The 72,089-nt window shown below is 44.5% G+C and overlaps 2 protein-coding genes across 2 annotated transcripts; both read right to left on the reverse strand.

The window, feature by feature from the left end:
* Positions 1-14,762: 14,762 nt before the first annotated feature.
* LOC123375332 (olfactory receptor 52E4-like) lies at positions 14,763-15,710 on the reverse strand. Its single transcript, XM_045026114.1, has one exon. It carries the CDS (start codon positions 15,708-15,710, stop codon positions 14,763-14,765), a length of 948 nt encoding a protein of 315 aa, XP_044882049.1.
* A 29,322-nt stretch (positions 15,711-45,032) lies between these two features.
* On the reverse strand, positions 45,033-45,980 carry LOC123377114 (olfactory receptor 52K2-like). Its single transcript, XM_045029573.1, has one exon. It carries the CDS (start codon positions 45,978-45,980, stop codon positions 45,033-45,035), a length of 948 nt encoding a protein of 315 aa, XP_044885508.1.
* Between the last annotated feature and the right edge of the window lie 26,109 nt (positions 45,981-72,089).

A 72,089-nucleotide genomic window follows, 5' to 3' on the forward strand; every position in this document is an offset into this window, starting at 1 on the left:
CACGTACATGGCACCTTATCTGGAATTGCAGGGCACTCGTTTCTCAAGGTGAAGCTGAGTCTAACATATGCTCTACATGACCATTTTGATCACTACACCTAGAAGCTCTTTAGCTTAAGCTGCTACCCAGCATCATCATACAATTGCAGAATCGTAGACTTATGAAAATTATTGTCATTGTGGCAGCCGGGTCCCTCCATAAGGCTTTATGGTAATATATGTGTGTGTGTGTGTATATAATACGTGTGTGTGTGACTAGAATATGTTTTATGCTACGTTTGCCATGTAACATATCTATGTAAATGTTATGATTTACTGAATCTATTAATCCTATTTGTATGCATGTATCATTTTTGTATTCGAAGTTATGAATATTGGCTGCGTACTGGCTTGATTTCTAACTAACCTTAGTAGAGCATTTGGTCAGTTCCTGAAGAAAGGAATTTGCAAAGTTAAGTGTCCAATCAAGAAGCACTTAAAGAACAATGCATCTGGGAATGTTCCAATCCACATAAGACGTCTTCCTGGAGACATTCAAGATACCATGTGGGCAATGGGTTCTGCCTGTAAAAACTGTGAGTCCTGAATGGACACGTGACTTGCCCAGGTGACTCCAGAACTCCATCTTGGGGCTGGACCTGCCATAGGAGGGAGGAGGGGGGTCTCCATCCACAAGAGAAAGTCTATTTAAGCCCAGGGGAAACCCCACCATTTTGACCTCAGCTGGCTAAAGAGGGAACCTCTCCACCCCCTAGGATACTTGAAGGAAACTGGAACAAAGGACCCAGGCTAAAAGGAGAGTAGCCTGTAAAATGGAGCATTCTGGAACTGGTGAGGATCTTATCTGTATTCAGTTTGATTAGACATAGATTTGCACATTTTATTTTATTTTGCTTGGTGACTTACTTTATTATGTCTGTTAATACTTGAAACCACTTAAATCCTACTTTTTGTATATAATAAAATGACTTTTTACTTATTAATTAACCCAGAGTATGTATTAATACCTGTAATGGTCTCAAGCTGCAGAGGAGGAGGAGGTTTAGGTTGGATATTAGGAAAAACTTTTTCACTAGTAGGGTGGTGAAGCACTGGAATGGGTTACCTAGGGAGGTGGAGGAATCTCCTTCCTTAGAGGTTTTTAAGGTCAGGCTTGACAAAGCCCTGACTGGGATGATTTAGTTGGGAATTGGTCCTGCTTTGAGCAGGGGGTTGGACTGGATACCTCCTGAGGTCCCTTCCAACCCTGAGATTCTATGATTCTATGATAATTCTCATAACTTCTTATGCATTAATGATATACATATATGGCTAGAGAAATGACTTTCAGCAGATCATAACCTTTACCTTGATACCTCACAAATCATGCTTTATATGCAAGATCACAATCATATATAAATGAGGAATATGGGAGTTTCAAGACACTCCCCCAAGGTATAGAATGTCACAGTGACGTACTTTGTACAAGTGTTGTCACAATTGTATAACAGTGGTAGCAACAATGATATAAATGGACATGCTCAATCATGCAGCATCCCACCATGTTCTTGTCAAACGATGGTGCTAAAGCTTCTAGCATCCTAAGGAAGGGGCACTGCCCTGGCTCTAGCAGGGCAAACAGCTGGGACACTTGAGCCACTGGAGGGTGGGAAGAGCAGGTAAAAACCTGTTTTACCTCAGGGAGCCTGGTCCTTGTACAAAGATAGGAGGAAAAGGGCCTTTAAATGTGAGAGGTGGATCTCTGTGAACTTGGTTGTTTCCTCTAAGCATCACCAGCCAGCCCCCTTGGCTTTGAACAACCTGCCTAGCCAGGGGGTCTTTTGTGAGTCCCTGTATTTTCTGGGACTAGCCCAAGGACAGAACTCCTGTGATGGGATCCCTGGGGTGCAAGTGGGCCTCTGTCCCACCAACCTGGGGTATCCCTCTCACACTGTGATGTTGTGTCAAGCCACAAACCTCTGGCAGGTTCTGTGTTTACACAGACATCCACAGGCAGGGACACACCCAACTGAGTTACATGAATAAACTGCCAACCACTCAAAACTAATACTAGAGAGTCTCAGGCCACTTCCCCCCAAATCCCCTGCCTTGCACCCCAGAACTACACAACCCTGCACTGACCTGAAGCCTGGCTAGTGTAAGTTCATTACCCAGTCCACCCCTCCCTCAATATGGGAGGATACACACTAACCTTTGTAACCTGAGGTGAGATCTCCTAAGCACTTCAACCAAAACACGTGTTATGTAAAATATAAAATTTTATTAACTACAGAAGATAGATTTGAAGTGATTAAAAGTAGCAGGCATAGTGATCAGACTTGGTTACTTAAGAAACAAAAAATAAAAATAAAATATATATTGTTTTAAAAAAGTTTATTTGCACAAAGTGGAACAGCTCCAGCCAGAGAGACTGAGAGACCCATCCAACATAGCTATTTGCCTGATGCTCAAGGGACTCATGTGGGAGACCTGTGTTTAAGTCCCTGCTCCAAATCAGGTAGAACAGAGATTTTGGATCTGGGTCTCCCACATCTCTCTCGGGTCTAGAAGTCTAAATAATAAAATGGGTGAACTAGAGTGCCTCGTATTAAGTGAGGATATTGATGTAATAGGCATCACATAAACTTGGTGGAATGAGGATAATCAATTGGACATATTAATACCAGGGTTCAAAATACATTGGAAGGACAGAAAAGGTTGTGCAGGTGGGTGAGTGAAAAAGAAAGCATAGAAACAAATTAAGTAAAAATCGGAAATGAACCAAACTGCACCATAGAATCTCTATGGATAGTAATTCTGTGACAGAGTCACAGGCCTCATGCTCTGGGATTGCTCTGTATGAGACCAGCCAGGACTCTGGAGTAGCATGACTCCTCTCAGGACATGCTATCCAGGGAAAAAACCTCCTCGGCTAGGATCTTCCAGATCTGACCTCGGAGCATCCAGCATGCCCGTTCACACCCTACACTCCCCCTTGATGGGTCCACCTAGATGGAACACCTGGGAAAACCAGAGCACAGAACTCAGTAAGTTTCAGCAAAATCCATATGGTCAGAACCCTGGATGGATGCCTCCCGATTCCCCCACAGCAGACTACCCAGGTAAAGCGCCAAACGTAAAATCCCTGCAAACCGCATGGAAAATTTTTAAAGATACCATAATATCGCCTGAACTTAATTGTATACCCCAAAATAAAAAATAAAACACAATAACAGAAGAAAGAAGTGCCACAGTAGCCAAACAACCTAGTAAAAGAGGCAAAAAGGCATCTTTAAATAGTGGAAATTAAATTCTATTGAGGAAAATAGAAAGGAGCATAAACTCTGGCAAGTTTAGTGCAAACATATAATTAGGAAGGCCAAAAAGGCATTTGAAGAACAGCTGGACAAAGACTCAAAAAGTAACAGCAATAAAAAAATGTTAAGTACACCAGAAGCAGGAAGCCTGCTAAACAAACAGTGGGGCCACTGGACGATCGAGATGCCGAAGGAGCGCTCAAAGACGATAAGGCCATTGCGGAGAAACTAAAGTAATTATTTGCATCCATCTTCACGGCTGAGGATGTTAAGGAGATTCCCAAACCTGAGACATTCTTTTTAGGTGACAAATCTGAGGAACTATCCCAGATTGAGGTGTCATTAGAGGAGGTTTTGGAACAAATAGATAAATTAAACTGTAATATGCCACCAGGACAAGAAGGTATTCATTCAAAAGTTCTGAAGGAACTGAAATGTGGAATTTCAGAACTAATAACTGTGGTTTGTAACCTATCATTTAAGTCAGCTTCTGTACCAAATGACTGGAGGATAGCTAATGTGATGCCAATTTTTTTAAAAGGAGTCCAGAGGTGATCCCGGCAATTGCAGGACAGTAAGCCCGAGTTCAGTACTGGTCAAACTGCTTTGAATTGTAGTAAAAAACAGAATTGTCAGACACAGAGATTAACATAATTTGTTAAGGAAGAGTCTATATTTTTTTGTAAATGGAAATTATGCCTCAATCTACCAGAATTCTTTGAGGGAGTCAACAGACATGTGGACAGGGAGATCCAGTGGATACAGTGTATTTAGATTTTCAGAAAGCCTTTGACAAGATCCCTCACCAAAGGCTCTTAAGCAAAGTTATCAAGGTTTCCTCCCCCACTCTGAACTTTAGGATACAGATGTTCGGATCTGCATGGACCCTTCTAAGCTTAATTCCTTGTTCAGATCTGGTAATGCTGCCACCAGCCAGAAATTCTAGTGTCTGGCACACTCCCTGTCCCCCCAAAACCTTCCCCTCCCTGGGTTGCCTTGAGGCTTTTCCACCAAGTCCCTTGTGATACCGATCCAACCCCTTGGATCTTAACATAAGGAGAAATTAACCATTCCCCCCTCCTTTCCCCCCACCAACTCCTGGTGAGTCCAGACCCAATTCCCTGGGATCTTAAAACAAGAAAGAAAAAATCAATCAGGTTCTTAAAAAGAAAGCTTTTAATTAAAGAAAGAAAGGTAAAAATTATCTCTGTAAAATTAGGATGGAAAATACTTTATAGGGTAATCAGATTCTTATGACCCAGAGGAACTCCCCCTCTAGCCTTAGGTTCAAAGTTACAGCAAACAGAGGTAAAATCCTCTCAGCAAAAAGGAACATTTACAGGTTGAGAAAATAAATATAAGACTAACACGCCTTGCCTGTGCTACTTACAAGTTTGGAACATGAGAGGCTGATTCAGAAAGATTTGGAGAGCCTGGATTGACCTCTGGTCCCTCTTAGTCCCAAGAGCGAACAACCCCAAAACAAAGAGCACAAAACAAAGACTTCCCTCCACACAGATTTGAAAGTATCTTGTCCCCTTATTGGTCCTCTGGTCAGGTGTCAGCCAGGTTTACTGAGCTTCTTAACCCTTTACAGGTAAAAGAGACATTAACCCTTAACTATCTGTTTATGAGAAAAGTAAACAGTCATGGGATAAGAAGGAAGGTCATCTCATAGACTGGTAACTGGTTAAAAGAGAGGAAACAAAGGGTAGGAATAAATGGCGAGTTTTCAGAAAGGAGAGAGGTAAATAGTGGTGTCTCTCAGGGGTCTGTACTGGGACCAGGCTTATTAAACATATTCATTAATAATCTGGAAAAAAAGGGGTAAACAGTGAGGTGGCAAATTGCAGATGATATAAAATTACTAAAGATAGTTAAGACCCAGGCAGTGTGTGAAGAGCTACAAAAGGATCTCTCAAAACTGGGTGACTGGGCAACAAAATAGCAGATGAAATGTAATGTTGATAAATGCAAATTAATGTACAATGGAAAACATATTCTCAACTATACAGATAAAACGATGGGGTCTAAATTAGCTGTTACCACTCAAAAAAGAGATCTTGGAGTCACTGGGGTTAGTCCTTTAAGTTACTTTCACCCCTGCATAGAGTGCAAATCCTCCACCTTTCCTCCCGTACCAGTCCTTCCTGAACAGTTTGTACCCAACCATGACAGTGCTCCAGTCATGTGAACTGCCCCACCAAGTTTCTGTTATTCCAATTGCATCATAGTTCCTTGAATGTACCAGGACTTCCAGTTCTTCCTCCTTGTTTCCCAGCCTTCGTGCATTCCTATACATGCATGTGACGGGGTTAGGACTCACCACCCCAGCGCCTCCTGCTGGCACATCTGGGAATTAGCTCTGTCCTCTGTGGGGCGCCCTCTGCCGGTGGTGTCCTGTCTCTCATCTGCTCCCCTCTTGGTGTCTGGACCCATGTTGCTCCCTCTCGGCTGCTCATCCGGGTGTCCAGTGTTCGAGTGGTGAGCCAAGGGCTGGGATGCCTAAGGAGACTGTATTTTTGCTTCTAGTTAACCAGTGCGGTGAGACAGAAGTTTACTTTTGTTACTGGCTTGGTATAATCTAATGATAGAATAACCACCAGTCTGGGTGAGTCTGCCCTATTTCTCAGCTCTTTGTCCTGAATTTGGCATCCTCTGCTTTGTCCCACTGAGACATAGTGTATTAAATCATGACTGGTGTTGAGAGAGTAGACTGAGATCTGGGATGAGCTGGCTGGTGACAGGGTGCTGGGCTGTCTTCTCTGAATCTCTTACCAGAGAGTGAGAAAGACTTTAAACTCTTTCCTGACCTCACTGTGCTGTGTCAGCATGACAATCGGGGGAACTCATCTATGTACAATATAATGGGTTGCCACCTTTCTAATTGCTGCTAACTGGACCCCCAAAAACCTGCCCCTTGCCTCACCTCTTCTGCCAAGACTCCACCGCTGTTTTTACCTCTTCTCCCCCAAGGACCTGCCTCTGTCGCTTGCTCCTTTCTTCAGCTTCTAAGAACTGGAATGGGTTCCCTAGGGAGGTGGTGGAATCTCCTTCCTTAGCTGATTTTAAGGTCACTCTTGACAAAGCCCTGGCTGGGATGATTTAGTTGGGGATTGGTCCTGGTTTGAGCGGGGGTTGGACTAGATGAACTCCTGAGGTCCCTTCCAACCCTGATATTCTATGATTCTATGATGCTATGATTCTAAAGACAGTTCATTTTCACAAGCATGCCAGGAACAAATTCCTGAAAAACTGGAACCTAGATTGGGGTAGCCTCTGTCCCGCCTCTCTCTATCACCAAGCGGTCAATGTTAACCATGAGACAAGAGGCTACTTAGCTTATTGAAAACTCTAGGGTTTTTTGGCAGAAGCACTGTATTTAATTCTTACATAAAAGAAGGAAAATTAATCAAATATGAGACCCCCCTCAGTTCTAATACTAACATGTCCTGAAATCCTAAGGCAAGTCACTTAAAAGACACCAGTTAGGTATAAAATTGTAATGTATATTCTTTCTTTGTTACTAACTCTGTGGAGAGAGGGACCCTGTCAGGACTCCTGGGTTCTATCTCAGCTCTGGAAGGGGAGTGGGTTACTGTGGGGGGCAGATAAGTCTCGGGACTACATAAGAACATTGGAATGCCCATATTGGGTAAGACCAATGGTACATCTAGCCCAGTATCCTGTTTGCTGAGAATGGTCAGTACCATGTGCCTCAGAGGGAATGAACAGAACGAAGAAACATCAAGTGATTCATGTCACCCACACCCAGATTCTGCCAAACAAACGCGAGGGACACCATCCCTGCCCATCCAGGCTAATAGCTATTGATTGACCGTATCTACCTCTAATTGGAGCCGTGTTACAGTCTTGGCCTTCACAACATTCTCTGGCCCACAGTTGCACAGGTTGGCTGTGAAAAAATATTTTTTTTTACTTTTGTTTCAAAACTGCTGCCTATTAATTTCATTGGGTGGCCCCTAGTTCTTCTGTTATGTGAAGGAGTAAATAACATTTCCTTATTCATGTTTTCAAAACCATTTGTGATTTTACAGACCGCATATCTAACCTTTGTTATCTCTTTTCCAAGCTGAGAAGTCCCACAATTTCTAATCTCTCCTCATATGGACGGTGTTCCATACCCCTAATCATTTCTCTTGCCTTTCACTGTGTCTTTTCCAATGACCCAGAAGAGGGATCAGAGAGACTAGGGGTCACCCAATGAAATTAATGGGCAGTGTTTTATAAGAAATGAAAGGAACACAACACACAGTCAACCTGTGAAGCTCTTTGCCAGAGGATGTCGTGAAGGCCAAGACTATTACAACTTTCTTTAAAAAAACTAGATGAATTCATGGAGGACAGATCCATCAATGACTATTAGCCAGGATGGGCAGGGATGATGTCCCTAGCCTCTGTTTGCTAGAAGATGGAAAAGGTTGATGGGGAATGGATCACTTGATAATTATCTGTTCTGTTCAGGCCCTCTGAAGCATCTGACATTGGCCACTGTTGCAAGACAGGATACTGGGCTAGATGGACCATTGGTCTAACCCAACATGGCCGTTCCTAAGTTCACTGATGAAGGAAATGGTGTTCAGATATTGTGCTGTGTTGTGTTTACCTGAATCTGGGTATCTCTTCTGCTGTCTAAAGTAGAGGAATTGTTTTAGCAACCTGTAAATGGGGTCCCAGGGGGCCCCATTCTGTGACTGCTCAATTAGGGCAAACTGCAAAGAATGGGGCAGACAATCCCCCAAATGGGTGGTTATTCTAATACTTGGATTTACGAAGGCAGCAGCAAAACAGGATTCACAATGCTTTACTGCTTACACAGAAGCCAAAACACAGGTCCCTTAAAGCAACCCAGCCTTGGGCTTCCACCCAGACAGCCAAGTCACATATGATGATGAGTATTGAAAATCTTATTCATCATATAATAAAGTTCTACCAATCCCAAAGGATTATACACAGCACCTCCCAGGTGAATGAATATTTCAGATAATACCCAAATACTCACTTAGAGACAATTCTTAAAAAGAGAGAGCATTGTTTCAAAGAGAATTATACATAGCGACATGATTAGAGTTTTTAAGTCAATTTCATAGTAGAGATGGCTGGCTTCAGAGTTCCACAGAGTTCTTTCCCAATTAGTCAAGAGATTATAGTCCAATGTTGAAATATTCATTTTCAAGTCAGTCTAAGGTATAACTGGAGACAAGAGTCTTGTGACTCAAGTTCCCCTGATGATGTTTAAGCAGATCTGATTAAAAGGATCAGTTCCTGGGCAGCACAACAGTCCTTGGGTGAACAATAGGCTTTTGAAGTAACCTCCTATTTCCTAAACATCACTGGTTATTAACTACCTGGATTAATATAAGGTTATTGTCCATGAAACAGTTTATACAGTGTTCACAAGAAACTTGAAAGAGATATATAGAAAATGATAGTATTGCACCCAAGTTCCATCTAGTAATATTTCCTTTTCATTTCTGAATTAATCGAATACAGCTCTAGACACGAATCATTTGGTTGCACTGTGAATCTCTAAGAAGCTGTCTGTAAATGTAGACTACTAGGGTCACTAACTTCTTCCAGTTCTTTAATAACACAAGTCTACATTTCAAAGCTCTGGCATATCTAAGACAGAATGGTCCTAATTACCAGTTAAATACTTTCCTAACCTGTCTCTAAAGGGTGAATCTGAGTCACTAGCCTGCAATTTGTTTAACTCTTTCTGTCCATGTGTCAAACTGTAGGGGGAGACTTTGGCAAACCAGTAAAATGCCTGAAACCACTATGGCTTATTGTTAAAGACAGCCTAGTTAGCAAGCTTTTAAAAACAAGTCTCAGCTTGACCAAGGCAGGAGGGGAGGGGGGTTTAGGGTGCCCCTGAAAAGGCAGCTTGACCCCGCATCCTCCCTGATAAGAATTATGTTGAAGTTGCTGATACATGAGTTTTAAAAGAGTAGGATGTGCCCTCAGGAATGTCTATTGCCGTCTCAAGGCTGCAGGCTCTGGAAAGACCCACAACTGGTTAATCAATAATCAGAAGCAGCCTCTTGCTTGATCATTGAAACTGCTCACTTAACAAGGTTTCTTTACGGGGCATGTTATTCTATTACTAATGTATAAATAAGGGGACTCGTTTGGGAACTCTTTGGGACTGGTCTCTCCCTCTGGATGCATCTTGTGTTTCCCAGGGGCAGACGGGCTGCTGCTGTATCACTCGAGAGCCACACTTTGGTAATTATCAAGGGTTGGGAGTGTTTTACTAATCTTGCTGCAGATGTTTGTACGTGCTTGAGACTAAGTAAAGTTTAGCTTTAAGTGAAAGCACTCTCGTGTTGTCCTGTTTGTGCCAGCCATCGATCGGTCGGAAGGCCGTGTCTCCCCTGATTTATTTCCTGACACCTCCTCGCACAGAGTAAAAGTTACCAACCGCTTTGCGTTGAAAGAACCCTGGGTAACAACACAACCCCTTTTGCAAGGCCTGGGGCTGTTTGGTTTAGTGATCATGTGACCCAAAAATGAGAAACTGGAACCAGCGTTCGCCCAAGGAGGAGCCCTGGGAAGGGCGGGCTGAAGCAATTGGAGAGTCTGGGGGAACCGAGCCAAAGCTCGTGTCAGGGCCTTGGTGCTTGGCGGGCAGGTTTCTGCTCCCAGAGGGAGGCACTAGAACGGAAGCTGCACTGCGAGAGTGGGCCTGGAAACCCAGAGCCGGAGGCAGGGCCTGAACAGTGCTGTGACACCAAATCACAGGGGTCTTGTTTGTGGGCCCCAAACACGCTCGGCTGGTGAGTGTCCAGCTGCACGAGCTCGAGTGGGGCTGTGACAGCAAACCTGGAGCTGCTACTCAGATGTGGAAGGGGAGTGGGGCTGGCCAGGGAGGTGCCACAAGATATTTTATTCACCCAAATGTGGCTTCTCTGCCGTCTGTGTTTCCCCAAGTGCTCTCGTTCCAGAACTGATCCAGCCGGGCTTCCCTGAGGGAAATGTTCCTGGAACACACAGTGTCTGTTTGAGGTCAGGGAGAGAGTTTGTGTCTCCCTTGGAAAGTGCTCCCCAGAACGGCAGAGACAGGGAGTTCCCATTCTAGTGGGTTTTTTCCCATCTCTCTCTCTCTCTCTCTCTCTCTCTCTCTCTTTCTCTCTCCCGGTGCATTTAGATCCAGCTCTCTCTTTCCTTTGAAACTTACCCCCCCCACAAGTGTCTCTCCCTCTCTGTCACTTATAAGTCCCTGGCCATTACCAACTAGCAGCCTGCAGCTGTGGTACCCTATAGTCTAATTTACTTGCTTCCCTATATATCTTTTCTTATACATTTCTTATTTTCTAATGGGTTTGATTATTTGTTTTATTAATAAGTTTACAGATTTATATTAGAGTATATTTCACCTCTAACTCAAGGGACCTGCAGGACACATTCTGTATGTTGAGCTAAAGCAGGGAGCAGATATGAAAAGGTTTGGGGAAAAGTGCAGCCAGAACCTCCTGTTGAAGTTGTGGAGGAGTTGGAATAGGGGCTGCAACCTTGTGCATTGTAGATAGGCATCTGCCAGAGTTTGCCTCATGCCACAAAATGGGCAGGCATCTAAAATGGGGGCAAACGTGCCATGTACATGCCCGTGCTCATAGCTCCATGAAGGAGGCAAAAACCAATATCCCCAGTGGGCTGTGTGACCGGGATGGAGTACTTCATGGCCCACCGGGGTTCATCACCCTCTGAAGGTGATACTAGGTCCCACCACTTGGTATCAGGGCAACTGAGGAAGTGAAGTATTTGGAGCATGAGCATATAACGTTTTTCCATGGTGGAATTCAGAATTGAACCAGCTGCAGGGTGTTCAGTTGCCTCAGGTTATGAAAGTTAGGAACTCTTAGGGTGGGGGACTCATGGGCAGGAGCCAATTCAAGAATTCCAGAGGCATTGGGGTGAGGGGTGGGTGGAGAGCACCCTATTTTAGGACCCGTTCAAGGAAAATCAGAGCCGTAGGCAATAAGGTGGCCCCAGCTCATGGAGTATGTGCAGAGGGGTCCGAAGGGTGAAGAGCCCCAGGTGAGCTCTGAGATGAGAGACGCCATCATGGCCACTAAATGGTGGGCGAAAACCGGGCCAGTCAAATGCTGGAGTACTGGGCCCAGGCAAGATGGAAACAAAATACATATATACAGTCCAACCAGGACTAGCGCAACCGATTGACATCCATCTGGACATCGGTAAAGGTTGAAAATAGAAAGGAGCATAAACACTGCCAAATTAAGTGCAAGAATGTAATAAGAAAACCCAAAGAGGAGTTTGAAGAACGGCTAGCCAAAAACTCCAAAGGTAATAACAAAATATTTTTTAAGTACATTAGAAGCAGTAAACCTACTAAACAACCAGTGGGGCCCCTTGATGATCGAAATACAAAAGGAGCGCTTAAAGACGATAAAGCCATTGCGGAGAAACTAAATGGATTCTTTGCTTCAGTCTTCACGGCTGAAGATGTCAGGGAGATTCCCAAACCTGAGCTGGCTTTTGTAGGTGACAAATCTGAGGAACTGTCACAGATTGAAGTGTCACTAGAGGAGGTTTTGGAATTAATTGACAAACAGAGGCTAGGGATACCATTCCTTACCCATCCTGGCTAATAGCCAATTATGGACTTAGCTACCATGAATTTATCCAGTTCCATTTTAAACGCTGTTATAGTCCTAGCCTTCACAACCTCCTCCGGCAAGGTGTTCCATAAGTTGACTGTGCGCTGTGTGAAGAAGAACTTCCCTTTATTTGTTTTAAATCTGCTGCCTATTAATTTCATTTGGTGACCCCTAGTTCTTGTATTATGGGAATAAGTAAATAACTTTTCCTTATCCACTTTCTCCATGTATCACAGAAGAATCACCCCTGCGGCGACTCCTGCTGGTTGTCCTCAGGAATTAGCTCTTTTTCCAGCCAGGAGCACCCTCTGCAGACTGGTGATCTGCCTGTCCTTCCCTGGACCCGGTGCCCTTTTACATGGGGTTCTGCCCCCGTCAGTAACCCCTTACTCTGAGGGTCTCCCCTCCCCAGGGGAACCCCCACCATCTATCCCCACCTTGCCTCAGTATCAGGCTACTGCCAGTCATCTAGCCCCCACACCCTGGGGCAGGCTGCAGTATCAGCCTACTCATCGCTGGCAAAGAGAGTTTGGACCTGCTGCCTTGGCCTACCCCTGGGCTGCCCTCTGCAACCCCCAGTACCTGTTGGCCTTGTGCTAGGCCGCAGCCTGGGGCTTTCCAGGCTGGAGCTCACCAGACTATCCCCAGCCCTGCTCCACTCAGGTACTTTGTCTCTAGCTCCCCGCAGTCAGGCCCTTCTCCCTCTATAGGCTGAGAGAGAGTGCTTGCTCCTGGTTTCCCTGGCATTCTAACAAGGCCCTGTTGCTCAGCTTGGGGCGTGGCCCCAGCTGCAGCCCCTTCCCCAATCAGCTTAACTTTTACCATGACCAGCCCCAGCCCTCTGCAGGGCTTTTCAAACCCCTTCCAGGCTGGAGTGGGTTGTCACCCCACTACACTCCACATCACTCATGATTTTATATACCTCTATCATATCACCCCTTAGTATCCTCTTTTCCAAGCTGAAGAGTCCTAGCCTTTTAAATCTCTCCTCATACGGGACCCGTTCCAAACCCCTAATCATTTTAGTTGCCCTTTTCTGAACCTTTCCTAGTGCCAGTATATCTTTTTTTGAGATGAGGAGACCACATCTGTACACAGTATTCGAGATGTGGGCGTACCATGGATTTATATAAGGGCAATAATATATTCTCAGTCTTATTTTCTATCCCCTTTTTAATGATTCCTAACATCCTGTTTGCTTTTTTGACTGCCTCTGCACACTGCGTGGACATCTTCAGAGAACTATCCACGATGACTCCAAGATCTTTTTCCTGACTTCTTGTAACTAAATTAGCTCCCATCATCGTGTATGTATAGTTGGAGTTATTTTTTTCAATGTGCATTACTTTACATTTATCCACATTATATTTCATTTGCCATTTAGTTGCCCAATCACTTAGTTTTGTGAGATATTTTTCAAGTTCGTCAGTCTGCTTTGGTCTGAACTACCTTGAGCAGTTTAGTATCATCTGCAAACTTTGCCACCTCACTGTTTACCGCTTTCTCCAGATCATTTATGAATAAGTTGAATAGGATTGGTCCTAGGACTGACCCTTGGGGAACACCACTAGTTACCCCTCTCCATTCTGAGAATTTACCATTTATTCCTACCCTTTGTTGCCTGTCATTTAACCAGTTCTCAATCCATGAAAGGACCTTCCCTTTTATCCCATGACATCTTAATTTATGTAAGAGCCTTTGGTGAGAGACCTTGTCAAAGGCCTTCTGGAAATCTAAGTACACTATGTCCACTGAATCCCCCTTGTCCACATGTTTGTTGACCACTTTAAAGAACATTAATAGATTAGTAAGACATGATTTCCCTTTACAGAAACCATGTTGACTTTTACTCAACAGTTTATGTTTTTCTATGTGTCTGACAATTTTATTCTTAACTATTGTTTCAACTAATTTGCCCAGTACCGATGTTAGACTTACCGGTCTGTAATTGCTGGGATCATCTTTAGAGCCCTTTTTAAATATTGGCGTTACGTTAGCTATCTTCCAATCAGTGGGTACAGACGCCGATTTAAAGGACAGGTTACAAACCATAGTTAATAGTTCTGCAACTTCACATTTGAGTTCTTTCAGAACACTTGGGTGAATGCCATCTGGTCCCGGTGACTTGTTAATGTTGAGTTTATCAATTAATTCCAAACCTCCTCTAGTGACAGTACAATCTGTGACAGATCTGTCACATATAAAGGACAGCTCAGGTTTGGGAATCTCCCTAAAATCCTCAGCCATGAAGACTGAAGCAAAGAATGTATTTAGTTTCTCCACAATGACTTGATCGTCTTTAAGTGCTCCTTTTGTATCTTGATTGTCCAGGGGCCCCACTGGTTGTTTAGCAGACTTCCTGCTTCTGATGTACTTAAAAAACATGTTTTTATTACACTTTGAGTTTTTGGCTAGCCATTCTTCAAACTCCTTTTTGGCTTTTCTTATTAATTTTTTACACTTAATTTGGCAGTGTTTATGCTCGTTTCTATTTTCCTCACTAGGATTTGACTTCCACTTTTGAAAAGATGCCTTTTCATCTCTCACTGCTTCTTTTACATGGTTGTTAAGTCACAATGGCTCTTTTTTTAGTTTTTTACTGAGTTTTTTTTTTATTTGGGGTATACAAGTGGCAACCCAGTGTATTGTACATAGACTGATTCCCCACTTTATCACATTGACACAGCAGAGTAAGGAGAGGGAAGGGTTTAATGTGTCTCTGTCTGTCCAGTAAGTGATTCAGAGAAGAGGCCCCAGCACCATGCACCACCCAGCTCTGCACGGAGCTCAGTCTAAGAACCAGATCACAAGGAGGAAACATTTAGGTTTTTTTATGAGTAAAGAGCTGGAGCAGCCTGCCCCGGATCTGTTTGGTCCTCACCCCATAAATGATGGGATGCAGCACAGGGGGAAACAAGTGGTACACACTGGCAATGAGAATGAGGAAGTGAAGTGGCACATTGTGGCCAAACCGGTACATGAGAGAGGAGAATAAATCTGGGATGTAAAAAGCTGAAATGGCACAAAGATGAGAGATGCAGGTCCCAAAAGTTTTGAGCCGGGCATCCTTTGTGGGGAGGCGGAAGATGGCCCGAAGGATCAGAATATAGGACACGGAGATAAAAAACACATCCACTCCGATCACAGAGAAAAGATCAAACAGGCCATAGTAACTACTGATGCGGATGTCAGCACAGGCCAGCTTCACCACAGATATATGCCCACAATAGAAGTTTGGGATGATGTTGGTTCTGCAATATGGCCACCGCCTCGCCAATAAGGGATAGGGTAATGCGAGTATGCCACTGCGCAGCACCACAGCCAGGCCTATCTTGGCCACAACAGAGTTTGTCAGGATTGTGGAATATCTCAGAGGATTGCAGATGGCCACAAAGCGATCAAAAGCCATGGCCACAAGGATTCCAGACTCCATCCCTGAGAAAGAGTGAACAAAGTACATCTGGGTGAGGCAGGCACCGAAACTGATCTCTCTGGAACTGAACCAGAAGATGCTCAGCAGTTTGGGTAGGGTGGATGTGGACAGGACCAGGTCGCTGACGGCCAGCATGCAGAGGAAAAAGAACATGGGCCCATGGAGGCCGGGCTCCCTCTTCACGATGAACAGGATGGTGAAGTTCCCCAACACGGCTATTGCGTACATAGCACAGAACGGGATGGAGATCCAGATATGGGCTGCCTCTAGGCCAGGAATACCCAGCAGGATGAAGGTGGAGGGGTTGGTGAAGTCGGTTCTGTTAGAATCTGACATGGCGTAGGGGAGAAAGTGTCCAACTCTGAGGCATAAGGGTGTCTCCTGCATTTAGCGTATGCTCCCCTGACTTTCTGTGTGTTCCCAGGATCTCGGGTGATGGTAACTCTAGAAATGCCTGAATGGAGAGACAACGTTAATATGAGAGACTGCATGCAGTAGAGGAGGCTGTTCTCATGGGAGAAGCAGATTGATCTCTCTTCACACACTGAAAAATTACGTTTTCATTATTCAGAAAGAATAACTATGAACAATGACCCTACTAAATCCAATTCCACATTTGTATTGTGCTCCCTGCATTAATAATTCCTACACCTTGTGGTGGGGGAACCTTAAGAGGCACCAGCAGGAAACACAAGTGTGGATACTGGTTATCTATTATGGTTCTTTAATGCAATGAGAGCCAGGATAGGGAGTACATACCGAAGGGAGTTCCCCATTCATCCAGTTGCTCAAAATCAGACATGGGGAAAAAAACCCACAGAATTTTGCAAAGACATGTGCTGAGAGAAACATCCCAACTAGAACATACCTGATGGACAAAACCTGGACGCCATTGATAGCAGTTCAGGAGAAACACCTGCTCATTCGCAGTAGTGGACAAAACAAAAGAATGTTCAGATCCCTAAGATATAGGATGGAGCATAACATGTTCAGGAATGTGCTCAGTTTTAGTCACCCAGTCTCTATTAAGGATATAAAAGTCTGGGACGCTTTAGTTTATACAAGGGACAAAGAAGAGAGCATATGATATAGGAGAGGAAAATAAAAAAGGAAACTGATTTACATTTAAATGGGCAGTTCCCAATCAATACTATGTATAGACAGTGCTCCAAGAGGACTAATTACCTAAAGCTGAGGAAAACTGTCAGCAAAACTGATCGGGAGAAAAAATTTAGGCAGAAAAATATGAATGAATATTGGTAATTCTTTGATAACGTTTTATTAGATATCATTAAACTCACAATTCCATAGTCAACAAAGTGAACAACTTTGGGTAAAAACTCAGTTTAGTAGTAAGGTGAAGGCAACAATTAGAGGGAGGGAAGCAATATGTAAAAAAGAGGAAAAAGGGAAAATAGCTGGCCAGCAATAAAAATCAGAAGTTAAGAAAATTGATAAGGAACGTTAAGACATCAGGGAAATCTCCATGTTTGCAGGGCTATGGATCACAAAAAGGAGTTTATTAAATATATTAAGAAGAAGAGAAATCCTTGGAAAGATTTATGTCAATTCCTGTGTTAAACGTAAAATATTAAAATATAAAAGGAAAGGGTTTTTTTTAATAAAAGAATTGACAAGATTAAGAAACAATGGAAAAGCGGGTATGGGATTAGGTTAAAAAGTCTAGAAATGGAAGTAATGCCATTCACCAACAGGATTTATGCAAAACAGGTCTTGTCAAATAAACCTGATTTCATCCTTTTATGAGAGTACACATTGATTGATCAAGGGAACACATGTGGTGTATCAAGAGAACAATACTGATGCAACAAACCTTGATTTCTTAGAGTCCTTTGATTTAGTAGTGGTAAATACTGACTTGGTGAGTTGGAGCAGGGAAAGGATTTTACCTCTGCATATGGGATTAGTGAAATAAACTGCATCCAGTTCTGGGGTCCACATTTGAAAAAAGATGCTGAAAATTTGGAGAGGGTGCAGATGTTGGCAGATCCAGACTGGATGTTTGTTTTTTTTCTGGAAGATCTGCTTGAAGGGTTGTTTACACTTAAAATGCTACAGCCGTTCTGCCATAGTGCTTCAATATAGACACTACTTACACAGATGGAAGGGCTCTCCCCTCAGCACAGGTAATCCCCAAGAGGTGGTAGCTAGGTCGATGGAAGAATTCATCTCATACTGTCTACACCAGGGCACAGATTATCCAATAAGATCTTGGAATGATTTGGAGAGAATTTTTTGTTCCAGAAGCTGGAGAAACCTACTTGGACAGTATCAGAGGGGTAGCCGTGTTATTCTGGATCTGTAAAAGCAGGAAAGAGTCCTGTGGCACCTTATAGACTAACAGACATTTTGGAGCATGAGCTTTCGTGGGTGAATACCATGAAAGTACATGCATCCGACCAAGTGGGTATTTACCCAAGAAAGCTCATGCTCCAAAACGTCTGTTAGTCTATAAGGTGCCACAGGACTCTTTGCTACTAGGAGAGAGGCTGTTCTAGACTTGATTTTGACATATAAGGAGGAACTGGTTGAGAATTTGGAAGTGGAAGGCAACTTGGGGGAAATGACCATGAAATGATAGAGTTAACGATTCTAAGGAATGGTAGGAGGGAGAACAGCAAAATAAAGACAATGGATTTCAGGAAGGCAGCCTTGAGCAAATTCAGGGAGTTGGTAGGTAAGATCTCATTGGAAGCAAGTCTAAGGGGAAAAACAATAGAAGACAGGTATTTTTTTCAGAGAGACGTTAGTAAGGGCACAAGATCAAACTATCCCACTGCATAGGAAAGATAGGATGTATGGCAAGAGACTGCAATGACTTAACCAGGAGATCTTCACTGATCTAAAAATCAAAAAAGGATCCTACAAAAGTGGAAACAAGGTCACATTACAAAGGAGAAATAGCAGCAAATAACACATGTATGTAGGGGCAAAATTAGAAAGGCCAAAGCACAAAAGATCAAAATAATTAGAGATAAAAGAGTAACAAGAAAACATTCTACAAGCACCTTAGGAGCAAGCAGAAGACCATGTGGAAATGGCAGAGGTGTTTAATGACTTACTTGTTTCGGTTTTCACCAAGACAGTTAGTGGTGTTTGGACACCCAACATAGAGAATGCCAGTGAAAATGGGGTAGGTTCAGATGCTAAAATAGGGAATGAACAAGTTAAAAATTACTTGGACAAGTTAGATGTCTTGGTGTAACGAGGGCAGAATGAAATGCATCCTAGAATACTCTGAAGGAACTGACTGAGAAGGGATCTGAGCCATTAGCGATTATCTTTGAAAAGTGATGGGAGATACGGGAGATTCCAGAAGACTGGAAAAGAGCCCATATAGTGCCTGCCTATAAAGAGGGAAATAAGGGCAACCCAGGCAATTACTGACCAGTCAGCTTCACTACTGTACCAGGTAAGATAATGGAGCAAATAATTAAGGATTCAATTTGCAAACGTCTAGAAGATAATGAAGTGATAAGTGACAGTCAGCATGGATTCGTCAAGAAGAAAGCATGTCAAAGCAACCTCATATCTTTCTTTGACAGGGTAACAAGCCCTGCGCATGTGGGGAAGCAGTAGATGTGGTATATGTAGATGTTAGTACAGCTTTAGATAGAGTCTGGCATGACCTTCTCATTAGGAAACCGGGGAAATACAACGTAGAGGGAGCTACTATAAGGTGGGTGCATAACTGGCTGGATATCCCTCCCAGAGAGTAGTTATCAATGGTTCACAGTGATGCTGGAAGGGCATAAGAAGTGGGGTTCTGCAGGGATCAGTTTTGGGTCCGGTTCTTTTCAGTGTCTTCATTAACGATTTAGATCATGGCATAGAGAGTACACTTATGTTTGCAGATAATAAAATTTGGGAAGGGTTGGAAGTCTTTGAGATTCAGATAAACATTCAAAATGATCTGGAAAAACTGGAGAAAAGGATGATTAGGGGTCTTGAAAACATGACCTATGAAGGAAGAATGTTTAGTCTGAAAAGGAGAAGACTGAGGGGGGGAATGATAACAGTTTTCAAATAGCTAAAAAGTTTTTGCAAAGAGGGAGAAAAAGTGTTCTCCTTAACCTCTGAGAGAAGACAAGAAGCAGTGGACTTAAATTGCAACAAGGGAGGTTTAGGTTGCACATTAGGAAAAATGTTTCAAAAAAGGCAAATGCAATATTCGGTTATATTAGCAGAAATATAACATGAAATTCATGGTACGAGATAGTATTCCTCTACTCGGTGTGGGCTATGTCTCAATTGTGTCCAAGTTTGCACACCAATTAACAGAAAGGATGTAGAGAATCTGGAAAGGATCCATAGGCAAATAACAAATGTTATGCAAAGGATGGAATGCAAACTGTATGAGCAAACCAAAGAAACTAATATGTTTACTTGGAAAAGAGGAGATTACTGAGGGACAGGATAGTGGTCTTCAAACACTTGAAATGCTGCCATAAAAAGGTGGAGGAAAGTTATTCTTTTGGGTTCAAATTCCAGACTAGCAAATTTAAATTAAATTTCAGGAAAATCTACGAACTTTAGCTACAGGAGGCCAATGGAACAGACTCCCAGGGAAGTCATGGAAGCTCCTTCTGTGGAGGTTTTTCAAAGACGTGTGAATAGCCATCAGTAACACAAAACAAATCCTGCATCTTTTCAGGGGGATAGACTAACCGTCCTTTGCGTTCCCTTATAACCCCATGGCTCTATCATTCTATGATGTAAAATCCTATTGTAGACCCGGCCTTAGTCACACACTCGTCTTTCGGCTCAATCCAGAGGTAACTGAGTGAAATTTAATGGGCCTGTGTTTTACAGGAGATCAGACTGGATGATCAAATGGTCCCTTCTGACCTTAAACCCTATAGATCTATTGATAAAGAAAGTAGACCAGGCATTTATATTTAATGTGTCTTATAACATGAACAAGGGAATATTTAGTTAAATTGAAGGTCTGAACATTTAAGATTGAGAAAAGGTAATTGCTACCATAATTCCTATTTGGCCTGTAGAACTCCTTGCTACCAACATTATTGGAGCAAAGAGAATAGGAGAATGGGATTCACAAATGGATTGGCCATTGTAGGTCGTGTCGCGGGCATCATCTTTAGTTAAGGCTGTCTGACACCTTCCATTGGAAGACCTCATTTCCATTTGCTTATAAGTTTGCCAAATTTTTGGAGTTTGGACTGAAATATCACATATTGGGTGTCTGCTTTGAAAAAATGGGGTTTTTTGGTTTATTTTTTTTGACGTTTCAGGCATAACAGTTCAGCCAAGTTCTCGAATGAAGCTGGGAGAAAAGGTGTTATCCATGTTGAAAAAATATAATTATTTTTCTAGGGAGGATCCCTAGCACCGCCGAGCTTTCCAGCAGATAAAAGTCAGGTAACAGCCCCTGTCCCTCTGCCGCATTAATAGACAGAGCCCTAAAGTGCAAGAGGAGGGGCTCTCAGCATCTGTGCACTAACACACAGTGGGCTCCTGTCATCTGTACTCACGTCGTGCTCTAAGGGGAGTTTTGCCTCACTGGGGCCTAAGCAAAGTACGGGCCGTGGTCTCAGAATTTGGCCTTGTTTTGCACATCTACTAACATCTTTCTTCCTGAAGGAGTCACTGTGCCACTGAAATGCACCACCTGCGGCTGGAGTCCGTCAGGCAGGATGAGCAGGGGTGCCCAGAAAAGAGTGACATTTTGGCCAGTGATTCTTTAGCAAACTCATCACTTATGGCAAGGGCCCTGGGATGTTCCATGGTTGTGCAGAGTGGAAAGGACACAGACTTACTCTCTATCCCACCACACCCACGTTGCAGAAGGATTGTCGATCGGGTGAGCTCCGCAGCAAGAGATGGGTACCTGTGAATTACGAGATGGAAATGTCCTCCCTGGGAATGCCCCTCAGGTATCTGTGACCGACACCCCTCTGAATCCAGCATCTGCAGCAGCATCTGACACCGAGAGCCAACGCAGAGTGTGCACAGTTTATAATATAGCTCTGTGTAATTGCAGGGGGGTCAATCAGACTCTAAAGGACAAGGGAGCATCTGGATGCAAACAGGCTGTAGAGAAGCATGTCTCCACTTCTGTGCTAATTATCCAGCTTTAGAAGTAAACAATAATTAAGGGACCTTCCCAAAGGGAGATGAGAACTCTTGGGCTCTGCGCTGATTCAGAGAGGAATTGGCTGCTCTGTACATTTGTGTGCATATATTTAAAAATTATAGTTCATGAGAAAGAAAATTAGGGATAATCCCTAACTCTCCAGAGGATCTGATGTCCTGTAAATTCTCAGGATAGATGGGTAGATAGTAGACAGAGAGATCTGGAGAAAGTTGACTAAGAAGAGACACAAGCACTTACAGCAAATACATGGGGCTTTCACTAAGGGATCAGAGATCAGTACTTCTCATCAGTAACTATCATCATACTGTGCAGCACCTTTCTTTGATAGATCTTCAAAACTTAGTAAAGGAATGTTATTATGAACCATCCCCATTTCACTGAGCAGTAAACTGAGGCACGGGGAGACATGACTTGTCCAAGGTCACACAGACACGGACTGACAGAACCCAAGTGTCCTGACTTCCCTTCCATATCCACGGTCTCTCTGTCGGTAAGTGACCGCATGACAACAGGGAAATGGACTCCCAGTCTTGCAGGACCTGTTCACTGGGGAAGTGGGGGAAAGGAATTCCATGGGTTGCAACGTGGAACTGGGGACCGCCGAACTCTCTGGAAAACCAATCTGGGCCCCCTCTCACACTGTCAAGTATCAGAGGAGTAGCCGTGTTAGTCTGGATGTTTAAAGCAGCAGAGAGTCCTGTGGCACCTTATAGACTAACACACGTATTGGAGCATGAGCTTTCATGGGTGAATCCCCACTTCGTTGGATGCACGAAAGCTCATGATCCAATACATCTGTTAGTCTATAAGGCGCCACAGGACTCTTTGCTGCTCTCACACTGTGAGGTTGTGACAAGCTGTAAACCTCTGCAGGTCTTGCACTTACACAGCTACACACAGACAGGGACACACTCAGCTGCAGTTACATGAAACTACAGTAGAGAGGCTTCAGGGCCTCCCCCCCCCCCCCGCCCACAGTTCCCCAGCCTAGGACCCAAGAGCTGTACCGTCTTGCCTTGGGCAAAAGCCTGACCAGTGTCAGTTTATTTCCCAATCTGCAGCTCACTCAATGTGCAGAGGACAATACATCAGCCTGAGCAGATTTCCCTTGTACGTTTCAAACAGCATCCTGTAGTAAGGAAAACAATATAAACCAGATTTGTTAATTACAGAAAGATCAATTGTTTACGTGATTATAAGTAATAGTGTAAAGAATGAAGTTGAAATCTGGGAAATAAACAACATCACAAACTAAGTTCTAAACACTAGACAGGCTTTGAATCAAACAGTGTCTCACCCTGATGGTTCAAACAATCCACCAATCTTCCATGCACAGGCTAGAAACCCCTTCAGCCTGGGACCACAGCCCCAGTCCAGTCCCAGGTTCTAACGTCTTTCGTGTTGAGTTGTGTGGGGAGTGAGGCCAAGTGATGTTGTCGCTTCCACATTTTATAGCTTGTGCCATGTAGAGGGAGCTTCATTATTCCAAGCAAAAGCCCCCAGCACAGTTACTGGAAAAGAACAGCCGCAAGATGGAGTCCAGTGTCACATCATAATCATATCACCAAGGTAAATATGGGGGTGCCAGGGTGTTGCTTTGGGGCACAGAATGTCACATCTCCCCCCTTAGTTTACTGCAGCGGTGTATGACGGGTTGGATCACAGAACCCCCCTTGGCAGCTGCCACCTGATGTGCCAAGACTACTTCTGCCCCTGCCTTCCCTGCCAACTTGGGGCCCCAGCACCCTGCCTTGCTGAGCCAGACACGCCCGTCCACTCCCACACAGACCCAGGGTCTGAAGTATTCGCCCGAAAGCTGCAAACTTGACTGAAAGCAGCTCACAGAAGTGTTCCTGTCTTTAACACTCAGATGCCCAACTCCCAATGGGGTCTAAACCCAAATAAATCAGTTTTACCCTGTATAAAGCTTATGCAGGGTAAACTCATAAATTGTTTGTAGTCTATAACACTGACAGAGAGAGATGCACAGCTGTTTCCACACCCTCCCTCCAGGTATTAATACATATTCTGGGTTAATTAATAAGTAAAAAGTGATTTTATTAAATACAGAAAGTAGGATTTAAGTGGTTCCAAGTAGTGACAGACAGAACAAAGTGAATTACTAAGTAAAATAAAATAAAACACGACAGTCTATGTCTAATCCAGGTAAATAGAGATCAATTCCTCACCAGTTCCAGAATGCTCCCTTTTACAAGACTAATCAGCTTTTAGTCAGGGTCCAGAAATCACTCCCACTCCTTGCAGTCACTCTCCTTTGTTCCAGGTTCTTTCAGGTATCTTTGGGGGTGGAGAAGCTCTCTCTTCAGCCAGCTGAAGACAAAATGGTGAGGTCTCCCGTGGGCTTAAATAGACTTTCTCTTGTGGGTGAATACCTCCTCCTCTCTCCTATTCAAAGACCAGCTCAAAGATGGAGTTCTGGAGTCACCTGGGCAAGTCACATGTCCATGCATGACTGAGTTCCTTACTAGCCAAGCCACATTCCTGGGAAAGCTCAGATGTGGATTGGTGTCTCCGAGTTCATTGTTGGCTTCAGTGTTTCTTGATGGGGCACTTACCAAGAATAGTCTTTTCTCAGGAACTCGACCAACTGCTTCCCTACAGCCTACTTAGAATCAAACAAGTATGCAGCCAATATTCATAACTGTCATAGGTTTCAACCCCACTCTGAACCTTAGAGTATAGATGTGGGGACCTGCATGTGGACCTCCTAAGCTTAATTACCAGCTTAGATCAATAGGCTGTCACCACTCCCAAGGACTAACTCCCTTCCCTGGGTAGTCTTGAGAGGCTCCTTCACCAATTTCCTGGTGAACACCGATCTAACCCTTTGGATCTTATTACAAGGAGAATTTAACCATCCTCCCTCCTTTCCCCCACCAATTCCTGGTGAGTCCAGATCCAATCCCCTTGGATCTTAACAACAGGGAAAAATCAATCAGGTTCTTAAAAAGAAGGCTTTTAATTAAAGAAAACAAAGGTAAAAGAACAAACCCTCTGGGAGACAGCATACAAGCTGATCTCATGGACAACAAATTTAAAACACAGGATGTTCCCCTGGGCAAAAACCTTAGTACACACAAGAATACCCAATATGATTATTCCCCTAATGCCAAGACAAGTTACAAAAAGAAAATAAACATAAACCTATTTATTCTTTTCTAAACTTACTACTCTGATAAGAGGCTGGTTCCTCGATCTTTTCCACTCCGGCTGAAACTGACTCTAAACAAAGGAAACTTCCCTCCTTCCTTTTGAAACAACTTGTCCCCTCATTGGTTCCTCTGGTCAGGTGTCAGCTAGGCTAGGTGAACTTGTTAACCCTTTACAGGTAAAAGAGACATTAACACTTAACTGTCTGTTTATGACAGGCCTCTATTATGGTGTCTTTGAAAACTGTCCATGCAGATTGCAGGGATTTAACTCTAGTCACTGTACTTTTGAATTTCTGCTTAACTAACATCCTCATTTTTGCATAGTTCCCCCTTTTGAAATTAAATGCCACAGTGTTGGGCTGTTGAGATGTTCTTCCCACCACAGGAATGTTAAATGTTATTATGAAGCAGGATGAAGGTGGAGGGGTTGGTGAAGTCGGTTGTGTTCGAATCTGACATGGCGTAGGGGAGAAAGTGTCCAACTCTGAGGCATAAGGGTGTCATCTGCATTTACCATATGCTCCCCTGACTTTCTGTGTCTTCCCAGGCTCTCGGGTGATAGTCGCAGTAGAAATGCCTGAATGGAGATACAACGTTAATATGAGAGACCGCATGCAGTAGTGGAGGCTGTTCTCATGGGAGAAGCAGATTGCTCTCTCTTCACACACTGAAAAATTACGTTTTCATTATTCAGAAAGAATAACTATGAACAATGACCCTACTAAATCCAATTCCACATTTGTATTGTGCTCCCTGCATTAAAGATTCCTACACTTTGTGGTGGGGGAACCTTAAGAGGCACCAGCAGGAAACAGAAGGGTGGATACTGGTTATCCATCATTGTTCCTTAATGCAATGAGAGTCAGGATAGGGAATCCATACTGACAGGATTTCCCCATTCATCCAGTTGCTCGAAATCAGAGATGGGAAAAAAAACCAAAAAATTTTGCAAAGATATGTGCTGTGAGAAACATCCCAACTAGAACATACCTCAGGGGCAAGACCTTGGCGCCATTGATAGCAGTTCAGGAGAAACACCTGCACATTCTCAGCAGTGGATAAAACAAAAGCAATGTTCAGATCCCTAAGATATCGGACGCTGAATAACATGTTCAGGAATGTGTTTGATCACTTGGTCTCTATTAAGGGTATAGCATATATAAAAGGGATTTCGAAGACAGGCTCTGAGAATGGGGGAGGCTGCCATATGCAAACATATAGAAAAGTCTGGGACTTTTTAGGTTACACAACAGACAAAGAAGAGAGCATATGATATAGGAGAGGAAAATAAAAAAGGAAATTGATTTACATTCAAATGGACAGTTCCCACCCAATACTATTGATAGACACTTAGTGCTCCAAGAGGACTAATTCCCTAAAGATGAGGAAAATTGTCAGCAAAACTGATTGGGAGGAAAAATGTAGGCAGAAAAATATGAATGAATATTGGTAATTCTTTGATAACGTTTTATCAGATTTCAGAAAACTCACAATTCCAGAGTCAACAAAGTGAACAACTTTGGGTAAAAACTCAGTTTAGTGGTAAAGTGAAGGCAACAATTAGAGGGAGGGAAGCAATATGTAAAAAAGAGGAAAAAGGGAAAATAGCTGGCCAGCAATAGAAATCAGAAGTTAAGAAAATTGATAAGGAACGTTAAGACATTAGGGGAAACTCCGTGTTTGCAGGGCTATGGATCAGAAAAAGGAGTCTATTAAAATATTTAGAACAAGAGAAATCCATGGAAAGATTTATGTCAATTAGTGTGTTAAATGTAAAATATTAAAATAAAAAAGGAAAGGGGATTTTTTATAATTTATAAAAGAATTGACAAGTTTAAGAAACAATGGATCATTGATAGTATGGGATTAGTTAAAAAAGTCTAGATATTTAAGTAATGCCAGTAACCAACAGGGTTTAACTTAAACAGATCTTGTCAAATAAACCTGATTTCATCCTTTTATGAGAGTACACATTGGTTGATCAAGGGTACACATTTGGTGGATCAGGCGATCAACACTGATGCAACTCTTGATTTCTCAGAGGCTTTTGATTTAGTAGTGGAAAATACTGAGTTGGTGAGTTGGAGCAGGGAAAGGATTTTACCTCTGCACGTGTGATTGGTGAAATAAACTGCATCCAGTTCTAGGGTGCACATTTGAACAAAGATGTTGAAAACTTGGAGAGGGTGCAGATGTTGGCAGATCCAGACTGGATGTTTATTTTTTTTCTTGAAGATCGGCTTGAAGAGTTGTTTACACTTAAAATGCTAAAGCCGTGCTGCCATAGTGCTTCAATATAGACACTTCTTACACAGATGGACGGGTACTCCCCTCAGCACAGGTAATACCCGAGAGGTGGTAGAATTCATCTCATGCTGTCTACATCAGGGCAGTTCTTGGAATATATTGGAGACATTTTTTTTTCCAGAAGCTGGAGAAACCTACCTGGAGAGAGGCTGTTCTAGACTTGATTTTGACATATAAGGAGGAACTGGTTGATAATTTGAAAGTGGAAGGCAACTTGGGGGAAATGACCATGAAATGATAGAGTTTCTGATTCTAAGGAATGGTAGGAGGGAGAACAGCAATATAAAGACAATGGATTTCAAGAAGGCAGACTTGAGCAAACTCTGACAGTTGCTAGGTAAAATCAGGGAGTTAGTAGGCAAGATCACATGGGAAGCAAGTCTAAGGGGAAAAACAATAGAAGACAGGTATTTTTTCAGAGAGACATTGATAAGGGCACAAGAGCAAACTATCCCCCTGCATAGGAAAGATAGGATGTATGGCAAGAGACCGCAATGACTTAACCAGGAGATCTTGAATGATCTAAAAATTAAAAAAGGATCCTACAAAAGTGGAAACAAGGTCACATTACAAAGGAGAAATATTAGGAAATAACACATGTATGTAGGGGCAAAATTAGAAAAGCCAAAGCACAAAAGATCAAAATAACTAGAGACAAAAGGGTAACAAGAAAACATTCTACAAAAACCTTAGGAGCAAGCGTAAGACCAGGGACATACTTGACAGGTTTTTCTGTCTTACCACAGACAGGCAGGACAAGAGTCAATGGGTTCAAATTTCAGCCTATCAGATTTAAATTAAATACAAGGAAAATCTTCCTAATTTTATATACAGGAGGCCAATGGAACAGACTCTCAGGGAAGTCATGGGAGCTCCTTCTGTGGAGGTTTTCCAAAGACGTGTGAATAGCCACCAGTCTTAGATGACTAAGACGAAACAAATCCTGCATCTTGTCAGGGGATAGACTAGCTGTCCTTCACGTTCCCTTATAACTCTATGGGTGTATCATTCTATGATGTAAAATCCTAGTGTAGACCCGGCCTTAGTCACACACTCATCTTTCGGCTCAATCCAGAGGTAACTGAATGAAATTTAATGGGCCCGTGTTTTACAGGTGGTCAGACTGGATGATCAAATGGTCCCTTCTGACCTTAAACTCTATAGATCTATTGATAAAGAAAGTAGACCAGGCATTTATATTTAATGTGTCTCATAACATGAACAAGGAAACATTTAGTTAAATTGAAAGTCTGAACATATAACATTGAGAAAAGGTAATTGCTACCATAATTCCTATTTGGCCTGTAGAACTCCTTGTTACCAACATTATTGGAACAAGGAGCATAGAAGATTGGGATTCACAAACGGATTGTCCATTGTAGGTGGTCCTGCTGGCATCACCTGTAGTTAAGGTGGTCTGAGACCTTCCATTAGAAGACTTCATTTCCAGTTGCTTATAAATTTGCCAAATTTTTGGAGTTTGTTCTGAAATATCACATATTGGGTGTCTACTTTAAAAAAAATGTTGTTTTTTGTTGTTGTTTTTTTTTTTTGAAGTTTCAGGCATAACAGTTCAGCCAACTTCTCGAATGAAGCTAGGAGAAATATCTGTTATCCATGTGAAAAATTTTAATTATTTTTCTATAGAGGAGCCCTAGCACCTCCAAGCTTTCCAGCAGATAAAAGTCAAGGAACAGACCCTGTCCCTTTGGCTCATTAATAGACAGAGCTCTGAAATGCAAGAGGAGGGAGTGACAGTGTCTGTGCATTAACACACAGTTGGCTCCTGACATCTGTACGCGGTTCTTGCTACAAGGGGAGTTTTGCCTCACTGAGGTCTGAGCAAAGTACAGGCCGTGGTCTCAGAATTTGTTTTGCACATCTACTAACATATTTCTTCCTGAAGGATTCACTGTGCCACTGAAATACACCTCCGTGGGGCTGGAGTCCATCAGGCAGGATGAGCAGCGATGCACAGAAATCAGTGACAATTTGGCCAGTGATTCTTTAGCAAACTCATCACTTATGGCAATGGCCTTGGGATGTTTCATGGTTGTGCAGAGTGGAAAGGACACAGACTTACTCTCTATCCCAACACACCCACGTTGCAGAAGGTGAGCTCCTCAGCAAGAGATGGTACCTGTGAATTACGAGATGGAAGTGTCCTCCCTGGGAATCCCCCTCAGGTATCTGTGACTGACACCTCTCTGAATCCAGCATCTGCAGCAGCATCTGACGCCGAGAGCCAACACACTTGGTGCACAGTTTATAATATAGCTCTGTGTAATTCCAGGGGGTTTTGCTCAGACTCTAGAGGACAAGGGAGCATCTGAATGTAAACAGGCTGTAGAGAAGCATGTCTCCACTTTGGTCTAATTATCCAGCTTTAGAAGTAAACAGTAATTAAGGAACCTTCCCAAAGGAAGATGAGAACTCCTGGGCTCTGCGCTGAGTCAGAGAGGAATTGGCTGCTCTGTAGATTTGTGACCCACACCTCTCTCACCCCAGCATCTGCAGCAGTATCCCAAAATGAGAGACAACACGGGGATGTGCACCATTGATAATATAGCCCTGTGCAGTCCCAGGGGGGTTCGCTCAGCCTCTAGAGAAGAAGGGAGGCTCTGAATGTAAACAGGCTGTAGAGAAGCCTGTCTCCGCTTCTGTGCTAATTATCCAGCTTTAGCAGTAAACATTAACTAAGGAACCTTCCCAAAGGGAGAGGAATTGGCTGCTCTGTTCGTTTGTGTGTATGTATTTAAAAATTATAGTTTATGAGAAAGAAAATTAGGGATAACGCCCAACTCTCCAGAGGATCTGATGTCCTGTAAATTCTCAGGATAGATGGGTAGATAGTAGACAGAGAGATTTGGAGAAAGTTGACTAAGAGGAGACACAAGCAGTTACAGCAAACACATGGAGCTGTCGCTAAGGGATCACAGATCAGTACTTCTCATTAGTAACTATCATTATACTGTGCAGCACCTTTCATTGATAGATCTTCAAAACTTAGGAAATGAATGTCACTATGAACCATCCCCACTTCACTGAGGAATAAACTGAGGCACGGGGAGAAATTACTTGTCCAAGGTCACAAAGACACGGGCTGACAGAACTCAAGTGTCCTGATTTCCCTTCCATAACCAGGGTCTCTGTCTGTAAGTGACCACATGACAACAAGGAAATGGACTCCCAGTCTTGCAGGGCCTGTTCACAGGAGGAGGGAAAGCAATTCCCTACGATTCAACATGGAACTGGGGAACGCCGAACTCTCTGGCAAACCAATCTGGGCCCCCTCACACTGTCAAGTATCAGAGGGGTAGCCGTGTTAGTCTGGATCTGTAAAAGCAGCAAAGAGTCCTGTGGCACCTTATAGACTAACACACATATTGGAGCATGAGCTTTCGTGGGTGTATCTGAAGAAGTGGGTATTCACCCATGAAAGCTCATGCTCCAATACGTCTGTTAGGGTAGGTTTACACTTACCGGCCGGGTCGACATGGTGAGTTCGACTTCTCGGAGTTCGAACTATCGCGCCTGATATAGACACGATAGTTCGAACTCCGGAAGCGCTGCGGTCAACTCCGGTACTCCACCACTGCAAATGGTGGTGGCGGAGCTGACGGGGGAGCCGCGGAGTTCGACCGTGCCGCGTCTGGACGTCACGTAGCTGAATTTGCGTACCCTAATTTGAACCCCCTTTTTAGTGTAGACCGGGCCTTAGTCTATAAGGTGCCACAGGACTCTTTGCTGCTCTCACACTGTGAGACTGTGACAAGCTGTAAACCTCTGCAGGTCTTGCACTTACACAGCCACACACAGACAGGGACACACCTAGCTGCAGTTACATGAAAGTACAATACAGAGGCTCCAGCCAGTTCCCCCGCAGCTCCCCAGCCTAGGACCCAAGAGCTGTTCCATCTTGCCCTGGCCAAAAGCCTGACCAGTATCAGTTTATTTCCCAGTCTGCCCCTCCCTCAATGTGGAGAGGACAATGCACCAGCCTGAGCAGATTTCCCTTGTACGTTTCAAACAGCATCCTGTATTAAGGAAAACAATATAAACCAGTTTTATTAATTATAGAAAGATTGATTGTTTAAGTGATTATAAGTAATAGTGTAAAGAACAAAGTTGAAATCTGGGAAATAAACAACATCACAATCTAAGTTCTATGCACTAGACAAGCTTTGAATCAAGCAGTGTGTCACCCTGATGGTACAAGCAATCCACCAATCTTCCATACACAGGCTGGAAATCCCGTCAGCCTGGGATCACAGATTTATTAATTACAGGGTCTGAATTACTTGTCCCAAAGCTGCAGACTTAACTGAAAGCAGCTCATAGAAGTGTTCCTGTCTCTAACACTCAGATGCCCAACTCCCAATGGGGTCTAAACCCAAATAAATCTGTTTTACCCTGTATAAAGCTTATACAGGGTAAACTCATAAATTGTTCACCCTCTATAACACTGATAGAGAGAAATGCACAGCTGTATGCCACCTCCCCCAGGTATTAATACAGACTCTGGGTTAATTAATAAGTAAAAAGTAATTTTATTAAATACAGAAAGTGGGATTGAAGTGCTTCCAAGTAGTGAGAGACAGAATAAAGTGAATTACCCAGTAAAATAAAATAAATCACGCCAGTCTATGTCTAATCCAGCTGAATAGAGTTAAATTCCTCACCAGTCCCAGAATGCTCCTTTTACAGACTAATCACCTGTTTGTCTGGGTCCAGCAATCACTCCCACCCCTTGCAGTCACTCTCCTTTGTTCCAGGTTCTTTCAGGTATCCTTGGAGGTGGAGAGGCTCTCTCATTAGCCAGCTGAAGACAAAATGGTGAGGTCTCCCCTGGGCTTAAATAGACTTTCTCTTGTGAGTGTAGATTCCCTCCTCTCTCCTATGCAAAGTCCAGCTCCAAGATGGAGTATTGGAGTCACCTGGGTGAGTCACATGTCCATGCATGATTGAGTTACTTACCAGCCAAGCCACAGTCCTGGGAAAGCCCAGATGTGGGTTGGTGTCTCCGAGTTCATTGTTGGCTTCAGTGTACCTTGATGGGGCACTTACCGAGAATAGTCTTTTCTCAGGAACCAGACCAACTGCTTCCCTACAGCCTACTTAGCATCAAACAAGTATGCAGCCAATATTCATAACCATGAATATAGAAATGACACATGCATACAGATAGGATTAATAGATTCAGCAGATCATGACCTTTACAGAGATCCATTACATGGAATATGTAGCATAAAACCCATTCTAGTGATGTTATATATTTCTTCAAATAACACACAGTCAACCTGTGAAGCTCCTTGACAGAGGATGGTGTGAATAGGAGCGGCTCTAGACATTTCGCCGACCCAAGCAGGGTGGCATGCCACGGGAGGCGCTCTGCCGGTCGCTGGTCCCGCGGCTCCGGTGGACCTCCCGCAGGCGTACCTGTGGAGGGTGTGCTGGTCCCGCGCGGCCACCGAAGCCTCACGGAACCAGCCGACCCTCCACAGGCACACCTGCGGGAGGTCCACCGGAGCCGTGGGACCAGTGGATCCTCCGCAGGCACGCCTGTGGGAGGTCCACAGGAGCCGCCTGCTGCCCTCCCGGTGACCAGCAGAGCGACCCCCACGGCATGCCGCCCCAAGCACGCGCTTGGCGTGCTGGGGTCTGGAGCCACCCCTGGGTGTGAAGGCCAAGACTATTACAGCTTTCAAGAAGAACTAGAAGAATTCATGGAGGACAGGGTCCATCAATGACTATTAGCCAGGATGGGCAGGGATGATGTCACTTGCTTCTGTTTGCTGGAAGCTGGGAAAGGTTAATGGGGAATGGATCAGTTGAGAATTATCTGTTCTGAAGCATCTGAAGTAGGGGAATTGTTTTAGCAACCTGTAAATGGGGTTCCAGGGGGCCCCATTCTGAGACTGCTCAATTAGGGCAAACTGCAAAGAATGGGGCAGACAATCCCCCAAATGGGTGGTTATAATAATAGTTGGGTTTACAAAGGCAGCAGCAAAACAGCTTTCACAATGCTTTACTGCTTACACAGAAGCCAAAAAAACAATTCCCTTAAAGCCCACTCCCTTGGGCTTCTGACCAGACAGCCAATTCAAGTATGATGATGATTATTGAAAATCTTGCTCGTCATATAATGAAGTTCTACCAATCCCAAAGGATTGTACACAGCACCTCCCAGGTGAATGAATATTTCAGATTTTACTCAAATAATCACTTACAGCCAATTCTTATTAACTAAACTAAGATTTATTAAAAAAGAGAGAGTATTGGTTAAAAGATAATTAGACACAGAGACATGATTAGAGTTTCTAAGTCAATTTCATAGTAGCGATGGCTGGCCTCAGAGTTCCACAGAGTTATTTCAGAATTAGTCAAGAGATTATAGTCCAATGTTAAAAGAGTCATTATCAGGGCGATCCAGGATATAACTGGAGACCAGAGTCTTGTGCGTCAAGCTTCCCCTGATGATGCTTAAGCAGATCTGAGATCATTAGGATCAGATTCCAAGAGCCCTTTATACAGTTCCTGGGCAGCACAACAGTCCTTGGGTGAACAAATACACTTTTGAAGTAACCTTCTATTTCCTAAACATCACTGGTTATTAACTACCTGGATTGATATAATGTCATTATCCATTAAGCAGTTTATAGAGTGTTCACAAGAAACTTTAAAGAGACATAATGAAAATGAGATTATTGCACCCAAGATTCATCTAATAATATTTCCTTTTCATCTCTGAATTAACGGAATACAGCTCTAGACAGAAATCCTTTGCTTACACTGCTAACCTCTAACAAGCTCTCAGTACATTTAGACTACTAGAGTCACTAACTTCTTCCAGTTCTTTAATAATACAAGTCTACATAGCAAAGCCCTAGCCTACTTAAGGTGGAATGGCCCTAATAACATTTACATACTTTTCTAACCTGACCCAGAGTCACCCTCTAGAGACAATAGTCTGCATGTTGCTCAAGTCTTTCTGGCCATGTGTCACACAACCCCTTTTGCAAGGCCTGGGGCTGTTTGGTTTAGTGGGGTTCATCACCCTCTGAAGGTGGTACTAGGTCTTGCCACTTGGTATCAGGGCATCTGAGGAAGTGAAGCGTTTGGAGCATGAGCATGTAAAGTTTTTTCCTTCAGAAGTGAACCAGCTGCAGGGTGTTCGGCTGGCTCCGATTATGAAAGGGAAATAACTGGGGAGACTCATGGGACAGGAGCCCAATCAAGAATTCCAGAGGCACTGGGGTGAGCGGTTGGTGGGGATCACCCTCTTCTAGGACCCAATCAAGGAAAACCCGAGCAGTAGGCAATAAGGTGGTCCCACCACAGGCGGCAGGTTATATACATTTGCAGTGCTCGGGCTGGGGGTCCTGCTTCAGCAATATTTGGAGCTGGGTCTCTCCCCCGGCCCTCCCTGGATCAGGCCCCGGCCCCCGCGGGTCTCCCCGCCCCCGCCCTGCCTAGAGCAGGTCCCAGCCCCCGCCTGCCACCCCTCCCCCTGCGTGAACCCCCCCCCGCCGCACCGCGTCCCTGCCTGACAGAAAACAGCGCGAGCCTCTTCCTCATGCTGCTGGAGTAGAGCGACTCCCGGCAGAACGGCTGTCTGCTGCCCCAGGGTCCTAGCACCCACCATTCACTAATGGCGAGGCAGGCTGCCCTTCTGCCCCAAACCCTCATCCCGAGCCAGAGCCCTCATCCCCCCCGCACCCTAATCCTCAGCCCCAGCCCTGACCCCCCCCAGCATGAACCCCTCATCCCACACCCCCAACCCTCTGCCCTGAGCCCCCTCCTGCATCATGAACCCCTCAGCACCAACCAGAGCCCTCATCCCCCCGCACCCTAATCCTCAGCCCCAGCCCTGAGCCCCCTCCTGCATCATGAATCCCTCATCCTCAGCCCCACAGCCCTCACCCCTGCACTCCCTCCTATCCCCAAACTCCCTCCCTGAGGGTGCACCCCCTCCCGCTTCCCACACACACCTTCCCATCCCAAAACTCCCTCCCAGAGCCTGCACCCCTCACCCCTTCCTATGCCCCCACCCCAGCCCAGAGCCTGCATCCAAACTCCATCCCAAAGCCTGCACCTCTCACCCAATCCTGGACACCCACCCCCTGCCCCAGCCCGGAGCCTGCACCCACCACCCAAACTCCATCCCAAAGCCTGCACCCTGCACCCCTCCTGCACCCTAATACCCAGCCCAGGATCTGCACCCCACACCTCCCCCCGCAAGCCTCCTCCCAGAGCCTTAGGCAGGTGGGGGCGGAGTTTGGGGGGGTGGAGTTGGGGAACGAGTTCTGGGCACCACCAAAATTTCTACAAACTTGCCACCCATGGGTCCCACCTCTTGGACTATGTGCAGGGGGGCTCTGATGGGTAAACAGACACAGGTGAGCTCCAAGATGAGAGAGGACATCATGGCCACTAAATGGTGGGTGAGAACTGGGCCAGTCAAATGCTGGAGGAGTGCGCCTGGGCAAGATGGAAACAAAATACATACATGACGTCCAACCAGGAGTTGCACAACCGATCGACCTCCATCTGGACATAGGTAACAGTGGACTACTCATCCAGGTGCTGGTCATGTAGGGAGTGATGAGCTCTCTGAGGATGCCAGCAGCAGCCTGGCTGCTCTCAATCCCTGTGCAATTCTGGTCCTCAAAGGTGGTATTAAAATCCCCACCAAGGCCCAGGCAATCGTGAGGATCCAACTTGCCGAGGAAGGCAGACATCTATTGATAGAAACACATCCACTCTGGGTCTGCATTGTGGGGTAGACGTTGAACAGAGTCAATGTCAGCCCCTCCACTCAGGCCTGGAGCAACTCCCAGCATCTCAGGCTGTAGGTTGGGGAAGAATAGGGGGGTCACCCAAGCAGAATGAGTACGGAGGTGTCTAAAATATACCTGGTCCCCCCACTCCAGCTGCCAACTAGTCTTAGCAGCTGGATCCATGTGGGTTTTCTGCAGGCAAACCATAGAGTACCCTACATCACAATGGAAGGAGAGCACCTGGCACCTGTGGAGACCCACCCTAGAGCCTCTGGTGTCCAATGTTGAAAAGATGGTTGGCTTCATTCTGAGGGCTGAGGAGGATCTTCGTGGGCAGGAAATCCCCATCCAGCCCTTTGCAAAAATCAATGACCGATCTGAAAGTCTTTTCACAGAGTTGTGGGCCCACCTGTAGACCACGATTCCTGCCTTCCAGTTAATAAGAATGTAAGAACATAAGAATGACCATAAAGGGTCAGACCAAAGGTCCATCCAGCCCAGTATCCTGTCTACCGACAGTGGCCAATGCCAGGTGCCCCAGAGGGAATGAACCTAACAGGCAATGATAAAATGATCTCTCTCCTGCCATCCATCTCCACCCTCTGACAAACAGAGGCTAGGGACACCATTCCTTACCCACCCTGGCTAATAGCCATGAATGGATTTAACCTCCATGAACGTACCTAGTCCTCTTTTAAACCCTTTTATAGTCCTAGCCTTCATCACCTCCTCAGGCAAGGAGTTCCACAGGTTGACTGTGCATTGTGTGAAGAAGAACTTTTATTTGTTTTTAAATTGCTGCCCATTGATTTCATTTGGTGGCCCCTAGTTCTTTTATTATGGGAACAAGTAAATAACTTTTCTTTATTCATTTTCTCCACATCACTCATGATTTTATATACCTCTATCACAGGGGTAGGCAACCTCGGCACACAAGCTGATTTTCAGTCACACTCACACTGCCCAGGTCCTGGCCACTGGTCCAGGGGGGGTCTGCATTTTAATTTAATTTTAAATGAAGCATCTTAAACATTTTAAAACCTTATTTACTTTATATACAACAATAGTTTAATTATATATTATAGACTTATAGAAAGAGACCTTCTAAAAGTGTTAAAATGTATTACCAGCACACGAAACCTTAAATTAGCACACCACTTCTGAAAGGTTGCTGACCCCTGCTCTATCATATCCCCACTTAGTCTCCTCTTTTCCAAGCTGAAAAGTCCTAGCCTCTTTAATCTCTCCTCATATGGGACCTTTTCTGAACTTTTTCTTATGCCAGTATATCATTTTGAGATGAGAAGACCACATCTGTGCGCAGTATTCAAGATGTGGGAGTACCATAGATTTATATAAGGGCAATAAGCTATTCTCCATCTAATTCTCTATTCCTTTTTAAATGATTCCTAACATCCTGTTTGATTTTTTGACTCACGCTGCACACTGCGTGAACCTCTTCAGAGAACTATCCTCGATGACGTCAAGATCTCTCTCCTGATTAGTAGTAACTAAATTAGCCCCCATTATGTTGTATGTACAGCTGGGGTTATTTTTTCCAATGTGCTTTACTTTAAATTTAGCCACATTAAATTTCATTTGCCATTTTGTTGCCCAATCACTTAGTTTTGTGAGATGTTTTTGAAGTTCGTCACACTCTGCTTTGGTCTTAACTATCTTGAGCAGTTCAGTATCAACTGAAAATTTACCATTTATTCGTACCCTTTGTTCCTTGTCTTTTATCCAGTCCTCAAATCATGAAAGGATTTTCCCTCTTATCCCATGACAACATAATTTACATAAGAGCCCTTGGTGAGGGACCTTGTCAAAGGCTTTCTGGAAATCTAAGTACACTATGTCCACTGGATCCCCCTTGTCCACAGGTTTGTTGACCCCTTCAAAGAATTCTAATAGATTAGTAAGACACGATTTCCCTTTACAGAAACCATGTTGACTATTGCACAACAACTTATGTTTTTCTATGTGTCTGAAATTTTTATTCTTTTGTATTGTTGCAATTAATTTGCCCTGTACTGACGTTAGACTTACCAGTCTGTAATTGCCGGGATCATCTCTAGAAGCCTTTTTAAATATTGGGGTTACATTAGCTATCTTGCAGTCATTTGGTACAGAAGTCGATTTAAAGGACAGGCTACAAATCATAGTTAATAGTTCCACAATTTCACATTTGAGTTCTTTCAGAACTCTTGGGTGAATGCCATCTGGTCCTGCTGACTTGTTAATGTTACATTTGTCAATTAATTCCAAACCTCCTCTAGTGACACCTTAATCTGTGACAGATTTGTCACCTATAAAGAACGGCTCAGGTTTGAGAATCTTCCTAACATCCTCAGCTGTGAAGCCGGAAGCAAAGAATTTATTTAGTTTCACCAGAATGACTTGATCATCTTTAAGTGCTCTTTTTGTATCCTGATTGTCCATGGGCCTCACTGGTTATTTAGGAGGCTTCCTGCTTCTGATGTACTTAAAAAAACATTTTGTTATTACCTTTTGAGTTTTTGGCTAGCCGTTCTTCAAATTCCTTGTTGGCTTTTCTTATTAAATTTTTACACTTAATTTGGCAATGTTTATGCTCCTTTCTATTTACCTCACTAGGGTTTGTCTTCCACTTTTTAAAAGATGACTTTTCTATCTGTCGCTGCTTCTTTTACATGGTTATTAAGTCACAATGGCTCTTTTTCAAGTTATTTTACTGTGTTTTTTAATTTGGGGTATACATTTAAGTTGGGCCTCTATTACGGTGTCTTTGAAAACTGTCCATGCAGCTTGCAGGGATTTCACTCTAGTCACTATACTTTTCAATTTCTGCTTAACTAACCTCCTCATTTTTGCATAGATCCCCTTTTTGAAATTAAATGCCACGGTGTTGGTCTGTTGAGATGTTCTTCCCACCATAGCAATATTAAATGTTATTATGTTATGGTCACTATTTCCAAGCAGTCCTGCTATAGTTACCTCTTGGACCAGCTCCTGCGCTCCACTCAGGACTAAACTGAGACTTGCCTCTTCCCTTGTGGGTTCCCGTACCAGCTGCTCCATGATGCAGTCATTTAAAGTATCGAGAAATTTTAGCTCTGCATTTCGTCCTGAGGTGAAATGTTCCCAGTCAATATGGGGATAATTGAAATCCCCCACTATTATTGGGTTCTTAATTTTGATAGCCTCTGTCATCTCCCTCAGCATTTCATCATCACTAGCACTGTCCTGGTCAGGTGGTCGATAATAGATGCCTACTGTTATATTTTTATGAGAGTATGGAATTACTATTCATAGAGATTCTATGGAACTTGTGGATTCATTTTTTACTTCATTTGATTCTACATTTTCTTTCACATATAGTGCCACTCCCCCCCGCACAACTGTTCTATCCTTCCGATATATTTTGTATCCCAGAATGATTGTGTCCCATTGATTGTCCCCCCTCCACCAGGTTTCTGTGATGCCTATTATATCTATATCCTCCTTTATCACAAGGCACTCTAGTTCACCCATCTTATTATTTAGACTTCTAGCATTTGTGTACAAGCACTTTAAAAACTTGTCATTGTTTATTTGTCTACCCTTTTCTGATGTGTCAGATTCTTTTTTATGTGAATGTTTCTCTTCTGATCTGGCTCATAGTTTATCCTCTTCAATCCTCTCCTCCTGACTAGAACTTACACAATCTCTATCAATAGACTCTCCTCTAAGAGAAGTCTCTGTCCTATCCATGTGCTCTGCTGCAGCAGTCGGCTTTCCCCTATCTCTTAGTTTAAAAACTGCTCTGCAACTTTTTAATGTTAAGTGCCAGCAATCTGGATCCTCTTTGGTTTAGGTGGAGCCCATCCTTCCTGTACAGGCTCCCCCATCCCAAAAGTTTCCCTAGTTTCTAGTAAATCTAAATCCCTCCTCTCTACACCATTGTCTACAGCATTCCATCCAGTCCTCCAAAACAGCCCTGGTGGCCCAGAAGATGAGATGGACGTCTCCCCAACGCTGGAGAAGGAGCCCACCTTACCCTTGAAATCGCAAGTGTCCACCAGAAAATGGTGAAGCTCATCCCGCAGAACAGCGTGGGACGATGTCGTGGACCTATGATGATCCTCTGGTGGGGCCCCTGTTATGATCCTGTAGCCCACAGAAATGAGCATAGAGGGAGCAGACCACTGGTGCGGAGACTATACCAGTGGTGACGTGAACCTGCCTATAACTCCAGAAAGGGTGAGGGAGAGGAGGGAAGTGAGCAGCCCCGAAAGGGTCCAGGAGGGGAAACAAAAAACCTGCCTGTAAACGGGTTGGACTCACCCCTGCGGCGCCTCCTGCTGGTGACTCCGGAAATTAGCTCATTCCAGCGCTGGAGCGCCCTCTGCAGGCTGGTGATCCACCTGTCCTCAGGCCCCCGTGTCCCTCCCTGGACCCAGTGCCCTTTTACATGGGGGTGCTGCCCCCTGGCAGTAACCCCTTACTCTCAGGGCTTCCCCTTCACAGGGAACCCCCACCCTCTATCCCTACCTTGCCTCAGTGTATGGCTACTGCCAGTCATTGTCTAGCCCCACGTCCTGGGGCAGACTGCAGTATCAGCCTGTTCAGCACTGGCAAGGAGGGTTTGGACCTGCTGCCTTGGCCTACCCCTGGGCTGCCCTCTGCAACTCTCAGTACCTGTTAGCCTTATGCTAGGCCGCAGCCTGGGGCTTTCCAGGCTGGAGCTCCCCAGCTCCTCAGCCTTTCCCCAGCCCTGCTCCACTCAGGTATCCAGTCTCAAGCTCCCTGCAGCCTGGCCCGTCTCACTCTGAAGGCAGAGAGAGACTGACTTGCTTCTGGCTTCCCTGGCCTTTTATAGAGGCCAGCTGTGGCCTGATTGGGGTGTGGCCCAGCTGCAGCCACTTCCCCAATCAGCCCAGCTTTTAGAGCCACCGCTCTAAAGCCCTGCCAGGCCACTTTTAAACCCCTCCCAGTGTAGCAGGGGTCCACCCTGCTACACTGCCCTCTGAGGTTTATCTAACGACGGGGGAAATGAGACAACCCCTGGTTGGCAGCAGTATGGAAGATAGAGGGGACAGAAATGAGTAGGGCTTCTCTCCCCCTTCCCCCTTCACTCTGTGGCAGCGGCTAGGGCTCAGGGAAGCCAGAACTGACAGATTCTTCTGCCGCTCCAGCCGGGGCAGCCTGGGCTCTTCCCCTCCTTCGGCAGCTCCTACTGGGGCTGGAGGCTTGAACTCCTGCCAGATGAATCTGAGACAGCCCAGACTCAGGGCTTCTGCCCCCTTCTGCTGAGCTGCTCCACATGAATCACATGCTCATTGCCATGTTTTGTTCATTCCCTCTGAAACACCTGGCACTGGGCACTGTCAGAAGACAGGCTACTGCAGTGGTCCCCAACCTTTTCATCTGGCGGGTTCCAGATGAAGGACCATGACGGCAGTTGAGCATCCGCCGAAATGCCACCGAATTTCGGAAGCATTTTGGCGGCAACGCCTCTCGATGATGTCGCTTGTCAGGACATGGGTGCATTGGGGACTGCTGGGCTACTGGGCTACATGGACTATTGGTTTTACCCATTATGGCCATTCTGATCTTATTTAGACCCCAATTGTATCTGCCTCCTGCTGCAACTCACTATACCCCACCCGCCTCCCAGAGCTCAGATAGATCCCAGGTATCATAGAATCATAGAATAACAGGGTTGGAAGGTACATCAGGAGGTCATCTAGTCCAACCTCCTGCTCAAAACAGAACCAATCTCCAACTAAATCATCCCAGCCAGGGCTTAGTCAGCCAGGAGTCCTGATGGGGTCTCTCTCTCGACAGAATTAGTAACAAATTAAGAATAAACATTAAAATTTTAACACTAACTTGTGTCCCTTAAATGACTTGCCATAAGAAGTGAGAACATATTGGTTTTAGAGATGACTATGTTGCAGATGACAAGGGGAATGGAAGAGAGGAAGAAGAGATGGGGTGGGACCTTGGGGAGAAGACACACAGCAGGGTCAAGACTTGACAGAAGAGATGAGGCAAGATTGTAATTTCAGGGATCCACAGACTCATAGACTCTAAGGTCAGAAGGGACCATTATGATCATCTAGTCTGACCTCCTGCACAACGCAGGCCACAGAATCCTACCCATCCACTTCTATAACAAACCCCTAACCTATGTCTGAGTTACTGAAGTTCTCAAATTGTGGTTTGAAGACCTCAAGCTGCAGAGAATCCTCCAGCAAGTGACTCATGCCCCATGCTGCAGAGGAAGGTGAAAAACCTTCAAGGCCTCTGCCAATCTGCCCTGGAGGAAAATTCCTTCCCAACCCCAAATATGGCTATCAGTTAAACCCTGAGCATGTGGGCAAGACTCACCTGCCAGCACCCAGGAAAGAATTCTCTGCAGTAACTCAGATCCCATCCCATCTAACATTCCATCCCAGACCACTGGGCATACTTACCTGCTGATAATCAAAGATCAGTTGCCAAATTAATTGACAAAAATAGGCTATCCCATCATACCATCCCTTCCATAAACTTATCAAGCTTAGTCTTGAAGCCAGATATGTCTTTTGCCCCCACTACTCCCCTTGGAAGGCTGTTCCAGAACTTCACTCCTCTAATGGTTAGAAACCTTCATCTGATTTCAAGTTTAAACTTCCTAGTGTCAAGTTTATACCCATTTGTTCTTGTGTCCACATTGGTACTAAGCTTAAATAATTCCTCTCCCTCCCTGATATTAATCCCTCTGATATATTTATAAAGAGCCATCATATCCCCTCTCAACCTTCTTTTGGTTAGGCTAAACAAGCCAAGCTCTTCAAGTCTCCTTTCATAAGACAGGTTTTCCATTCCTCGGATCATCCTAGTAGCCCGTCTCTGAACTTGTTCCAGTTTGAATTCATCCTTCTTAAACATGGGAGACCAGAACTGCACACAGTATTCCAGATGAGGTCTCACCAGTGCCTTGTACTAACACCTCCTTATCTTTGCTGGAAATACCTCGCTCGATGCATCCTAAAACTGCATTAGCTTTTTTAACGGTCATATCACATTGGTGGCTCATAGTCATCCTGTGATCAACGAATACTCCGAGGTCCTTCTCCTCCTCTGTTACTTCCAACTGATGCGTCCCCAATTCAGGGCCGCCCAGAGGATTCTGGGGGCCTGGGGTCTTCAGCAGCAGGAGGACCCCGCTTCGGCAGTGAGTCAGCGGTGGGGGGTCCTTCCGCTCCAGGACCCGCCGCCGACGTGCCCCGAAGCGGGGTCCCCCCCCGCTGCCGAAGTGCAGCCAGATTTTCTGTGGTAATTCGGTGACGGGGGGCTCCCACCACGGGTCTTCGGGGCACTTTGGTGGCAGGTCCCGGAACGGAAGGGCCCCCCGCCGGCGAAGACCGGGTGCAGAAGAAGTGTCGGGGGCCCAGGCCCTGCGAGAGTTTTCCAGGGCCCCCAGAGTGAGTGAAGGACCTCGCTCCAGGGCCCCAAAAAACTCTTATGGGGGCCCCTGCGGGACCCTGGGGCAAATTGCCCCTCTTGCCCCCTCCCCCCCCCCCGCCGGGCAGCCCTGCCCCAATTTAGAACTAAAATTCTTATTATTTCTCCCTAAATGCATTACCTTGCACTTTTCACTATACAATTTCATCCTATTACTATTACTCCAGTTTACAAGGTCATCCAGATCTTCCTGCAGGATACCCCGGTCCTGCTCTGTGTTAGCAATACCTCCCAGCTTTGTGTCACCCGCAAACTTTATTAACACATTCCCACTTTTTGTGCCAAGATCAGTAATAAAAAGGTTAAATAAGATTGGTCCCAAAACTGATCCCTGAGGAACTCCACTAGTAACCTCCCTCCAGCCTGACAGTTCACCTTTCAGTACGACCCGTTGTAGTCTCCCCTTTAACCAGTTCCTTATCCACTTTTCAATGTTCATATTGATCCCCATCTTTTCCAGTTTAGCTAATAATTCCCCATGTGGAACCGTGTCAAATGCCTTACTGAAATCGAGGTAAATTAGATCCACTGCATTTCCTTTGTCTAAAAAATCTGTTACCTTCTCAAAGAAGGAGATCAGGTTGGTTAGGTACGATCTACCTTTTGTAAAACCATGTTGTAATTTATCCCAATTACCATTGACCTCAATGTCCTTAATTATTTTCTCCTTCAAAATTTTTTCCAAGATCTTACATACTACAGATGTCAAACTAACAGGCCTTGTAAACGGGTTGGACTCACCCCTGTGGCTCTCCTGCTGGTGACTCCGGGAATTAGCTCTGTTCCAGCGTTCGGAGCGCCCTCTGCAGGCTGGTGATCCACCTGTCTTCAGGCCCCCGTGTCCCTCCCTGGACCCGGTGCCCTCTTACATGGGGTGCTGCCCCCTAGCAGTAACCCCATTCTCTCTGGGTCTCCCCTCCTTGGGGAACCCTCACCCTCTATCCCTACCTTGCCTCAGTATTTGGCTACTGCCAGTCATTGTCTAGCCCCACACTCTGGGGCAGACTGCAGTATCAGCCTACTCATCACTGGCAAGGAGGGTTTGGACCTGCTGCCCTGGCTTACCCCTGGGCTGCCCTCTGCAACCCCCAGTACCTGTTGGCCCACTGCTAGGCTGCAGCCTGGGGCTTTCTAGGCTGGAGCTCCCCAGCTCCTCAGCCTTCCCCAGCCCTGCTTCACTCAGGTATCCAGTCTCAAGCTCCGAAGCAGCCAGGCCCATCTCTCTCTATAGCCAGAGAGAGACTGTCTGGGCTTCTGTCTTCCCTGGCCTTTTATAGGGGCCAGCTGTGGCTCAGTTTGGGGTGTGGCCTCACCTGCAGCCACTCCCTCAATCAGCCCAGCTTTTAGAGCCACTGCTCTCAAGCCCTGCCAGGCCACTTTTAAACCCCTCACAGCAGGAGCAGGGTCCACCCTGCTACAGGCCTATAGTTACTCGGATCACTTTTTTTTCCCTTTCTTAAAAATAGGAACTATGTTAGCAATTCTCCAGTCGTATGGTACAACCCCTGAGTTTACTGATTCAGTGAAAATTCTTGCTAATTGGCTTGCAATTTCATGTGCCAGTTCCTTTAATATTCTTGGATGAAGGTGGCAACCCAGTGTTGTGTACATAGACTGACTCCCCAGTTCATCACATTGACATAGCACAGTCAGGACAGGGAAGGGTTTAATGTCTCTCTGTCTGTCCAGTAAGTGATTCAGGGAGGAGGCCCCAGCATCATGGACCATGCACCAGCCAGCTCTGCACGGAGCTCAATCTGAGAGCCAGAGCACAAGGAGAAAATATTTAGGTCTCTTTATGAGCAAACAGCTGGAGCAGCCTGCCGCGGATCTGTTTGGTCCTCACCCCATAAATGATGGGGTGCAGCACAGGGGGCACCATGTGGTACACACCACTAATGAGAACGAGGAAATGCAGTGGCACATTGTGACCAAACCGGAACATGAGAGAGGAGAATACATTTGGGACGTACAAAGCTGAGATGGCACAAAGATGAGAGATGCAGGTCCCAAAAGTTTTAAGCCGGGCATCCTTTGTGGGGAGGCAGAAGATGGCCTGGAGGATCTGAATATAGGACACAGCAATAAAAAACCCATCCATTCCGATCACAAAGAGAAGATCAAACAGGCCATAGTAACTACTGATGCGGATGTCAGTGCAGGCCAGCTTCACTACAGCTATATGCTGACAATAAAAGTGTGGGATGATGTTGGTTCTACAATATGGCCACTGCCTCACCAGGAAGGGATAGGGTAATGCGAGTATACCACTGCGCAGCACCACGGCCAGGCCTATCTTGGCCACAAGAGAGTTTGTCAGGGTCGTGGAATGTCTCAGAGGATCACAGATGGCCACGTAGCGATCAAAAGCCATAGCCACGAGGATTCCAGACTCCATCCCTGAGGAGGAGTGAAGAAAATACATCTGGGTGAGGCAGGCACTGAAACCGATCTCCCTGGAATTGAACCAGAAGATGCTCAGCATTTTGGGTACGGTGGATATGGAAATGACCAGGTCAGTGACAGCCAGCATGCAGAGGAAATAGAACATGGGTTCATGGAGGCTCTGCTCCATCTTCACGATGAACAGGATGGTGAAGTTCCCCAAGATGGCTATGGCATACATAGCACAGAAGGGGATAGAGATCCAGATATGGGCTGCCTCCAGGCCAGGAATGCCAAGTAGGATGAAAGCAGAGGGGTTGCTGAAGTCGGTTCTGTTAGAATCTGACATTGCGTAAGGGAGAAAGTGTCCAACTCTGAGGCATAAGGGTGTCTCCTGCATTTACCGTACGTTCCCCTGACTTTCTGTGTGTTCCCAGTAGATGGTCGCAGTAGAAATGCCTGCATGGAGAGACAACGTTAATTTGAGACACTGCATGCAGTAGTGGAGGCTGTTCTCATGAGAGAAGCAGATTGAGCGCTCTTCACACACTGAAAAATTATATTTTCCTTATTCAGAGAGAATAACTGTGAACAATGACCTGACTAAAAACAATTCCATATTTTATTGTGCTCCCTGCATTAATAATTCCTACACTTTGTGGTGGGGGAACCTTAAGAGGCACCAGCAGGAAACACAAGTGTGGATACTGGTTATCTATCATTGTTCCTTAATGCAATGAGAGCCAGGATAGGGAGTCCATACTGAAGGGAGTTCCCCATTCAACCAGTTGCTTGAAATCAGAGAAGGGGGAAAAACAACCTTTTAGGAAGACATGTGCTGGAAGAAACATCCCAACTAGACCATACTTGGGCCCCATTGATAGCAGCTCAAGAGAAACACCTGCGCATTTGCAGCACTGGAAAAAACAAAACAATGTTCAGATCTCCAAGATATGGGATGAAGCATAAGATGTTCGGGAATGTGTTCAGTTTTGGTCACCCAGTCTCTATTAAGGATAGAAAAGTCTGGGACACTTTAGTTTATACAAGGGACAAAGAAGAGAGCGTATGATATAGGAGAGGAAAAGAAAAAAGAAAACCGATTTACATTCAAATGACCAGTTCCCAACCAGTACTATCTATAGACACTTAGCGCTCCAAGAGGACTAATTCCCTAAAGATGAGGAAAATTGTCAGCAAAACTGATTGGGAGGAAAAATTTAGACAGAAAAATATGAATGAATATTGGTAATTCTTTGATAACATTTTATTAGATATCAGAAAACTCACAATTCCAGAGTCAACAAAATGAACAACTTTGGGTAAAAACTCAGTCTAGTGGAAAAGTGAAGGCAACAATTAGAGGGAGGGAAGCAATATGTAAAAAAGAGGAAAAAAGAAAAATAGCTGGCCAGCAATAGAAATCAGAAGTTAAGAAAATTGATAAGGAACGTTAAGACAACAGGGAAAACTCCATGTTTGCAGGGCTATGGATCATAAAAAGCAATTTGTTAAGTGTATTGAGAACAAGAGAAATCCTCAAAAGGATTTATGTCAATTCCTGTGTTAAATGTAATATATTAAAATATAAAAGGATAGTTTTTATTATATAAAGGTTGACAAGGTTAAGAAACAATGGAAAAATGGGTATGAGATTAGTTAAAAAAAGTCTAGAAATGTAAGTAATGGCAGTCACCAACAGGGTTTATGCAGAACAGATCTTGTTAAATAAACCTGTTTTCATCCTTTTATGAGAGTACACATTGCTTGATCAAGGGTACACATTTGGTGGATCAAGCGAACAATGATGATGTAACAAATCTTAATTTCTCAGAGGCCTTTGATTTAGTAGTGGAAAATACTGAGCTGGTGAGTTGTCGCAGGGAAAGGATTTTACCTCTGCACATGGGATTGGGGAAACAAACTGCATCTAGTTCTGGGGTGCACATTTGAAAAAAGATGTTGAAAACTTGAAGACGGTGCGGAAAAGAGCCACAAAAATGATTGGAGGATAGAGAAAATGATGGATCGTTAGACTTGAAGGTATAGATCTCTTAACTTATCAAAAAGATTATCAAGCAGAGACTTTCATGGGCAGTAAATCATGGGTAATAACGGGCTTTGTAATATACCAGAGAAAGGCTGAGCAAGACCAAAGGTCTGGAAGCTGAAGCCAGGTAAATTCCAGCTTGAAATTGGGGCCAAATATTTAGCACTGAGGGTGATTAACCATTGGGACGCACTGAGAAGGGAAGTGTTGGATTCTCCAATTTCCCAAGTTGGCAGATCCAGACTGGATGTTGTTTTCTGGAAGATCTGCTTGAAGGGTTGTTTACACTTAAAATGCTACAGCGTTACTGCCATAGTGCTTCAATATAGACACTACTTACACAGATGGAAGGGTTCTCCCCTCAGCACAGGTGATCCCTGAGAGGTGATGGCTAGGTCAATGGAAGAATTCATCTCATGCTGTCTACACCAGGACACAGATTATCCAACAATTTCTTGGAATGTATTGGAGAGACTTTTTTGTTCCAGAAGCTGGAGAAACCTACTTGGAGAGAGGTTGTTCTAGACTTGATTTTGACATATAAGGAGGAACTGGTTGGGAATTTGAAAGTGGAAGGCAACTTGGGGGAAAATGATAATGAAAGGAGAAGACTGAGGGGGAAATGATAACAGTTTTCAAATACCTAAAAAGTTTTTACAAAGAGGGAGAAAAAATGTTCACCTTAACCTCTGAGAGAAGACAAGAAACAGTGGACTTAAATTTCAGCAAGGGATGTTTAGGTCGGACATTAGGAAAAATGTTCCAAAAATGCAAATGCAATGTTCGGTTATATTAGCAGAAGTCAGTATGGGTTAGGTCTCAGTTGGAGTTATGTGTCTAATTAACAGAAAGGATGTAGAGAACCTGGAAAGGATCCATGGGCAAATAATGTTACACAAGGGATGGAATGCAAGCAGTATCAGCAAGTCAAAGGAACCGGTATATTTATTTGGAAAAGAGATTAATGGGGGACGACATCATAGTGGTCTTCAAATACTTGAAAGGCTGCCATAAAAAGGTGGAGGAAAGTTTTTCTGTCTTACCACAGAGGGGCAGGACAAGAGGCAATGGGTTCAAATTCCAGCATAGGAGATTTAAATTACATTTCAGGAAAATCTTCCTCACTTTAACTACAGGAGGCCAATGGAACAGACTCCCAGGGAAGTCATGGAAGCTCCCTCTGTGGAGGTTTTCCAAAGACATGTGAATAGCCACCAGTCTTAGATGATTAAGACAAAACAAATCCTGCATCTTGTCAGGGAATAGACTAGCTGTCCTTTGTGTTCCCTTATAACTCTATGGCTCTATCATTCTATGATGTAAAATCCTAGTGTAGTGTCGGCCTTAGTCACACATACGTCTTTTGGCTTAATACTGAGGTAACAGAGTGATATTTAATGGGCCTGTGTTTTACAGGAGTTCAGACTGGATGATCAAATCGTCCCTTCTGACCTTAAACCCTGTGTTCTAAATAAATCCTTCAGCATGTATTGCCCTCCCTAATTAAATTTAAATAACATTGCCCTTATCCAATTTCCAGATCACTTCTACATACCCAAATTGCTCACAAAAGGCTGCCATTAAATTAGCACAACAAAAAGCCTGGGTTATTTCCTCTGGAAAAAGAGGGAATTAACCAGATCCCTGTGGGCTGGGGCCAATTGTGCAGCAGCCATTTATTCTTAAAAAGCCAAGAACATAATAAAAAATTAGGCCAACTAGAAAAGGCCACTAGTCTTATTTCTGGAGCTCAACTAACCCAAGTACAGGCTGGAGTTGGTAAGTTACATGTCATTTCCACCCTTAGTTCTATGACCCAAAAGTTACTAACAAAAATGGTATTAAATATCACTAAGGCTAAAAAGGCATTGCAGTGAAATCTAGTATGTTTAAAAATTCAGGATTTCCTAAATAACCAGCTGATGGCCATTCAAAATAATCTTAAGCACCAAACTTGGCCCATTGCCCTTACAGACACATCAGGAGTACCATCTAATCTGTAGTCATAAAAACATACTTAAACACTTTCTGGGTAAAAGTGTAAACATTTACAGTGCTCCTCCCAAGCATTTGAACCGGTTAGCGGGGTGTGGGCTCCCACATACCAAATCCTGCCAGGTCCATAAAAAAAAATATAAAACTAAATTATTTACCAAAACATCTAAAAAATTAAAACCACCTAGTTTACCTAACTAATTTATAGTCAGTGCCCCTAAAATAACACCTAACATTTTAAATAGGAATAGGGAGTCAATGGACATTTTGGCTGTTAAAACCCCTACAGCTTCAGTGTATCTATAAACTAAAGCCAAAAAAAAGTTGTCACTGTTCATAATAACGTTTGCTAAAAAAATAAAAAACTATCCTAACAGAACACCTACTTTTTTTCAAATTAATAATAGCTGTGTGTATATTAAAACCACCACATTACAAAATATACATTTTAATCTCATTACCACTGCAGGCAATCATATTGTTTACTGGCCTGCAAATAAAATTTTGCAAGTAGCTTTAGGTTTCAAATACCCTTTAATTAAACTAGTTTAGTACCTAAATGGTTTCAAAATTTGCTTTCATTGTTACCAAAGGTTCAAAAAATCTCTAAAATACAAGGGCAAATTCATATGCTTCAGAATATATATCAAGCTAAAAATGCCTTTTATACAGCTTATAAAATGTTTACTTTATATACTAAGTATAATATATTGTGCTTTGTAACCAAAACTGTTTAACAACCCCATCATATTATTGCTATAAAAATGTTATTGCTTGTATTGCTATTAGTTAGATTAAAATTATGTTGTTATTATAAAAAATGTACTAAAAGTAATACCTTTCATGTCCATGCTAATCATGCATTGTCATTACATTCAATCAAAACCCCTAAAATTAAAATATCTAATATAAAATCTAAAATCCATAGCTTAATGCAATTAAAAATTTTAAAATATTTGTTATACTAAAAATACAAAAAAAATAAAAATACAAAAAAATTTGTAAAAAAATCTTTATGCATAACAGTCTCTGTTAGCCAAAATTAGGCTAGCTGTAACCCTAATAACGCAAAATTTATAAAAGCAAAAATAATGTAAAGCAAGCAAAAAAAAATTGTATAAAAAATTATTTTAACCTTATGTAAATAATATATAAATAAACTTGCATCTCTCAAAAAAAAAAAATCAAAATAACTTAAGTATAAACAAAATGCAGTTGTTGTTTTCCACACTGTATCTCTTAATCATACCCTTAATTTTAAAAATCTCCTTCTTGACCTTGGGTCATGGTTTACGGGGCTCTTCCAAACAATTGTTAAGTAATTTATTTTCCTCCTTTTCTTTTTATGTGTTATTTAAATAATAATTCAATGTGCAAAATATCTGTATAATACTGTAACCAAAGGCTCTGCTGTCCGTAAAAAAACCCAGTATCTGTCCCTCCAGCTTAATTGTAAATTACATAACGGGCCTGACAATCTGGGCTTGTCAGGCCCGAAGGAAAAACTGTAAAAGTTACTAGTAGCCCCCCCCCTTAATAGCTTACAAGCGGCCAGTAAAAAAAAGCAAAAGCCTTACGTACACAGTGGCCTAAACTTTTTAACTATTTTTTCTCTTCTGCCTCAAAGCAAAAAAATCTTGCTCCAAGCCAGTTTTCATTAACCAAATAACGGTTTCACGGGGTCTGGCAACCACCAATGAAGTGTTAACACGGCATGGTCTTTATCTAAAAATATATAAAAAGCTTGTAAAACTTGTGTGCAGTAAAGTTTTCTGTATCTTAATACAAAGCTCTCCTTTCTTCTGCAGAATAAAGCATCTTTTCCTTATCCCTGTCAAGCTGTTATTAGCTCTCAGCTAGGCAAACCCGATATTTCGGTAACAGATCTATTGATAAAGAAAGTAGATCAGGCATTTATATTTAATGTGTCTCATAACATGAACAAGGGAACATTTAGTTAAATTGAAAGTCTGAACATATAACATTGAGAAAAGAAAACTGCTACCATAATTCCTATTTGGCCTGTAGAACTCCTTGCTACCAACATTATTGGAGTGAAGAGCATAGAAGAATGGGATTCACAAATGGATTGGCCATTATAGGTGGTCCTGCTGGCATCGCCTTTAGTTAAGGCTGTCTCACACCTTTCATTAGAATACCTCATTTCCAGTTGCTTATAAGTTTGTGAAATTTTTGAAGTTTGTTCTGAAATATCACACGTTGGGTGTCTACTTCAAGAAGAATTTTTTTTTTTTTTAGTTTCAGGCATAACATTTCAGCAGACTTCTCGAATGAAGCTCGGAGAAATATGTGTTATACATATTGAAAAAATTTCATTATTATTCTAGCGAGGAGCCCTTGCACCGCCAAGATTTGCAGTAGATAAAAGTCAGGTAACAGCCCCTGTCCCTCTGCCACATTAATAGACAGAATCATGAAATGCAAGTGGAGGAGTCGACAGTGTCTGTGCATTAACACACAGTTGGCTCCTGACATCTGTGCTCACGTCTTGCTCCAAGGGGAGTTTTGCCTCACTGGGGCCTGAGCAAAGTACGGGCCGTGGTGTCAGATTTTGGCCTTGTTTTGCACATCTACTAACATCTTTCATCCTGAAGGATTCACTGTGCCACTGAAATGCACCACATGCGGCTGGAGTCCATCAGGCGGGACGAGCAGGGATGTACAGAAAAGAGTGACTTTTTGGCCAGTGATTCTTTAGCAAACCCGTCACTTATGGCAAGGGCCCTGGGATGTTCCTTGGTTGTGCAGAGTGGAAAGGACACAGACTTACTCTCTATCAGACCATACCCACCTTGCAGAAGGATTGTCGATCGGGTGAGCTCCTCAGCGAGAGATGGGTACCTGTGAATTACGAGATGGAAGTGTCCTCCCTGGGAATCCCCCTCAGGTATCTGTGACCGACACCTCTCTGAATCCAACATCTGCAGCAGCATCTGACACCAAGAGCTGACACACTGTGTGCACAGTTTATGATATAGCTCTGTGTAATCCCTGGGGGGTTCGCTCAGACTCTAGAGGACAAGGGAGCATCTCAATGTAAACAGACTGTGGACAAGCCTGTCTCCACTTCTGTGCTAATTATCCAGCTTTAGAAGTAAACAGTATTTAAGGAACCTTCCCAAAGGGAGATTAGAATTCCTGGGCTCTGTGCTGAGTCAGAGAGGAATTGGCTGCTCTGTACATTTGTGTGCATATATTTAAAAATTATAGTTGATGAGTAAAAAAAAACTAGGGATAATGCTCAACTCTCCAGAGGATCTGATGTCCTGTAAATTCTCAGGATAGATGGGTAGATAGTAGACAGAGAGATCTGGAGAAAATTGAGTAAGAAGAGACACAAGCACTTACAGCAAAAACATGGGGCTGTCGCTAAGGGATCAGAGATCAGTACTTCTCATCAATAACTATCATTACACTGTGCAGCATCTTTCATTGACGGATCTTCAAAAACCTAGCAAAGGAAAGTCACTATGAACCATCTCCATTTCACCGATCTGTAAACTGAGGCACGGGGAGACATGACTTGTCCAAGGTCACACAGACAAGGGCTGACAGAATCCAAGTGTCCTGACTTCCCTTCCATGGATTGCAACATGGAGCTTGGGACCTCCGAGCCCTCTGGCAAACAAATCTGGGCCCCCTCACACTGTCATAGACCAGGGGTTGGCAACCTTTCAGCAGTGGTGTGCCGAGTCTTCATGTATACACTCTAATTTAAGGCTTTGCGTGCTGGTAATACATTTTAATGTTTTTTAGAAGGTCACTCTATAAGTCTATAATATATAACCAAACTACTGCCAGCTGGGCTGTCAGCCCACTGCCAGCCTGGGGTTCCTTCCCCCAGGCCAGCAGCGGATACTGAGTGGGGATGCAGCAGGGGGGACCCTGACTGGCAAGGGGCCAGCAGCAGGAACCCCAGAGCAGCAGCGGGCTGACCACCACCGCTCTGGGGTTTCCACCACCAGCTCCTTGCCAGCTGGGGTCTCAGCCCGCTGCCAGCCTGGGGTTCCTTCCCCCAGGCCAGCAGCTGGCACTTAGTGGGACCGGCAGCAGGACCCCGGCTGGCAGGTGCTGGCGGTGGAAAACGCAGAGCTCAGCCTGCCCCGCGTGCCATGATAAATCCGCTCCTGTGCCACCTTCAGCACACGTGCCGTAGGTTGCCGACCCCTGTTATAGACTAACAGACGTATTGGAGCATGAGCTTTCGTGGGTGAATGTACATGCATCCGACGGAGTGCGTATTCACCCACGAAAGCTCATGCTTCAATACGTCTGTTAGTCGATAAGGTGCCACAGGACTCTTTGCTGCTCTCACACTGTGAGGCTGTGACAAGCTTTAAACATCTTCAGGTCTTGCCCTTACACAGCCACACACAGTCAAGGACACACCCAGCTGCAGTTACATGAATGATTTCACCAGCCATCCATGAAACTACAATAGAGAGGCTCCAGCCAGCTCCCCAGCCTAGGACCCAAGAGCTGTACCGCCTTGCCCTGGCCAATGGCCTGACCAGTATCAGTTTATTTCCCAGCCTGCCCCTCCCTCAGTGTGGAGAGGACAATACATCAGCCTGAGCAGATTTCCCTTCTACGTTTCAAACAACATCCTGTAGTAAGGAAAACAATATAAACCAGATTTATTAATTACAGAAAGATCGATTGTTTACGTGATTATAAGTAACAGTGTAAAGAACAAAGTTGAAATCTGGGAAATAAACAACATCACAATCTAAGTTCTATACACTAGACAGGCTTTGAATCAAGCCATGTGTCATGCTGATGGTACAAACAATCCACCAATCTTCCATATACATGGAAATCCCGTCAGCCTGGGACCACAGCCCCAGTTCAATCCCAGGTTCTAATGTCTTTCATGTTGAGTTGTTTGGGGAGTGAGGCCAAGTGATGATGTTGCTTCCACATTTTATAGCTTCTGCCAGGTAGAGGGAGCTTCATTTTTCCAAGCAAAAGTCCCCAGCACAGTCAGTGGAAAAGTACAGGCACAAGATGGAGTCCAGAGTCACAGGAGCTGGTCACATGCCCTCCATGCTTTCAGAACATTAGGTACAAAAATAACATATGCATACTAATAGGTTAATCATATTCAGCAAATCATAATTTTCCATTGATGTCTTACATGACATATTTTATATACATTGTAAAAATCACATCATAATCATATCATCATGGTAAATATGGGGCTGCCAGTGTGTTGCTTTGGGGAACAGAGAATCACACCTTCCTCCTTAGTTCACTGCAGGAGTGTTAGTCACTGACTGATGCAGAAGAAGTGTGCTCAAGGCTCCCTTTACTTTTTGATCATAAAACTCCCAGGTGTTGTAAACATTGTTATCCACAGGTGGTCTTGCAAACGTCTGTGTACCTTTCAACACTTTATAGCCTAGTGATCTCAAAAGTCAGCTAGTGTGCTTTCTGTGCAGTATTGTTAGCCATTATGATATTCCAACTAGTGGTAACTCAATACATGGATTCATCAACACCATGAGGTGCTGTGCCTCAGTTTCCCCCTCCAGACTGCATACCAGGTTTATTATCATTTCCTTTCTGTGATAAACTTTGGGCCTTAGAACAGGTGTTAGCTGAGAAGCAATAGCACTCCCAGCTATCTCCGTGACACCACTGATTTTCTGAGGAAAGTACAATGCATTGGTGACCTTCCAGAAAACACCATCCTAGCCACCATGGATGTAGAGGCTCTCTACACAAACATCCCACACACTGATGGAATACAAGCTATCAGGAACAGTATCCCTGATGATGCCACAGCACGACTGGTTGCTGAGCTTTGTGACTTTATCCTCACACACAATTATTTCAAATTTGATGACAATATATATCTCCAGATCAGTGGCACCGCTTTGGGCACCCGCATGGCCCCACAATATGCCAACATTTTTATGGCTAAACTGGAACAACGCTTCCTCAGCTCCCGTCCACTCATGCTACATTGATGACATCTTCATCATCTGGACCCATGGGAAGGAGGGCAACAAAAATGATTAGGGGGCTGGAGCACATGACTTATGAGGAGAGGCTGAGGGAACTGAGATTGTTTAGCCTGCAGAAGAGAAGAATGAGGGGGGATTTGATAGCTGCTTTCAACTACCTGAAAGGGGGTTCCAAAGAGGATGGATCTAGACTGTTCTCAGTGGTAGAAGATGACAGAACAAGGAGTAATGGTCTCAAGTTGCAGAGGGGGAGGTTTAGGTTGGACATTAGGAAAAACTTTTTCCCTAGGAGGGTGGTGAATCACTGGAATGGGTTACCTAGGGAGGTAGTGGAATCTCCTTCCTTAGAGGTTTTTAAGGTCAGGCTTGACAAAGCCCTGGCTGGGATGATTAAGTTGGGTTTGGTCCTGCTTAGAGCAGGGGGTTGGACTAGATACCTCCTGAGGTCCCTTCCAACCCTGAGATTCTATGATTCTATGAGACTCTGGAAAAATTCCACCATGATTTCAACAGCTTCCATCCCACCATCAACCTCAGCCTGGACCAATCTACATGGGAGGTCCACTTCCTAGACACCATGGTGCAAATAAGTGATGGTCACATTAACACCACCCTATACCGAAAACCTACCGACTGCTATGCCTACCTTCATGCCTCCAGCTTCCAGCCCGGGTGTTATATCCTTGGGGGCAGCCGGTTTAGGAAGAAATCACTTGAGGCCAGAGAGCTGACAGCTAACAAAACCACCATTTTATTTACAGAGAGAGAGAGCTCACTCAGCCGGCTGAAGCTGGCTGAGCTAACCCGAAATAATCTAACTCAGTTGCCATAGCAACAAAGACCATGACAACCAAATACACAACATATTCCTCTCCCCCTAATAAGAACATCCCCTAAATAAAACACACACTAGACTAGAGAAGGAGGGTAGACTGCCTCCATTCCCGGCTAAACCCTGGGGATTATTTTGCCCCATAACCGTGGGTTCGCCCTAGCTAAAGATCCAGCCGATGAGGAGGCCTTCTGTCTCTAGGTGGATTACGGCGAACTTCTGGTGTTATTGCACCCGAAAGCACTAGGGGCTCAGGGTCCGCAGCACGAACGGGTGAGGAGGTGGTATCAGCTCGTGCTGGGCAAAGGGGTATGTCAGCCGCCAGCAGTAATGGAGGAGAACAGTCAGGAACAGGTGACTCCTGATTCGGTGCCTCACCAGAAGAGGTTTAGTCAGACCCCTCAATTGCAGATGGGTCCTGAGGACTGGCATGACCTGGCAACAGCTGATCTACATGTCGCCGCCAGGTAAGATTCTCTGCAGTCCGGACTGTGTAGGAAACAGGTCCTGTTTGAGTGATGACTGTGGCCGGGACCCATTTAGCTCTGGAAGTATAATTCCGAGCCAAAACTGGCTGTCCCGGGCTAAAGGTTCGGTCTTTTGCTCTGGGTGTCCGTCTGATGACTTGATATTGCTGCTGATGTTGCACAGTTTGTCGGTGTTCAGAAGGTTTCAGCAGATCAAAGCAAGTGCGCAGCTGTCATCCCAACATTAGAAAGGCTGGGGATGCCTGGGTCGTAGCATGAGGTCTGTTTCTGTAAGAAAGTAAGAAGGTATCCAGACGCTTTTGAATGGAGTGTTGTCCCCTTGCTGATTTCAAAGCGTTTTTCATTGTCTGCACAAATCTTTCAGCTAATCCGTTGGTGGACGGATGATATGGTGCTGCCGTGATGTGATGTATCCCATTTGCATTCATAAAATTTTGAAACTCCTGAGAAACAAACTGCGGTCCGTTGTCGCTCACAAGTTGTTCTGGCAGACCAAAACGACTAAAGAGTCCTCGTAATTTTTGGATAGTACTCTCTGCAGAAGTGGACTGCATTATAGAGACTTCTGGCCATTTAGAATGGGCATCTATTGCCACCAAGAACATGCTTCCTTCAAGGGGGGTCAGCAAAGTCAACGTCAATACGTTGCCACGGGTTTTCAGGCCAGTCCCATGGGTGTAGGGGTGCCCACTGGGGTGCATTCCTCACACCCTGACATGACATACAAGCTTTTGCCTTCTCTTCAATAGCGCTGTCCAATCCAGGCCACCAAAAATAGCTTTGTGCAATTTCCTTCATGCGCACTATTCCACCGTGACCGGAATGTAGCTGTTCTAACATCTGTGATCTCAGTGGTGGTGGAATAATGACACGTCTCCCCTTGCTTAGAGTGCGTGAAGCAAAAGCAATAGGTCTCTCTTCTCCCGAAGGCATAATGTGTGACACGACTGCTCCCACTCCATAAGGGGAAGCATCGCAGGCCAATTGCAGGGGTAAGGATGGATCAAAGTGCGTTAGAACTTCAGAATTTAACAATGCATCCTTAGCTTTGTTAAATGCAACATCACAGGCTTCAGTCCACTTCCAGGCCTTGTTCTGCCCAAGGAGCTCGTGAAGTGGTTTTAGCAGTGTGGCTAACTGTGAGACGAACTTTCCATAATAGTTCAGTAGTCCTAGAAAGGAGCGCAGCTGGCTTACATTTCGTGGTGGGGGAGCCTCTACAATAGCTTTAACTTTTGCAGGGGCCTTATGAAGACCTGCAGAATCAATGATGTGTCCCAAATATTCAACAGAGGGCTTGAAGAATTCACACTTGTCTTTGCGAACTCATAGGCCATACTCTTCCAGACTTTGTAGGGTAGCCTCTAAATTCTTGAAGTGATCCTCTTCATTTCTTCCAGTGACCAGGATATCATCCAGATAGCACTGAACTCCTGACAAGCCACACAAGATCTGGTCCATAGCTCTCTGGAACAGGGCGGGAGCCGATGTTATTCCGAAGGGTAGGTGACAGTATCGATAAAGCGCCTTATGAGTCACAATAGTCAACAGCTCTTGGGACTTTTCATCGACGTGCATCTGTAAATATGCTTGACTCAGATCAATCTTACTGAACTTTTGTCCTCCAGCCAGGCCTGCGAAGAGGTCATCGATGCGGGGAAGCGGGTATTGCTCTGCACGAAACACTGGGTTGACAGTGACTTTAAAATCACCGCAAATCCGGAGAGAGCCATCTTTCTTCACTATTGGAACGATAGGAGTGACCCATGAGCTATGGGTAACTGGTATTAGGACTCCATTGGTGACCAGGCGCTCCAGGTCTGCTTTAACCTTTGGCCTGATGGCATATGGCACAGTTCGGGCTTTCAGATATTTTGGTGGACTGCCAGGTTTAATGTTCAATGTCACAGTGATTCCCTTCATACTTCCCAAATCATCTCCAAAAACAGCAGCATGTTTCCTTAGTATAGGGGTTAGACTGGTTTCTTCTTTAGTCATCCGGTGCACTTCTGCCCAGTTCAGTTGAATCTTCCCAAGCCAAGACCTACCCATTAAGGCTGGGTAGTTACCTCTCACCACAAACAGTGGCAATCTAGCCGCCTGTCCATTGAGCTCCACCTTAACATCAATAGTGCCCACCATGGGCACAGCTTCTCCCGTATACGTCTTCAGAACAGTTTTTGTTGCCTTAAGCGGAAGATGCTGTAGCTTTTCTTTATACACAGTCTCTGAGACCAGCGAGACAGCTGCACCGGTCTCCAATTCCATGCGTATAGGTTTGCCCTCCAATAAGGGGGTTACCCAGTAGTCATGTGAGCCCGCTGCCAAAGACAAAACAGGCAGTGGCACTTCCTCTTGCAATGAGGTGTCTCCTTGATCATCCTGGGTCTGCTCTAGGGTATGCAGGGTTCCTCTTTTTTTCGGCCAGACCACAGGCCTCATTTTCTTTTGTTTACGGGCACACTCAGTGTGTCACTTTTTGCCACAGTGTCGACACACTAGGTCCTTACACCAGCATTCTGATGCCTGGTGTCCTGGCTTACCACAGCGGTAACATTCTTGACTCTGCACCGTTTTGTGGGTCGGTTCTTGTGACACTTTTTGCACCCTAGGGGAGGCACCGATGTATTGCGCCTCCCTTGTAGCCAGTTCCATGGAGACAGCAATATCAACAGCCTTCTGTAACGTAAGCTGAGCCTCTGTCAGTAGGCGCTTCCGTATAGCTTCACTGCAGAGGCCACACACTAACCTGTCATGGAGGGCATCATTTAACCTCTCTTTAAATTCACAGTGTTCTGCTAGCTTTTTTAAAATTGCTACAAATTGTACAACTGTTTCATCTTCCTTTTGGTCTCTTTTGTGGAACCTATATTTTTCAGCAATTACCAGTGGTTTTGGGGAGAAATGGGACCCCAGGATTTCCACAATGTCACTGTAAGATTTAGTCTCAGGCTTAACAGGGTGTAGTAAGCTGCATAGCAGGGAGTAGGTTTTAGCCCCTACAACACTTAAGAATATTGGCACCTTCTTCGCTTCTGTAATGTCATTTGCAATACCAAAAAGCTCAAAACGCTCAGTATACACATGCCATTGCTCTATATTCTCATCAAAAGGTTCCAGTGGCCTAGTCAGAGTAGCCATGATTTTTAGTTTCACTTTCACAGTCAGTGCAAACAAGCAGTATTTTTCTTTGTTTGTTCTTTACCTTGGCTTCTACTTCCTTCTGTTACTGGAGCAGCACCAGGATCCCATCCTCGTCGCCACTTGTTATATCCTTGGGGGCAGCCGGTTTAGGAAGAAATCACTTGAGGCCAGAGAGCTGACAGCTAACAAAACCACCATTTTATTTACAGACACAGAGAGCTCACTCAGCCGGCTGAAGCTGGCTGAGCTAACCCATAATAATCTAACTCAGTTGCCATAGCAACAAAGACCATGACAACCAAATACACAACATCAGGCACACCACACGATCCATTGTCTACAGCCAAGCACTGGGGTACAACCGCATCTGCACTAACCCCTCAGACAGAGACCAACACCTACAAAATTTCCATCAAGCAGTCTCAAAACTACAATACCCGCATGAGGAAATAAGGAAACAGATCAACAGAGACAGATGTGTACCCAGAAGCCTCCTACTGCAAAACAAACCCAAGGAAGAAACCAACAGGACTCCACTGGCCATCACATACAGTCCCTAGCTAAAACCCCTCCAATGCATCATCAGGGATCTACAACCCATCCTGGACAATGATCCCACACTTTCACAGGCCTTGGGTGGCAGGCCAGTCCTCGTCCACAGACAACCTGCCAATCTGAAGCATATTCTCACCAGTAACTGCACACAGCACCATAGTAATTTTAACTCTGGAGCCAATCCATGCAACAAACCTTGATGCCAACTCTGCCCACATATCTACACTAGTGACACCATCACAGGACCTAACCAGATCAGCCACACCATCTCCAGTGCATTCACCTGCACGTCCACCAATGTAATATACGCCATCATATGCCAGCAATGCCCCTCTGCTATGTACATCGGCCAAACTGGACAGTCTTTACAGAAAAGGATAAATAGACATAAATCAGATATTAGGAATGGCAATATACAAAAACCTGTAGGAGAACACTTCAACCTCCCTGGCCACACAATAGCAGATCTTAAGGTGGCCATTCTGCAGCTAAAAAACTTCAGGACCAGACTTCAGAGAGAAACTGCTGAGCTTCAGTTCATCTGCAAATTTGACACCATCAGCTCAGGATTAAATAAAGACTGTGAATGGCTTGCCAGGTACAAAACCAGTTTCTCCTCCCTTGGTTTTCACACCTCAACTGCTAAAACAGGGCCTCATCCTCCCTGATTGAACTAACCTCGTTATCTCTAACCTGCTTCTTGCTTATATATACCTGCCCCTGGAAATTTCCACTACTTGCATCCGATGAAGTGGGTATTCACCCATGGAAGCTCATGCTCCCAAAATTCTGTTAGTCTATAAGGTGCAACAGGACTCTTTGCTGCTTTTAAGACTTTGTAGACCAGCTCTGATCAAAGGTCTGAAAATGTGTCTTCTCTGGATCACTAGAAAAACCTCTCTTTGTATCTTTGCACATTGTTAACCATTCTGCTTTTCCAAATGGGGATATATCAATAGAGATATTCATCAAGTCATAAGACAATGTGCCTCAGTTTCCAATTGCATACAGCTGACCAGGTTTATCATAGTTTCCCTGCTGTGATAAGCTTTGAGCCTGTTTACAGGTATTAGCTGAGATGCAGTATCCCATAGGGCTTCTTGTTTACTACTCCTAGTGTTAGACTCACAATAGAGGTCTCCTTATGGGATGGGGAGCAGGGAGATTCCAGACACAGTCTTGGTGTATAATACTGTAAGTGCTCTTTATTGATTACAAAACAAACTTTACTCACTTTACATTCACACCCCAAACTATACCAGAGTCAAAAGGTCAGAATGATCCTGATGGCCAGTCGAGATTCCTTTTGATCATAAGATAATTAGATGTGGGGAGATGGCAAAAACCACATCTATATGTAAACGGGGCTGTGGATCAATAAACGTCTCCGATTTGTGGAAATCATAGGCATCCATTTATAGTCCATTCTGTCTTGTCATCGGTTCTTTGCCTTTGTTTCCTACGACTTCTACACACACAATTGCAATGAGACAATCCAGGGCGGGCTGCCATGAGCCAATGGGGCCATTTCCTCAAATTCTTACATAATTTTATATCAGTTCAGCTGGTATTGTTTCCTTTTCTACTCATTCTCCATATTTTTCTTGGAACATAACAAGATTGTTTTTGCACATATAGGTCTAATAGTTCTCAACTTTAAGTTTTTGCTTCGGTTGCCAACTTGAAATGCGCGTATTCATGTCAAGCACACATCATTCATACCAGGCCTCAATAAAATATAACATATTATATATATCAGAGGGGTAGCCGTGTTAGTCTGGTTCTGTAGAAGCAGCAAAGAATCCTGTGGCACCTTATAGACTAACAGAAGTTTTGCAGCATGAGCTTTCGTGGGTGAATACCCACTTCTTCGGATGCAAGCAGTCCGAAGAAGTGGGTATTCACCCACGAAAGCTCATGCTGCAAAACTTCTGTTAGTCTATAAGGTGCCACAGGATTCTTTGCTGATATTATATATACACACACACACACACACATATATTGTATGTGTATATATACATACATACATATATATATATACACACACACACACACATACATATACATATACCAACACTAGTATGTCCAAAAGCCTTTCCCAAAAATCATCAATGGTACAAGTTTCCATAGGATTTACCATTAATACCAAATTATTTGTTATAAGGTTTACCCTTAGAAACAAACTTTGCATCATGATATTTACCAATAATATCAAATCTTTTATTACAGGTAGGGGTTTTCACACATATTTATTACACCATACTTTCTGCTTGGACAGTTTGGTTATTGAAAATACATTTTGGCTTTCAACTACTTCTTGAACCTTAACATATGTTTAGCTACTGGTTTTCCTTTCCCCTCAGTGTCCCTTTCAGTGGGCATCTCAGTTGAAGGTCATCACTGAGTACTTGGTATTCACGGCTCCGATGAGTTAAGGATGTAAGAGCACTTTGCATGTTGGCTACCGTTCACTGAAGCTGCTTCCCACCCCAGGGTTATGCCCATGGAAAAAGTCCACTCCCCCCTCCTGGGGTTTCCCTGTGATCCCCACTCCAAACACTTTTCCTAGAGGGTTGTGACAGTGATCAGTGCTCTCTGGGCAAAGCGTTGTGCCTTCTCCCAGCACCTCTTTCACAGCTGCTTTCTGTGCCTTACCAGAATTTCCTCCTTCTCTCTGTAAGGTGGATCATTAGCATTTTCACAGACAACCATTTATTCAGTGGGCTGTACATCCTGTCTTAAAGATGAGGGGAGAGGCAGATATGGAGGAGGGTAGAGGTAGGGTCCAGAGTGACCTAGACTAATTGGAAGATTGGGCAAAAAGAAATATGATGAGGTTCAACAAGGTCACAGAGTCCTGAAATTAGGATGGAAGACTCCCATGCACTGCTACAGGCTGGGGACAGGCTGGCTAAGCAGTATTTCTGCAGAAAAGGACCAGGGGACTACAGTGAATGAGAAGCTAGATATGAGTCAGCACTGTGCCCTTGGTAGCAAGAAGGCAACTGCCATATTGGGCTGCATTATTAGAAGTATTGCTGGCAGATCGAGGGAAGTGATTATTCCCCTCTAATTGGCACTGGTGAGGCCACATCTGGAGCGTTGCGTCCAGTTTGGGGCTCGCCACTACAGAAAGGATAAGAACAAATAGGAGAGAATCCAGCAGAGGGCAAAAAATGATTAGGGAACTGGGGCACATGACTTATGAGGAGAGGCTGAGGAAACTGGGATTGTTTAGTTTGCAGAAGAGAAGAGTGAGCGGAGATCTGATAATATCCTTCAATTACTTGGAAGGGGGTTCCAAAGAGGATGCATCTTGGCTGTTCTCAGTGGTGGCAGATGACAGAACGAGAAGCAACTGTCTCAAGTTGCAGTGGGGGAGGTTTAGGTTGGATATTAGGAAACACTATTTCACTAGGAGGGTGGTGAAGCACTAGAATGGGTTACCTAGGGAGGTGGGGAAATCTCCATCCTTAGAGGTTTTTAAGGTCAGGCTTGACAAACCCCTGCCTGGGATGATTTAGTTGGTGTTGGTCCTTGTCATAGGTCTCACCCCCACTTAGAGCTGTTGGGTTCCAAAATGGGGACCTGCACTGGTTTTCCTCTAAACTAAAATCCTAGTTTAGATCTAGTAAAAGCTGCCACCACCCAATCAGGTACGTGGATTGGGACACAGTCCTTCCCCAAAATCCTTGGGGATCCCAAGAGCCCCAAATCCATGGAGTTCTTACACCCAGGAGAAATAACCCATTCCCCCCTGCTTCCTCCCCACTCCCTTTTCCTAGGAGAGACACCGGGATCTAACTACAGAGGGATACCTCCCTCCTCCTCTTTCCCTGAGAATCCACCCAAGGAAAGACCAACCAAGTCCTTAATAGAAAAGAGTTTATTAAAGAATAAAAAAGAAAGTCACTGTCTCTGTAACCAAGATGGAACAATATACAGGGTCTAAACTTATCAATCTCTGGAGAGAATCCCCCCTCCTTTCTTTCTCAGTAAAAGCAATAACAGTACAGACTTAAAGAAATTCTATAGCAAAACACAGAATTGCAAATACAGAAATAAAAGTATAAGAATACTAGTTCCTTGCTAATACTCACTAGCTTGAATAGAAGAATTTATTGCAGAAACCTGGGAGGACTTGATTAAGATGTCTGGACTCTCTTAATTCCCAAGAGAGACACTCTAAAAAACAAAGAACAGGAAAAAAAACTTCCCTCCACACGGATTTGAAAATAATCTCGTCCCTCATTGGTCCTCTGGTCAGGTGTCCACAGGTACTGCTTGTTAACACTTTACAGGTAGACAAAAACCTTAACCCTTAACTAACTGTTTATGACAGTCCTGCTTTGAGCAAGGGATTGGACTAGACGACCTCCTGATGTCACTTAGAACCCTAATTTTCTGTGATTCTATGCTTCTAAAGAGACAGTTCATTTTCACAAGCACGCCATAGAGCTGGATTGGGGTACCCTCTGTCACCCCTCTCTCCATCCCTGAGAGGTCAGTTGTGTGACTGATCCCCTCCAGGAGGACAGTGACACAGTCCCCTCTCAAACTTGAGTCACAGGCTGAGTGCCTGGATGCACAGATGCTGAATCAGAGATTCTGTCCTGGGCATCCTCTCCCAAGTGACCAGTGAGAAGACATTCCTGTAATCCCACTATTCATTTCCCCAATTCCTCCGCTGCCCCCCTCCCAAAACACATACCCCTTGGCTTTAGGTGGATTCATCTCCCGTCACCGCCGCTCCCAGGGCCAGGTTTGGGGCTGCTGCTGGGGGGTGGCCATGGGAGAGTGGCAGGGACAAGCAAAGGAGGAGGGGCCCGTCCTCTGCAGCCAGAGCAGGGCTGCTACCAGCTCCTGCCTGAGGGGTTGGGGGTGGCCACTGACCGCGGGAGAGCCACAGGGACACGCTTCCCAATTAGCCGGCTCCCTGCCCCGCCACACCCAGCGGCAGAAAAAAAGGCTGGCTACCGCCCCCCAGGGTGGTCACTATCCAGCCCAGGACGCTGCTTGTGGTATGAGCTGGGGCCCCAGCATTATGCTGTCCCATATATTTTGCCGCCCTAGGAACCTGCTTGTTTAGCTGGTGCCTAGAACCGCCCCTGGGAACAGTAGAATGTCAGAATTGGATTTTAAAAAATAAACTTGCCAAGATCTGTGTGGAAACAAACTTAAAATGGCCAGATGCCCTTCGGTTAGCATTAATGAGCATGAGGGCCACCCTCAACCTAAAGACTGGACTTAACCCTCATGAAATACTGACAGGGCGGCCGATGCGACTTCCAGCAGCGCCTCCTCTGACCCTTGCCCAAATGGACGTTCATTTGATGGATGATACAATGCTTAACTGTCAGGCATTAATGAAATGTGTTAGGTCTCTTTATTCACAGGTGAAAGAGGCACTACCTAAGGCTCCTGAGCAGCCCTGCCATTCATTGGAACCAGGGGTCCATCAACAAAAGACCGTTCTAACCTCGTGCTGGAAAGGCCCTTACCAAGTTTTACTGACTACCAACACCGCCGTGAAGTGCAAAGGCCTGACTGCCTGGACCCTCGTGTCTCACTGCAAAAAGGCCCCACTGCCTCAAGATGATGCAGCTCTGACTACTGATCAACCTCTCTCTCTTTCTGATACCTCTTTCCCTCCTGGACAGTGGGAAACAAAGTCAAGGTGAAGTGCTAGTAACCTCTCCCTCGTCCACTAACAGAAGCATCATCTAGCCAGCATCTGTTAAAGATACCGAATCACTACAGGGTGACATGCTAGTAACCTCTCCCCTGCATGATCCTGCACCAGAACTATACTGGGAAAGAAGAAGGAACACTCACTCTGCCAAAACTGCCAAGATCCAGGGATTCCTGACTACAAAAGACATTAAGAATTGGCCCTGGTGAAGGAGACAGAGGGATTTGGCCCTGGTGGAGGAGGCAGGGAGGAATTTGGAGGGACCGTGATTGGGAGTGTGGGGTTGAGTGGTGGACTGTGCTAGGCTCTGCACTTATGGACAAGTATCATCAGGCTGCACTGCCCTGCCTAATTGGCTTCTGGATGATGAATACCAGAAGCACCTTGTTGCCACGTACACTGCCCCCACCAGCTCCTCCACAACCACTACCACCCCTGTAACTTACCCAAATATCAGCAATCCCATATATTCAGATGGGACTCAATGGCCAAGGCCTTCACACCTTAGTGATTTATTTAAATATTGTTTGGAAAAATTATTTTATAAGGTTCAGAGTATCTCATGCAAGCGAAAGATTGAGTGGAAAAGAGATGGGTCAGTAGAGATAGAAGTGTATGAGATCACTACAAACAAGCTTCAAGAATCCGTCATTGAGATTAGTGGGTTTCATAACGGGATTGACATGATAGCCATTCCCAGAGCCTAAAATAAACTGGAAGGAAGGGGTCCTCATTGTTATTTGCTTACCCAAGTAGTAAATGATCAAACTCACACTCAGAAAGTGTGTTCCACTCATGGCAATTTTACCTGTACTGAAGTAATCCCAATAACCAGTAACTTAACCTGCACTATACTGCAGTATTCCCCTTCCGATGCCTTTAATGGCGAAGCTTCTCGGAGCTATATGAGAATTGTTAACCAACAAAAATGGTATGACACTGTACCAAAGAGAGATGTGCTAGGGTATCGATGGACAATAGTTATTGCCACACTAGGGACTGTAACATTCTCACTGCCATTATCCAGTTTTCAGGTCACCACTGTATACCCTAATTGCTCCAAGAGGGCTGCCATTTGGTTAGCAGAGCAAAGGGCATGGATTGTCTCAAGAAGGAAAAGAGATTTGAATGCCAATACTGCAGCAGCAATTTGGACATTTTACAAAGGCCAACAGCATGAGGAAAAACTAGGGCAGCTGGAGAAAGACATGAGACTTATCACTGGAGCACACGTACAGGCTGGAATTGGCGAACTGCATGTCATCTCCACCCTCGGCTCCATAACCCAGGAATTGCTAACAAGGATGGTACTTAACATCACTGAGGCAGGGAAGATATTGCAGCGGGATTTGGCCTGCTCAGAGATTCAGAATTTCCTGAATGACCAGCTGATGGCCATTCGGAGTGATCTTGAGCATCAGACTTGGCCCACTGCCCTTACAAATGCCTCGGGGATGCCATCTGAATTGTGGCCTTAGAGACATACTTGGAGGGTTTCAGGGTGGAAATGCAGACACTTGCAGTGCTCCTTCCAAGCGTAAGGGCTGGTTGGAGGGGTGTGGGTTCCCACATACCGAATCCTGCCGGGTCCGTGGGGAGGATGCATGTGGGATTGGGTAATTAACCGCGATGTTTGGGAAATTAAACCACCTGGTGAGCCAGGCCAATTTATACTCAGTGCTCCTGGAATAACACCCGATATTTGGATAGGGATAGGAAGCCAATGGACACTATGGCCTCTAGAACCCCACAGCTTTAGTGTGTACAAAAATTGAAACAAGGAGAAGTTAAATGGTAGGTTACAAACCATAGTTGGTAGTTCCGCAAGTGGCCCCTCCCTGAATGTTTGTTTAAATCACTTGGTGATGGCAGCAATACCGTCCAAGGTCAAGGAAAGGAATTTGCGCCTTGGGGAAGTTTTTAACCTAATATGGTGGAATATAAGCTCAGGGGGTCTTTCATGTGGGTCCCAACATCTGTACCCCAGAGTTAAGAGTGGGGAGGGAACCCTGACAGTACCCTACATCACAAAGGAAGGAGAACTCCTGGCAACATGGAGAACACCCTAGAGCCTCTGTTGTTCAATGTTGAAAGATGGTTGGCTTCATTCTGAGGGCTGAGGAGGATCCTCGTGGGCAGGAGGATCCCCAGCTGCTCTTGCAAGAATCGCTGACCAAGCTGAAAAGTTTGTTGCAGCAGTTGCGGGCCCACCAGTAGATCAGGATGTCCAGCTCCCAGTTCCCCTCCACTCCTCCAAAACAGACCTTGTGGCTGAGAAGAGGAGATAGAAGTCTCCCCAATGCTGTAGGAGTAATTTCACCCTACCCATGAAATTGCAGGTGTCCACCAGAAACAGTCATGCTCATCCAGCAGCACAGTGGGGGATGGTGTTGTGGACTTATGATTATTTTCTGGCTGGGCCCCTGTTATGACCCTGCGGCCCATGGAGATGGGCGAAGAGAGAGCAGACCACCGGTTTGGAGACTGTACCGGTGGTGCCGCAGAAAGGGAAAGGGAGCTGGAGGGAAGAGAGCAGCCCCTAAAGGGTCAGGGAGGGGACACAAAAAAAACCTCCCCCTGAGGTTCGTCCAAGGACAAGGAAAAAGGAAGCAACCCCTGTACGGCAGCAGTATGGAAGATGGAGAGGACAAAAATGAGTAGCATTTCTCTCCACATTCCCCCCAACAGCTCCTGCCTCCGCTCTGTGGCTGGTAATTAGGACCATTCCATCTTAGATATGCCAGAGCTTTGAAATGTAGACTTGTGTTATTAAAGAACTGGAAGAAGTTAGTGACCCTAGTAGTCTACATTTACAGACAGCTTCTTAGTGATTAACAGTGTAACCAAATGATTTGTGTCTAGAGCTGTATTCGATTAATTCAGAAATGAAAAGGAAATATTATTAGATGGAACTTGGGTTCAATACTATCATTTTCTATATGTCTCTTTCAAGTTTCTTGTGAACTCTCTATAAACTGTTTCATGGACAATAACCCTATGTTAATCCAGGTAGTTAATTACCAGTGATGTTTAGGAAATAGAAGGTTACTTCAAAAGCCTATTGTTCAACCAAGGACTGTTGTGCTGCTCAGGAACTGATGCTTTTAATCTCAGCTCTGCTTAAACATCATCAGGGGAACTTGAGTCACAAGACTCTGGTCTCCAGTTATACCTTAGACTGACTTGAAAATGAATATTTCAACATTGGACTATAATCTCTTGACTAATTGGGAAAGAACTCTGTGGAACTCTGAAGCCAGCCATCTCTACTATGAAATTGACTTAAAAACTCTAATCATGTCTCTATGTATAATTCTCTTTGAAACAATGCTCTCTCTTTTTAAGAATTGTCTCTAAGTGAGTATTTCGGTATTATCTGAAATATTCATTCACCTGGGAGGTGCTGTGTATAATCCTTTGGGATTGGTAGAACTTTATTATATGATGAACAAGATTTTTAATACTCATCATCATACCTGACCTGGCTGTCTGGGTGGAAGCCCAAGGATGGGTGGCTTTAACGGACCTGTGTTTTGGCTTCTGTGTAAGCATAAAAGCATTGGGAAATCTGTTTTGCTGCTGCCTTCGTAAATCCAAGTATTAGAATAACCACTCTTTGGGGGATTGTCTGCCCCATTCTTTGCAGTTTGCCCTAATTGAGCAGTCACAGAATAGGGCCCCCTGGAACCCTATTTACAGGTTGCTAAAACAATTTCTCTACTTTAGACAGCAGAAGAGATACCCAGATTCAGGTAAACACAACACAGCACAATATCTGCACACCATTTCCTTTGTCAGTGAACTTAGGAACGGCCATGTTGGGTTAAACCAAAGGTCCATCTAGCCCAGTATCCTGTCTTGCAACAGTGGCCAATGTCAGATGCTTCAGAGGGCCTGAACAGAACAGATAATTATCAAGTGATCCATTCCCCATCAACCTTTTCCATCTTCTAGCAAACAGATGCTAGGGACATCATCCCTGCCCATCCTGGCTAATAGTCATTGATGGACCTATCCTCCATGAATTCATCCAGTTTTTTTAAAGAAAGTTGTAATAGTCTTGGCCTTCACGACATCCTCTGGCAAAGAGCTTCAGAGGTTGACTGTGTGTTGTGTGAAGAAATACTTCCTTTCGTTCCTTATAAAACACTGCCCATTAATTTCATTGGGTGACCCCTAGTTTTTGTGTTATGAGAAAGAGTAAATGAAACTACCTATGTTCTCCACACCATTCATTATTTTCTAGACCTCTCTCATATCCTCCTTTATTCTTCTCTTTCTCAAGTTGAAAAGACCCATTGTTATTAATATCTCCTCATATGTTTTCCAATAGACATCACATTGTCCACACATACCTGGAGCATACTTTGTCCTTCCTGCAACTCATGGCTTTTCCTGCATCTGGAATCTGTCTCTCTGCTGCAGCCAGAGCTCTGCAACCCAAGAGTCGCCTCTGCCACCCTTGTGCCTCTGTCCTGACCCAGCTTCTCCTGACTCATCCAGTCCCTCTGGTTTTGAGGGGCTGAACAACACTTCCTCTCTCTTCTCCCTCTTCTGGGGCATTGCAAAAGACACAGTGAAAGGCAAGAGAAATGATTTGGGGTATGGAACACCGTCTATATGAGGAGAGATTAGAAATTGTGGGACTTCTCAGCTTGGAAAAGAGATAACAAAGGTTAGATATGAGGTCTGTAAAATCACAAATAGTTTTGAAAACATGAATAAGGAAATGTTATTTACTTCTTCACATAACAGAAGAACTAGGGGCCACCCAATGAAATTAATAGGCAGCAGTTTTGAAACAAAAGTAAAAAAAAATATTTCTTCACAGTCAACCTGTGCAACTGTGGGCCAGAGAATGTTGTGAAGGCCAAGACTGTAACAAGGGTCCAATTAGAGGTAGATAAGGTCAATCAATAGCTATTAGCCTGGATGGGCAGGGATGGTGTCCCTCGCGTTTGTTTGGCAGAATCTGGGTGTGGGTGACATGAATCACTTGATGTTTCTTCATTATCTTCATTCCCTCTGAGGCTCATGGTACTGGTCATTCTCGGCAAACAGGATACTGGGCTAGATGGACCATTGGTCTTACCCAATATGGGCATTCCAATGTTCTTATGTAGTCCCGAGACTTATCTGACCCCACAGGAACCCACTCCCCTTCCAGAGCTGAGATAGAACCCAGGAGTCCTGACAGGGTCCCTCTCTCCACAGAGTTAGTAACAAAGAAAGAATATACATTACAATTTTATACCTAACTGGTGTCTTTTAAGTGACTTGCCTTAGGATTTCAGGACATGTTAGTATTAGAACTGAGGGGGGTCTCATATTTGATTAATTTTCCTTCTTTTATGTAAGAATTAGATACAGTGCTTCTGCCAAAAACCCCTAGAGTTTTCAGTAAGCTAAGTAGCCTCTTGTCTCATGGTTAACATTGACCGCTTGGTGATAGAGAGAGGCGGGACAGAGGCTACCCCAATCTAGGTTCCAGTTTTTCAGGAATTTGTTCCTGGCATGCTTGTGAAAATGAACTGTCTTTAGAATCATAGCATCATAGAATCATAGAATATCAGGGTTGGAAGGGACGTCAGGAGTTCATCTAGTCCAACCCCCGCTCAAAGCAGGACCAATCCCCAACTAAATCATCCCAGCCAGGGCTTTGTCAAGAGTGACCTTAAAAACACCTAAGGAAGGAGATTCCACCACCTCCCT

The sequence above is a fragment of the Mauremys mutica genome, chromosome 1 (assembly GCF_020497125.1).
Source record: "Mauremys mutica isolate MM-2020 ecotype Southern chromosome 1, ASM2049712v1, whole genome shotgun sequence".
In the NCBI taxonomy this organism is placed as follows: Eukaryota; Metazoa; Chordata; order Testudines; family Geoemydidae; genus Mauremys; species Mauremys mutica.

Excerpts from the sequence above, each read along its gene's own strand:
- LOC123377114 (XM_045029573.1), bottom strand. The coding sequence starts at position 45,980 with ATGTCAGATTCTAACAGAACCGACTTCAGCAACCCCTCTGCTTTCATC.
- LOC123375332 (XM_045026114.1), bottom strand. The coding sequence starts at position 15,710 with ATGTCAGATTCTAACAGAACCGACTTCACCAACCCCTCCACCTTCATC.